Raw genomic sequence first — 70,092 nt, 5'->3', positions numbered from 1 at the left:
AGGAATCTGTATCTATTGACACTCTGTATCAAAAACACTTCAACTCAGTGAGATAAGCTCTTTTTTACCATATGGCGATATCTTTCAAATTGTTGCTTGATTAAAGGGATGAGAGATATATTGTGCAGAATCATGTTCTTTTAAACATATTTCAGCACCAGTAACCTGCTTGAAGACTTTCATGACTTATTTACACTCTGTATCAAACGCGCTTCAACTCAGTGAGATAAGCACTTTTACATCATATGGCTATATCTTTTCAATATGTTGCTGGATTAAAGTGATTTTGACATCTATTGTGCTGAATGATGTCCTTTTCAACATATTTCATCACCTGTAACCTGCTAGAAAGGAATCTGTATTTATTTACACTCTGTATATAAAACGCTTCAACTCAATGAGATTAGCACTTTTTGACCATATGGTATATCTTTTGAAAATGTTGCAGGATCACAATGACTTTGACATATATTGTGCAGAATCATGTTCTTTCCAACATATTTCAGCACCGGTAAGCTGCTAGAAAGGAATATGTAGTTATTTACACTCTGCATCATAAACGCTTCAACTCAGTGAGATAAGACTTATTGACCATATGGCTATGTCTTATGAAAATGTTGGAGGATCACAATGACTTTGACATATATTGTGCAGAATCTGGTCCTTTTTAACATATTTCATTACCAGTAACCTGCTTCAAAGGAATCTGTAGTTATATTCACTCTGTATCAAAAATGCTTCAACTCAGTGAGATAAGCACTTTTTTACCATTTGGCTATATATTATGATCCTGGGGCTGGATAACAGTAATTTTGACATATATGGTGCAGGATCCTGTCCTATTCAACATATTTCAGCACTAGACACACACTTGAAAGGACTCATTAGTTATTTACATTTTAAACAAAAAAACGCTTCAACTTGTAGAGATAACCGCTTTTGTACCAAATAGCTATATCTTTTGAACTTGTGGGTGGATTAAAGCGATTTTAAAATATTTTGTACAAAATCATGTCCTTTTCAACATATTTCAGCACCAGAGACCAGCTTGAAATCATGCATTAGTTATTTACACTTTAAATGCAGCCACAGGGCGGCACTGGCCTTTCTCTCCAAGCCTGCCTCCCTGTGCCGGTCTCAAGCCCGGATAAATGCAGAGGGTTGCGTCACGAAGGGCATCCGGCGTAAAATTTTTGCCAAAACCAAACATGCGAGTCAACCATAACTATACCATACCGGATTGGTCGCGGACCGGGTTAACAACGACCGCCATTGGTACTGATGACCTACAGGGTACTAATGGAAATTGGGCTACTGTGGGTCGAAGATCAAGAACAAGAGGAGTGCGTGTTAGGAAACAGAGAGAGAGGAGGAAAGGAAAGAGTCTTTGAATATTGGGACTATGTCAGGAAAAGGTAGAGAGTTGGTCGACATGAGAGAGAAGGAAGGTGGATATACTGTGTGTCCAGGAGACCAAGTGGAAAGGTGGTAAGGCTAGAAGCTGAGGAGCAGGCTTTAAGTTGTACTATCATGGTACTGACAAGAAGAGAAATGGAGTAGGAGTTATCTTGAAGGAGGAGTTTGTTAGGAACATCCTAGAGGTGAAAAGAATGTCAGATAGACTTATGAGTTTGAAATTGGAAATTGAAAGTGTGATGCTCAATGTTGTTAGTGGCTATGCCCCGCAGGTGGGATGTGAATCTGAAGAGAAGGAGAAGTTCTGGAATGAGTTGGATGAAGTGATGCAGAATATTCCCAGAAATGAGAGTGGTAATTGGTGCAGACTTCAATGGACATGTTGGTGAAGGCAATAGAGGGGATGAAGAAGTGATGGGCAGATTTGGTATCAGGATATGAATGCAGAGGGACAGATGGTGGTAGATTTTGCAAAAAAGATGGAAATGGCTGTAGTGAACACCTTTTTCCAGAAAAAACAGGAACATAGGGTAACTTGTAAGAGGGGAGGTAGGAGCAGGCAGGTATACTACATCTTGTATAGACGAGGTAACCTGAAAGAGATCAGTGACTGCAAAGTAGTTGTAGGTGAGAGTGTAGCCAGACAGCATAGGATGGTGATTTGTAGGATGACTCTGGTGACAAGGAAGATGAAGAGGACAAAGGCAGAGCACAGGACGCAGTGGTGGAAGCTGAAAAAGGAGGAGTGCTGCATGGTTTTCAGGGAGGAGTTGAGAAAGGGTGTGGGTGGTCAGGGTGAGCTTCCAGATGATTGGACAACTACAGCTAGTGTTATCAGGGAGACAGGTAGGCTCCTTACTATCCAACCGACATGCTCGGTTGGATAGTAAGGAGGGTGAGAATGATCTATACAGGTTGCAAAACAGAGAGATAAAGATGGAAAGGATGTACAACAGGTCCGAGTGATTAAGAACAGAGGGAGAAATGTATTGACTGATGCTAGAAGAGTGATGGGAAGATGGAAAGAGTACTTTGAAGAGCTGATGAATGTGGAAAATGAAAGAGAGGCAAGGGTAGAAGAGGGGACTATTGTAGACCACGAAGTAGCACAAATTAGTAAAATTGAAGTGAGGAAGGCAGTGTAGAGGCTGAAGAGTGGAAAAGCAGTTGGTCCTAATGATATACCTCTGGAGGTGTGCAATTTGTACCATAAATGCTTCAATGCACATTTCAATTTCAGACAAAAGCTTGAAAGAAACACTTCAACTCGGTGCTATAAGCACTTTTTGACCACATAGCTATATCTTTTGAACCTGTGGCTTAATTTGAGCGATCTTGACATATATTTTGCAAAATCATTTCCTATACAACATTTTTCAAAACCAGACACCTGCTTGAAAGAATTTATTAGTTTTTTCCACTTTGTAACAAAAACGCTTCAACTCGGTGAGATGAGGACTTTTTGACCTAATGGCTATATCTTTGAACCTGTGGCTGGATTTGAGTGATTTTGTAAGGTATTGTGCACAATCATGTCCTATTCAACATATTTCAGCACCAGTAACCTGCTTGAAAGAATTCATTACTTATTTACACTCTGTACCAAAAACACTTCAACTAGGTGAGATAAGTACTTTTTGACGTCATGGCTATGTCGTTTAACCAGCGTTTGGATAAAATTGATTTTGACATATATTGTGCAGAGTCATGGCCTATTCAACATATTTCAGTACCAGACACCTGCTTGATATAAATCATTAGATATTCACACTTTGAACCAAAAGCACTTCAACTGGGTGAGATAAGCACTTTTTGACCACATAGCTATATCTTATGAACCTGTGGCTGGATTTGAGCAATTTTCAAATATTTTGTGCACAATCTTGTCCTATTCAACATATTTCAGCACCAGACACCAGTTTGGAAGAAATCATTAGTCATTTACACTCTATACCAAAACCCTTCAACTAGGTGAGAAAAGCACTTTTTGAACACATGGCTATAACTTTTGATCCTGTTGCTGGATTTGAGCGATTTTGACACATATTCATCCAGTAACCTGCTGGAAAGAAATCATTAGTCATTTACACCTTGTTAGTAAACGCTTCAACTTGGTGAGATAAACACTTTTTGACCACATGGCAATATCTTTTGAATATGTGGCTGCATTTGTGCGAATTTGATATATATTGAACAGAATCATGTCCTCTGAAATATGTTTCATCACCAGACACCAGCTTGATGGAATTCATTAGTTATCTACACTTTGTACCAAAAACGCTTCAACTCAGTGAGATAAGCACTTTTTGACCACATGGCAACATTTTTTAACCTTTGGCGTGATTTGAGCAATTTTGACGTACATTGTGCAGAATCATTTGCTATTCAACAAATATCAGCACCAGTAACCTGCTTGAAAGAATTCATTCCTTATTTACAATTTGTACCAAAAAGGCTTCAACTCGGTGAGATAAACACTTTTTGACCACATGGCTATATCTTTTGAACCTGTGCCTGAAATACAGTGATTTTGACACATATTGTGCACAATAATGTCCTTTTCAACATATTTCAGCACCAGAGACCAGCTTGAAAGAATTCATTAGTTTGTTCCACTTTGTAACAAAAACACTTCAACTCGGTGAGATAAGCATTTTTTTGACCACATGGCCATATCTTTTGAACCTGTGGCTGGATTACAGTGATTTTGACATGTATTGTGCAAAATCAAGACCCATTAAACATATTTCAGCACCAGTAACCTGCTTGAAAGAATTCATTAGTCATTTACACCTTGTACAGTAAACGCTTCAACTTGGTGTGATAAACACTTTTTGACCACATGGCTATATCTTTTGAACCAGTGTTTGGATAAAAATGATTCTGACATATATTGTGTCTTATTCAACATATTTCAGCACCAGGCACCAGCTTGATGGAAATTATTAGTTTTTTCAACTTTTTAAAAAAATGCTTCAACTTGATGCAATAAGCACTTTTTGACCACATGGCTATATCTTTTGAACCTGTTGCTGGATTTGAGTGATTTTGACATTTATTGTGCTGAATCAAGTCCTATTAAACATATATCAGCTCCAGTAGCCTGCTTTAAAGAATTCATTAGTCTACCCACCTGAATCAGGTTGCCATCAGAGGTACAGAAGTGGACATTGTGGACACCTACAAATACCTGGGTGTCCACTTGGACAATAAACCGGATTGGACCTTGAACACCAATGCCATCTTCAAGGAATACCTTCCTGGAATACAGTGATTTTGAAATATTGTGCACGATGATGTCCTATTCAACACATTTCAAAACCAGTAACCTGCATGAAATAATTCATTACTTATTTTCACTCTGTACCAAAAATGCTTCAACTTGATGAGATAAGCCCTTTTTGACCACATGGCTATATCTTTTGAACTTTTGGCTGGTGTTGAGCGATTTTGACATGTATTGTGCACAATCATGCCCCATTCCACATATTTCAGTTTCAGACACAAGCTTGAAAGAATTCACAAGTTATTTACAATTTGTACCATAAATGCTTGAAATTGGGGAGATAAGCACTTTTTGACAACATGGCAATTTCTTTTAAACCTGCGGCTTGACTTTGAGTGATTTTGACATATATTATGCAGAATCATGTCCTATTCAACAAAGTTCAGTATAGACACAAGCTTGAAAGAATTCATAAGTAATTTAAAATTTGGATCATAATTCCTTCAACTCCGGAGAAAAGCACTTTTTGACCACATGGCTATATCATTTAAACCTGTGGCTGGATTTGAATGCTTTTAACATATATTGTGGACAATCATGTCCTTTTCATTACAATTTCAGCAACAGAATGAAGCTTGAAAGAATTCATAAGTGATTTACAATTTGTACCATAAATGCTTCAACTCAGGGAGAAAAGCTGTTTTTGACCACATCTCTATATCTTTTACACATGCAGCTGGATTTAAGTGATTTTAACATATGTTGTGCAGAATCATGTCCTATTCAACATACTTCAGTACCAAACACAAGCGTGAAAGAATTCATAAGGTTCTTACAATTTGTAACAGAAGTGCTTCAATTCTGTGAGACAAGCACTTTTTTACAACGTGGCTATATCTTTATAACCTGCAGCTGGATTTGAGTGATTTTTGACATATATTGTGAGGAATCATGTCCTATTCAACATATTTCAGCAACTGAACCAAGCTTGAAAGAATTCGTAGGTTATTTACAATTTGTATCATAAATGTGTCAACACGGGGAGATAAGCACTTTTTAACAACAGGGCTATATCTTTAAAACTTCGGCTGAATTTGAGTTATTTATACATATATTGTGAAGAATAATGTCCCTTTCATCATATTTAAATCAGACACAAGATTGAAAGAATTCATAAGTTAGCATAGATGCTTGAATTCGGGTATATAAGTACTTTTTGACCCCATGGCTATATCCTTTAAACCTGCGGCTGGATTTAAGTGATTTTGACATACATTGTGAGGAATTATGTTCTATTCAACATTTTTCAGCAACTGGACCAAGTTTGAAAGAATCCCTAAGTTACTAATACTTTGCACCATAAATGCTTCAATTAAGTGAGATAAGAACTTTTTGCTTACATGGCTATATCTTGATAACCTGCAGCTTGATTTGAGTGATTTTGACATATATTGTGCAGAATCATGTCCCATTCAACAAATTTCAGCATTAGACACAATCTTGAAAGAATTCATAAGTAATTTAAAATTTGGATCATAATTCCTTCAACTCCGGAAGAAAAGCACTTTTTGACCACATGGCTATATTTTTTTTACCTGTGGCTGGATTTGAATGATTTTGACATATATTGAAACTTTTTGACCTCATGGCTATATCTTTTGAACCTCTGGCTGGATTACAGTGATTTTGACTACTTCAGCACCAGACACCAGCTTGATAGAATTCATTAGTTACTCTCACTTTGTGCCAAATTGCTTCACCTAGGTGAGATAAGCACTTTTTGACCAAATGGCTATATCTTTTGAAGCTGTGGCTGGATTTGAATGATTTTGATATGAATACTGTAAAATCGTCTCCTTTATAACATATTTCAGCACCAGACAGGAGCTTGAACGAATTCATTAGTTTTTTACACTTTGTACCAAAAAGTTTTTCAACTCGATGAGATAAGCACTTTTTGACCATAAGGCTATATCTTTTGAACCTGTGTATGGATTATAGTGATTTCAAAGTATATATTGTGCAGAATCGTCTCCTATAAAACTTATTAAAGCACCAGACACCAGCTTGAACGAATGTATTAGTTTTTTCCACTTTGTACCAAAAACGATTCAACTCGGTGAGATAAACACGTTTAGACCACATGGCTATATGTTTTGAACCTGTGGCTGGATTACAGTGATTTTGACATATACGGTGCAGAATCATCTCTTTCACAACATATGTCAGCACCAGACTAAAGCTGTAAAGATTTCATTAGTTTTTTCCACTTTGTACCAAAAATGCTTCAACTAGGTGAGATAAGCACTTTTTGACCAAATGGCTATATCTTTTGAAGCTGTGGCTGGATTTGAATGATTTTGATATAAATTCTGTAAAATCATCTCCTATACAACTTATTTAGGCACCAGACACCAGCTTGAACGAATTCAATAGTTTTTTCAACTTTTTACCAAAAACGCCTTAACTAGGTGAGATAAGCCCTTTTTGACCACATGGCTGTATCTTTTGAAACTATAGCTGGATTTGAGCGATGTTTACATATATTGTGTAGCATCATCTCCTATACAACATATTTCAGCACCAGACACAAGCTTGAACAAATTCATTAGGTTTTTTTTTCCACTTTATACCAAAAAAGCTTCAACTCTGGGAGATAAGCACTTTCTTAACCAAATGGCTATATCTTTTGAAGGTGTGTCTGGGTTTGAATGATTTTGATATAATTTGTGTTAAATCATCTCCTATACAACTTATTTCAGCACCAAACACCAGCTTGAACAAATTCATTAGTGTTTTCCACTTTATACCAAAAACGCCTTAACTTGGTGACACAAGCACTTTTTGACCACTTGGCTATCTATTGAATCTATTGAACCAGAGGTTGGATAAAAATGATTCTGACATATATTGTGCAGAATCGTGTCCTTTTCAACATATTTCAGCACCAAACACAAGCTTGATGGACTTTATTAGTTATTTTCACTTTGTATCAAAAACGCTTCAACTCGGTGAGATAAGCACTTTTTGACCACATGGCTTTATCTTTTGAATATGTGGCTGGATTTGAGTGATTTTGACATATATTGTGCACAATCATGTGAGATAAGAACCTTTCCACCAGATGGCTATATCTTTTGAAACTATTGCTGGATTTGAGGGATTTTGACGTATATGTAATGCAGCCCCAGGGAGGCACTGTTACGTGTCTCTCCAAGCCTGCCTTGGGGGGGCACGGAGCAGTGTCTCCCTGAGCCTGTCCCAAGCCCAGATAAATGCAGAGGGTTGCGTCAGGACGGGCATGTGGCGTAAAACTTTTGCAAAAACCAAACATGCAAGTCAACCAAAACTATATCATACCGGATCGGTCGCAGACTGGGTTAACAACAAATGGAGTAGGAGTTCTCTTGAAGGAGGAGTTTGTTAGGAACGTCTTAGAGGTGAAAAGAATGTTGGATAGACTTATGAGTCTGAAATTGGAAATTGAAAGTGTGATGCTCAATGTTGTTAGTGGCTATGCCCCGCAGGTGGGATGTGAATCAGAAGAGAAGGAGAAGTTCTAGAATGAGTTGGATGAAGTGATGATAATCCCAGAAATGAGAGAGTGGTCATTGGTGCAGACTTCAATGGACATGTTGGTGAAGGCAATAGAGGGGATGAAGAAGTGATGGGCAGATTTGGTATCCAGGATAAGAATGCAGAGGGACAGATGGTGGTAGATTTTGCAAAAAGGATGGAAATGGTTGCAGTGAACACCTTTTTCCAGAAAAAAAAAACAAACATAGGGTAACTTATAAGAGCGGAGGTAGGAGCACGCAGGTAGACTACATCTTGTATAGATGAGGCAACCTGAAAGAGATCAGTGACTGCAAAGTAGTTGTAGGTGAGAGTGTAGCTAGACAGCATAGGATGGTGGTTTGTAGGATGACTCTGGTGACAAGGAAGATGAAGAGGACAAAGGCAGAGCAGAGGACAAAGTGGTGGAAGCTGAAAAGGGAGGAGTGTTGTATGGTTTTCAGGGAGGAGTTGAGAAAGGGTCTGGGTGCAAAGAAGAAGTGGGACACTGAGAGGACTGAAGAGAACAGACAGGAGTTCAGGGAGATGCGGCGAAAGGTACATGGCTATCTTCTTGAAACTCCTTTGAGGTGTACTCACCACCATTGTCTGTTCTCAGCCTCAAGATGCTTAGTCCACACTCGTTTGTGAATGTCTTCTCAAATTCCTTGAATTTGCACAGCACTTCATTCTTCTGTTCCATGAAGTATAGTAAGTAAGTGTGTTGATTTCTTCATTCCCCCTCTCGGCCTCTTCAAAGGATGCCACCCCAAATCATAACAATCATCGCATTTTAAGCTGTGCATTTCTGGTACATAAAAATCACTTTAGGATCACCCCCTCTTGTTGTGGTTCATTGTATATGTAAGTGCGACCCTCCCTTTGGACTAACATACATTGTCCCCTTGAATCACTTTATCGTTGTCGATTAAGCTGCTGGTATCTACTCCAGATGTCCCTCATCTTTTTATTGAGCATGCGCAGGCCATCCAAAGCCACCGACAATTTCCCACCTGTGGCCGTGTTGTTTGGAATGAATGTACAGCATTGGTCACCAAATATACCGCATACTCCTGCCTTTTCTGCTAATAACATGTCTAACGCGATACAATTCTGAAAAGCCATTAGGGATGTGGCCTTGAGTTGCTCATGTATGGCCGCAAATACAGCCTCGGTATAGTTGCTCAATTTCTGTATGTTGTAATGTATATCATTAATACGATCTATGTTTTTTTTCGGGGTTAACCAAAGGAATATGGATTCGAAGCCTTCTGCCACTTGATCGACTAATTTGTATTGATCTGGGACTCCTCTCGGGACACCTATGGAGTCAATGTAAGTCAGATCTGGAGCCGACAACCAAGGTTCAGGGTTGGCATCTCTCTTTTCCCAATGCCAGTTTTAAGGTATTATGCTCTGATATGCAGCTATCAATTGCGAGGAGGAAATTTGCCGGACAGAAACAGGTAAAATGAGTGATATCAGAGCGCATATTCACAATGTATCTTAAAGGATCCTGTTGTATATTTTATCGTCACCACACCACCACCACACATCTGCTCTACTTACAAGAGTGAATCGAGATGGAACGATATAGATCACCTTCCACTACTTCGGTGGTACTGATTCTCGCTGTTCCTGTAAACTTAACACAGGAGAAATTATTCGCAGCCACATTTTTGTCAAATATCGGGTTTACTGTAACGGTTGGGATTACCTACCAGATGAGGATCAGCATATTGTTTGCATGGTTTACGAATAATTCTGGTCGCGCCCATAACAGCCAGCAGACAGTTCGCCGTTATGGAGGCCGGCACAATTTTAAGCAAGGGTCTCAGGCCCATACACACTACACAATCTTGTTCAGTTCTGTTTGCGGCTTGTTCCGCCATTAAAAACCAATTATTGTTAAAAGCGGATACTCCTGTTACTGCCTTGAACCACTGATCCACCTGGTCTTGTGGTGTGATTACAAAAGCCCCTGTCTGCCTAGTCCTCTCCGGGACTTCCGGTCTGGTCATATTTGGTCGGTGACAGATCAAGACTTTATATCTAGGGTCCTTGGCCCATGCATATGCGCTGAGGTAGAATGTAGTGCAGTCTGCCTGATCTGTTTTATAAGTTACCAATAGACCCCCTTTTGTTTGGGTCAAAGCAAAGCTTTTTCGAATTTTTGCCACGAGGCCTGTCAACCAACTACACCAGTCATAGCCTCCAGTTTCTCCCACCAAGACCTGCCAATATTCACCTATAGTCGCATACCAAGCATATCCGGTCCCATAGCTACTTCCCGACTTATAACCTTTGGTGGCAAGCGCCGAGTAAGGTATGACTGCCGAGTTGTTCTGACTCCCCACAGGGATACAGAAAACTACTCCTGTGCCTGAGTTGGCTCTTTCTTGTCCACAGGTGCCAGTTTTCATACTCCTCCTCGCCCTGACAAGATTTGCGGTTGTTGTCTGTAATGAGTCACCAGATTTTTTATAACACAGTCCGACGTTTCCATGGCACACGGGTAGGCCTCTGGCCACCCGTGAATGAGTCAACAATTACTAACAGGAAACGCTTCCCTTGCACAATAATAATCATGTCAGTGTAGTCCATGGAGATGTTTGTGCCCGGCCAAACTCCCATAGATGCATGGCCAGGGCAAGGTTTCAGTGTCGGATGGACATTGAAATACTGACAGGTTGTACAATTGTGACAATGTTCCTACACCATGTCCTTCAAATTTGGGTGCCACCACATGTGGAGGCGAGAAAGCATGGCTTCTGGTCCGAAGTGGGATAGCAAGTGGGCCTCAGTTAGCGCAGCTTTAGACAGGGGGCCCATTGGTAGTACAGGTGCCCCTCCTAGTCCACGCCAAAGTTTGTACGCTGCTCGTCTAGCTTTGTGAGCTATCCACTGTGATTTCTCCTGGGGGGATGCCCGAGTTTGGTGATCCTGGAGGGTTTCCCCCGAGATGGCGGGGGGTAGAGTGTCCTTAGGGGTAGAAACTACCATTTGCAAATCCGGCGTATATCCTGCGGCCTGTTTAGCGTGGTGGTCTGCCGCATCATTCCCTCGTGCATCGACAGAGTCAAGCTTGGAATGCCCGGCTGTTTTAACAATGGCCAAAGAGGCAGAGAGCAGGATGCTTTTGGCTAGACGTTCAATCAATTCTTTATACGAAATGGGGGTCCCTTTTGCTGTGACAAAACCCTTTCTCTGCCACTGGACAAGGTCCAATACAGCCGCATGGACGGCGTAGGCTGAATCAGAGTAGATGGTCACTGCTGTTCCAGCAAAGGCTTCTAAGGCCAAATAGATGGCCAACACCTTTGCCGCTTGTGCAGAAGGTTTGTCCACCAGAAGCTGTGAGTGAATAAGAGTAAAGTGGGAAGTGGTGTGTGGAGTGTACTCATCCTCTGCCGCTGCTGCCTTCAGAGAGCCATCGCGAGCCCTGAAGCAACATCCATCCGTGAAGACCACATGTCCGTGGTCCAATGGGGTGGAGGTAAGATCCGGTCAGGCTTGTTCTTCACTTCAACCTGATTATTGGCATTCGTGAGGGTGTCCTTCCGCTGCCCAATTGTCCGCCATATTGATTCCCTCATGGTGGTATACTATGTGTGGAGCTGTAAGAGTCTTCAGGAGACTATTTTGTTGCAGGGAGGTCATTGTAAATGTGGATGAACAGACATAAGCCGTAACTGAGTGGTCTGTCAAGACATGCAATGGGTGACCCATGACTAGATGGGCGGTTTTGTTGATCACGGCAGCCAAGCCAGCCACAAAGTGAGTACAGTTGGGCTGCCTCAGTTCCATGGTGTCTAGTGCTACACTTACGTAAGCCAAGATATGGCGAGTACCTCGTTCCTTCTGGAAGAGTATGCCATTCACCGCTTGGGGAGACAGCGAGACATCCAAGTGGAAATCAAAAGCATAGTCGGGCGATGCCAAGGCTGCTGTTGAAGCCAATGCTTGTACCAGTGAGAAGAAAGAAGTGGACGTCTCGTCATCCCATTCTAGTGGAGCAGTCAAGTTCTTCATGCCTGCTTTGCGGACCATAGCCCGCAATGGAGAGGTTTTGTCAACATAACATGGGATGTAGGATCGGCTATATCCACACAATCCCAGAAAGGCCAACATGTCCCTTACCACCACAGGTTTAGGGTGTTGCAGTATCGCTATTCGATAGGCAGGAGACATTTCTGATCCCATGGGAGAGAACACCCTCCCTAGAAAGGTGACTACTCTCCGGCAACACTGTAGCTTTTCCAGGATACCTTGTACCCGCACTCCCGCAACCTCAGCAGCAGCCGCAAAGCTGCCTGCAGGCAGGCTTAGGGGGTTGAGGCTACTATAAGCAGATCATCCACATATTGCACTAAAATGCAATCTGGGGGTAGAGAGAGTGATTCCAATTGTTTTCTAAGTACGGTATTAAAAATACCTGGGCTGCATTTGTGTCCTTGGGGCATGCGGGTATATTGCAACCTACACCCCTTGTACGTGAATGCGAGGTATTTACGGTATTCTGAAGACAGTGGTATGCAGAAGAAGGCATTGGCCAAATCCACTACTGAATACCATTGTAGATGTGGGCCCAAAGAGGCCAGACAGCGATGGGGATCCGGAACCGGTACAAAAGGAGTGGTGGTAACGTCATTAATAGCTCTTAGATCATGTGCCATCCTATAGTCTGTCAAATTTGCCTTCAAGACTGGCCTCAGTGGGGTGCTCCAGTCAGAAGTGGACGGTTTGCCCCCAATTAAGATGACCCCAATTTCTTCAAAGAAGTGGCAACTGTAATGGCAAGAGAAGCCAGAGGTACTATAATTTTAGGAGGAGATTTTAATTGTGTTTTAAATGTAAAATTGGATAAAACTCCTTCTGATTATGGGCCCATTAGCAGGAAATCCAGGGCAGCAAAACATATGTTGGAAGAATTAGGACTTGTGGATGTTTGGAGGGCTAAGAACCCAACCACGAGAGATTTCACCTTTCTGTCCATGGTACATGGGTCATATTCAAGAATTGATTTGATTTGCATCTCAAAACAAAGCTTATATAAAGTCAGAGAATGTGTTATTGAACCTTGTACCCTATCTGATCATGGTCCTGTATATATGAAATTAAATTTAGGCTTTGGTTGGCACTTCAAATACTGGAGACTAAATATTTCATTGTTGACAGATTCAAGTATAAAGGAAAACATAAAAAAAACAATTGATGAATACTTCAAAATTAATGATAATGGATCAGTATCCCCCTCAACTCTTTGGGAGGGGGCAAAGGCAGTGCTGAGAGGGAAATGTATTGAAATTGCGGTTAGATTAAACAGACAGAGAATGGAAAAGGAAAAACAGCTGGAAAGTGACATAAAAAGACTAGTACATGAACACAAAATGACAAGGGACAAAAATGTCTTTAAACAAATACAAGAAAGTAAAACCTCCTTGGATGAACTTCTCACACAAAAAACAGAGGGAGCACTTCGATACACAAGCCAAAGGTACTATGAAAAGGGAAATCGGGCAAGCCGGCTACTTGCCTTTCAACTGAGGAAACAACAACCAAGCCGTATTGTCCCTAAGATAAAACACCCCTCCTCTCTGACCGAGGTCTCCCACCCAGAGGAGATAGCTGAGGCATTCCAAACTTACTATAAAAATCTTTACGATACATCAGGAGAAACACAAGACAAAAGGAAAACCCATTCCTTCTGCAACTTTTCTTTTGCCCTTCGTCACCCCTTCCTTTCTACCGACGACAATATCTGTTCTTCCATTGCCCCATACATCTCTCCTAATGTTAAACCAACACAGCCACCGTCTTCCTAACACTCCCTTCCAGGTGACCCTCCATCAGTGGTTGATATATGATATCACAAAAATATATATGTATATATTTTATTACTTACTTATTTATCTATTCCTTCTATTTTATTTACTTTTTTCCACATTTGCTAATAATTAAATCCTTTCGGGACTCCAACCCGTTTATTTATGGGCCTAAAACCCAATTCCGTGACTCTTTTATTGTTTATTTTATTTCAAAAATGTGTTTGTTGTTAGGGTTTTTTTTCCCATTTATTTATTTCCGTTTTAGGGGAAATTCTATCTCCCCTAGAACTACAGAAACCTCCCAATGTGGTGCTGTATACAACACCAGCGTCAATCTACTCCGTGTGAAATTTGAATTAAGAGGAAGAGGTGTATGGTGTAAAAGAGGTGTACAATCCCAGTATTGTATCAGGAGCACGTATTGACCCGGTCAGGGAATAGTACAATTCTGTATCTCAATTTGATATATCCAATTTGGAGAAATTCGGTTCCAAATAAACAACAGGTTTTCTCCTTACCTTTCAGTCATGCAGCTGCAGACACAGAAGGGCACAATTCTCCTCTCGTGCAGGTCCCAATTCCTCCAATGCCTCCTGGCTTTCTTTGTCTTTCTCCCGGTTGTTGTCCTCGTCCCGTCTACGCCCCTCAAGCCCCACGTTGGGCGCCAAAACTGAAGTCGTGGGAATCTGGCTGGAGTAAGACGATTCACACCCAGCAAAAAGCACCCTTCTTTCCGTGCCCGGGTGTTACATACAGTTGTTACATGAATATTCATAAGAGGCGGAATAGGGTCTTCCAGGTGTGCAGTTATTTTCCACCCGTATGTCTTTCCCCTTTGCCCCAGTTCCTTCTCCATCCTTCTCCACTATCTCTGGGTCCGCACATCCCGTCCGTCTCACACTGATGTCTGAAAAGAGAAGAAAACAACCTGGTCTCCCCAACAGCTGTGACCTGACAGAAGGAGGCCTTTTCACCTACAACTGCAAGCTGTTAGTGCCATACTACGTCTGGCTCGGTCTCTGTTCGGGCACCAACCTCTCACGTTGTTTGTCCGGGCTGCCGTTTGATTGGATTATAAGTTGAACAAAGCAAATGTAATGTGTACCTCATAAGCAAAGCAAAGATGTTGACTTCTTCACGAGCAAAGCAAATGTAGTGTCTACTTCATGAGCAAAAGCAAGTGTATGATGTCTACTTCATGAGCAAAAGCAAGTGTATAATGTCTACTTCATGAGCAAAAGCAAGTGTGTTGATTTCTTCACTTTTTGGCCAGTTTGCCCTCCACACATCCTTCACAAAAGGGAATCTCTTTGTCTGCAGAGAAGTCCACTCCGTTTACCAGACCTTTTTGCTCCTTCAGCTTGGTAGTGTGACCGAGGCACTGGTGCCACAAGCTAGATGCTACTGATGCACTGTGAGGGACAGATTCATTTCCTCTCACATCAAGCTGATGTAAGCCATTAGCTCTTTGTATTCCCATTCCTTTAAGAGTTCCATCTTTTCCACAAATGTAGCAGCGAGAGCTCTTTAACTGAACTGTATTTCCCTTTATGATGGCAGCTCCCACTGATATTAAATTCCCAGAAAGTTTTGGAACATACAGCACATCACACATTGTGACATTTTTTACATTACTTGACTTAAGGTCATTGTCATTTTGACATTTCCAATTCCTAGGGCATCAACCACCCTGGAGTCACCGAGTTTCACTGACTGTTCTTTTGAGAACTGCTAGTATTCCTGAAGAATTCCTTGATCATATGTCATGTGCATTGATGCTCCAGGACACTTATTTTTTGCCGCCAGGATGTAGAGCTTTTTGTCCACCATTTTGTCCACCATTGCGATGCTTGCACCAGCCAGAAGGGCGCTCCCACACCCCCTTGCAGCAGTATCAGATGGGCAACTCCATGGAACGTGTAGCTGTCGACATCCTGGGTCCCTTTGCGGTTACAGAACAAGGGAACCGCTACATCCTGGTTGCCATGGACTATTTCAATGAATGGCCAGAAAGTTGCAGTTCCTGACCAGAGCACCATCACCACAGCAGACCGTTTGATGAACAAAATGTCGTGCCACTTTGGGTTGCGGGAGGAGCTGCATAGCGAACATGGGCAGAACTTTGAGGCTCAGTTGTTCAGCAAGGTCTGCTGGCACCTAGGGATCATAAAAATCCAGACAACACCACTACACCCTCAAGATGACAGGTTGGTCAAGCGGTTTAATTGAACCTTGGCTACCCAACTGCTGATTTTGACCAGTCAGCAGCAGCGAGATTGGGATCTGCACTTACCACTGGTGCTGTGGGCTTATCAGTAAGCAGTCCTGGAGTCCACTAAGTGCACCCCTGTAGCGCTTATGTTTGGGAGGAACACATACTTGTGGACTTGTCCTTTGAGCCTCCGCCTGAACCTGAAGTGGAGGGCAAACCTGGCTTGGATTACCTGTACCATCTCTGATAGCTTGCCTGGTTTATTGTGCACCCCCTTGAGTTATCTCACAGAGGCGGGGTCCAAACTGAAATGGGCCTATGACATCCACTGTTGTGGAGAGGATTTTGCTCACAGGGCCCAGGTGTGGGTCTGCAGCCCGATGAGGAAAAAGGGTTTCTCCCCCAAACTGATGAGCCGGTGGGTTGGGCCTTGTACTGTGTTAGAAAACAGATGTTGTGGAAAGGGTGAGACTAATGTAAAGGAGCTGTGTGATAGTCTTGCATAGAAACAGACTTGCCCCGTACCAACGTCTACTCCAACCAGAGGGCAAGATTGATTACTGGCCACCAAAGACCAGCCCCCTTTCCGAACCTACTCAGGAGGGACCCAGTTGACCTTGCCAATGCCTTAGGACCCCAACCCGCTTTAAGGACTTTGTAATGAATGCTAAGGTTGCTGAGGACAGCTAACCTGCTTGGTTGGGGCTATGTAGCATGGGGTGGGGACTGAATCAGGGATCAGCTCTAAGGTCTGGGATGTGGTGCAAAACAAAATCAGTGCCATTTGTCTATTAGACTGTGGAAAGATGTGGGGGGTTTGGTTTTGGGTGAAAGAGACTAAGGAGAAGCTTCTTCCCCCTGTGGTGCTGTGGCCTGTTTGTTCAACTGTTGTTGAGCAAGACACAACCCCAAACTGCTCGCTGTTCACTAGTTTCCTCTGTCCTTTAAAAGTGACCTCTGAATTCATCTGTTCGTGAAACCATAAGTCAGAGAAAACAGACAAGTACAGAAACACTTTATTACCAGAAGTTGTAGCATTGAGTTACACGCATCCCAACACAGAAGCCGACAGACACCAGGTTTAGTACAATATGATCATGTACAAAAAGTTCCATTCACATTCTGTAAACCCACAGAGGAGGCAGATAATTGTTATTGGCCCTCCAGGCAGCTGAATGCTCCTTAGCATGGGAGGGAGCCATTCAATCTCAATATTGAGACATCAAATGTAGCAGATGAGCAGAGTTCATTTTGTTTTGTTACAATAGTATTTCACCACATCCTGCAATGGGACAATGAAATGAACACAGGAGAACAATTGAAACATCACTTTACCACAAATAAATGCAACACTGGGTGAATCATACAAGACAAAATGAAGATACATTATTGACCCACAGTTTCTCACCACACAACACAAGTACAGTTTCATTGACATTAGGGGTAAAGCCTTTACTTCCTGAATCAGGGTCAGTAATGGGCTAAAGGGATGCATTCAGAAACATACTGTCTCTCACAGGAACCAGTCATTAAAAAAATACCAGGTAATAGCAACTCTGTCTTTCAAGTGCAAAAGTCAGTACTTTACAAATTGTATACCCACAACCCTAAAAACCAATACCTCTTAGTAATCTGTCACAAACTGGATTTTTTTTTATGCCAAATCAACAGATATTCAGGAAATACGCTAATATTGCTTCTTCATTATGAAAAAAACATTGTGCAATTGTAAACAAACAACTGATTGGTAAACTGACTGGGAGTTTTGGGTTCCTTAGGGGAGTTGGACCAAACTCAAAATGAGTTTCTATTGCTAGAAAGAGAACATTTCATTTAAAAACCGTAGAAACACTGTTAATAGTCTTACCTTGTTCGCTGTGGCAATCGGCAGCCTTTTCTCTAAAAAAATGGGTACGTTTAGCACAAACACACATACACGCACACAACCATGCTCATACTTAACATCTATCCTCTCACAAATCAAGGAAAGGGAAGGATTGGTGTATGGAAAAGCCATGCAAAGGCAACAACTGCCAATTAAAATATTTCCCAAATATTTTTCCATATTTTTTTGTGATGAGTTATAAGTGCACCCATTTAGACATCAGGCTCCTGGGGGAGTGGAGTTTGGCCACAACACAGCCCCGGTGCATAGTTGCAATTCAGTGAAGCTGAAAAGCTGGCACCCCGGACACCCTGCCATCAGGCCTAAAAGGCGTCTGCTGAGGGGAAAGATGCAGAATGTGCTTGCAGATATCCAGGCATCTGAATGCAATAGGGCATCGGGCTGGTTTACAGCACAGGGTAAATTGAAAAAAAAAAAAAAAAACACCAAAAAGGAGTGATGTGGAAATCTCAGGAGAGTCTGGTCCATTGTAGTCTTGGTTTGCATGGCTTGGTGTTCCAGATCGCAGGATCAGATGCGTGGATTTATGGATTTGGGAGTCACAAGTTTTCAGAGGTCAGAGCCCAGGTGCACACTGACGCTGGGAGAACGTTGAGTGTGGTTTGGCCCAGGAAGCAAATGCCCAGTTCCTTCCTCCTGTAGACTGCATGAACAGCAGCCAGCTTCAGAGGTGATGTTGTTACTTGAGGGAGGGGCATTGCTGCTTGCCACCTGCTCAAAGGACCGGGAAAAGACAGCACTGGCAGTGCGTGTCAGGCTGGTCAGAGCTCCTGCTTTGGGCACCGACTGGCTAGACGTGAGCGTCAGTCTCTTGACAGACAACTCAGCACTTTCGCTGGTGGCCCGACCCATCGTCACAAGGCTCACCTCCTTGTCTTTGTCCTTGCCTGTGCGCCCGCTTATGCGACATTTCTTTATGGCCTTAGCCCCAAGGTTTAACGTGGTTATGCTGTTGCTGATTGTGATAGTTGGTGGAGTCATGTCAGGTCCCACCCCTCTGGGCCAAACCCCTTCGTCCACTTCTGAAATATCCATTAGCTCATCCGGGGAACCCAGATCCACGGCGTCTGAGACACAAACACAGAGAACTTCTCAAACACAGGATGAAGAAAAAGGACCATGCAGGAAGAAAACCAGCTTGCTTAATGTATTGTCTGATATATGTAATTTGGTTATTTTATCAACACACTCCAGATAGTTGAAAAAAATTGTAAATTTAAAATTAGTTACTTCAAAAGAAGTGTTACAAGGCTTAACAGGTCTGCAGGAGAGAGAAGCTCTCTCCTGAAGGCAAGATAACATCAAGTGAATTATTGGCAGGACTGCATGTCTATGCCAGAGGTGGGAGAAAACAGTTTATGTGCACAAGCCTTGGAGAGACGATAAGGGCGGATAGAAGAAAGATGAGAAAATGCACAATTATGTGCATCCTAAATGCGAAAGTTGCTCCTCAACAACTCACAGGGCTGTGCATCTGCAGCAGTGTGAGTGTCCTACATCTCTATACAAACACACCTGTGATCTGGAGCCACCATTCTAACAGAACACTCAGAGAGAAGGCAGACAGACAGATAGGCAGGTCCTGTGAACATCTGACGGTCAGACGGAATGTGCTCCACACTGTTTAGTCAGAAAAATTTTGGAATTCAATACTTTGGAACTGCCTATGGGTCTTTGGCTTCTGGCTAATCATCAGAGATCTGTCTACAAGCGCAACTCAGAAAGGATATGTCAAGACAAATTGCGTTCTCAGAGGCCTACAGATCCCTCAGATGGACACCTACCAGTTTGAACCATGAGACTTAAGGCTGTGAGCAGGATAACCTGGCTTTGAGATCAAAAGTTGTCTTGCCTGTGATCCAAACAACTTTCATTTCTCAAAAAGGGAGCCAGACTTATCATTTCCACTTTTTGTGAAATCTCAATTCCTTGCAATTTTAGGACATTAATGTCGTGCTGCCGTGAGAGGCCACTGTTTCTATAATCCAAATCAGCAGGCAGGAATAATTACAGTTTGTTTGTGACAGTCTCACCAAATAGCTAAATTGATATCAAGGATCTTGACCAGGTTTGAGGAAGCGTGAGCCAAAAAGGAGAGAGTCAATGATTGGATAAGGGTGAACAGACAGACAACGCGTGGTTAGTTGGTAAGAGGAGGACTGAGCCCGGTGTAAAAGGTAAAAGGGGATGAAGAGTCATCATGCAGCTTCTCAGACCGCAGCCCCACACAGTTACCTAGGATACCCCAAGAGTGGGGTGGGGGGAGGGAAAGGCAGCACCTTAGTGCTGGCTTCTCCCTATGGAGGCTGACCCAGACCCCTCATTGTCCACCAGTCGCCTCAGAGACTTCTGCCTCCTGACCTCGTGACCTCGCGTGCCAGAGTCATGACCTCGAGGGTCCAGGCTGACCTCCAAGGTGGCTCCCAAAGTTTCACCATCAGAATGAGCGCGGCCATCAAGGCGTGGCCGCATGGAGTCTCCGTTGGGCATTCGCTCGCCGCTCACACCTGTCACACTGATATCTGGGATGGCCGCGCCCCCCAGTGCAGCCTCACTGTCTACACTCACCTCCTGGGACTCTGGGGGGGCATTGGGGAGTGGGACAATATATACACACACACACACACACACACACACACACACACACACACACACACACACACACACACACACACACACACACACACACACACACACACACACACACACACACACACACACACACAAGGCAGACATCATGCACACATATGTGGAAAAACACAAGGACGGCCATGTGCATAGACACACATGACCACAATAACAAGACACAGAGGTAATTAATGTGATGGCAGAAAAATAAAGACATAAATCAAGTGATCAGAACACAACACATGGATTCAATAAATGCTGTATTGAGATCAATATTGTGGCCTGCACTAAAATGCAGTGCTCTTCAAAGACTATCACATCATTTGTCTCATATGCACACAGCGACAGCTTTAAAAAGGAGAAGTTCTGATATGAGGTGGATCCGTGGAATGAAAGATGTGTGAGGCTTGAGAGAAAAACAAGTTCATTAAGACCTAAGGGCCTTCAAAGGGCTCTTCACAAGGGGGCACTGTACTCTACTCATAATGGAGATAGCCTACTTGCAGCCTACAGATTGTTGTCAGACTAGACTGTCTGACAGTTATTTGTGCAGTTCTAACAAATGAAACATTTTCAAAAATATATATTTCATGAAACGTATACGTTTCGCATGAAAACGTTTTGTCTCTGATGTGATTCTATTTATTCATTTCAGAATATTTTCCAACAACTGAATCCACTGTGACCATGCTGACAAATCAAGACCGAGGACACCGTCTAACATAAGTGGGTGGGATGGACTCGCAGCCTGAGGGGACTCCATGAGCTTAGAAGCCAATGAGTCAACAACACTTCTTCACATGATGAAAAAGTGACAGAGAGAATGAATGAATGAAGGATGTAGGATGCAAACCTTCATCCTGTCTTTGTGAAACACATGAGGGGCCATTCCTGTTTTAAAGAGTTCCGCTAAAAACGTGACACCTCTCTATCTCAGCCGGTTTGATTCCTGCATCTCACCATGTCTCTTCCAGCGGTGCCCTCTAATGGAGAGGGAGGTGACAGCATTTCGGGATATCCTGGAGGAGGTGGGTGTGATCTCCACCTGGATGCTCCGAGCCCCCTCCTTGGAGTTGCTCTTCAGAGCTGCACCATGCAGGGATGATTTGATGGCATTACCCACCTGACAGATGGTAAAAGTACACATTTACTACCAACTTTACTCTTCTCTTTCCCCAGTCTTCTTAATCATAATAATACATGTAATGTTAATGCATTAATGTATCCGTGTTTGGCCCTCTGCTTTTGATACCAACACTTAATTAACCATTTCCTCCTTTGCATATGAAATTATGATGAAACCTTGTCCATTGTATGATGGTTCTATATTCCCCACATCCTAACCAATAACCCTTCAGCTTCTTAAATCACATCTGATCTTCCAAAGCAGGCACAATACACACACACACACACACACACACACACACACACACACACACACACACACACACACACACACACACACACACACACACACACACACACACACACACACACACACACACACACACACACACACACACACACACACACACACACACACACACACACACACAGACATATATGTAAATATACGTATACACATGCATATATATGTGTGTTTGTGTGTGTGTGTGTGTATATATACACACATAAACGTGTGCTGCAAATATATATGCACGTGTGCTGCAAATAAATCTTAATGTAATATTCCCTCGGGATAACTTGTAGCCATTATGTAGTTGTCATATGTAAAGTAGAAAATATTCACCCTAATCACAGCACAACACGCCTTCTGTATGGCTTCCTGCAATACACTGGTCTCATGAGGTATACGTCACTATGTTAAGCTAAACTAGAAGCCACCTGGTACATTCCATCTTCATGAGTAAACAGCAGAGAGGAGAAAAAACAAGACACAAGAGAAGGTGTGAGTTCGAAGACCTTTTGTACAAAGCTTCTTGTAAGAAGAAAAAAAGGCATTTAAAAATCTATATTTCCCTCATGAATGTAAAACAAAATGGTAAAGTGGTTCGATTGTTGAGCAGAAATACACCTTAACTTGTGTAGTAATAACTGTAGAGTAGGCTTAGGCTCAATCCTCCACTCCCCCAAGGATTACTGTTCGACAGCAGAATGGAAAGCATGTAAATAATCTAGTGGGATTACCCTTTGCTTGCAGTGGCACAAACAGATCAACACAATGCAGCATAGTGTGCTGTGTATGAATCAAAACCAAAGGCTAGCATGTGCGTCAGAGTCACATGCCCGCACACACACACACACACACACACACACACACACACACACACACACACACACACACACACACACACACACACACACACACACACACACACACACACACACACACACACACACACACACACACACACACACACACACACACACACACACACACACACACACACACACACACACACACGGCAGAAGGCCATGCCAGTTTAGCACCTACCAACAGAGCTTCAGGGAACAAATCCAGCTGAGCACGATACAGAACGTCATCCAATGCTTTTGATCCCAGTTCCACTTCTCCATTACACCTGAACAAAGACATGAACAAATAACGTACAACAAATCAAAATCAAGATTTGCATTAGCTATACACTCATTCATGAAACACAATTATTGACTATTCTAAAAACATTGTCTCTACTGATATTGGCACAAGTTACTCATTCTGGATGCCACTTTTTTAACAGATGTAGAAAATCACCTATGGCAAAAGAAAATTCAAATCAAATGCTGTCTGATTTTAATGAAAAAATTAATATGTTGTGGAAAATGTGTAATAAAGGCCAGACCAAATAATGTCTTCTTCTTTCAGCTTTTCAAGGGGTCGCCACAGCAAATCATCCGTCTCCAGCTGACACTATTCTCTGGATCCTCCTCTCTCACACCAACTGCCTTCATATCCTCTCTCACTACATCCATAAATCTTCTCTTTGGTCTTCCTCCAGAACTCTTGCCTGGCAGCTCCAATTTCAGCATCCGTCTGCCAATATATTCACTATCCCAATATATTCACTATCCCTCCTCTGTACACGACCAAACCATCTCAGTCTGGCTTCTCTGACCTTCTCTCCAAAACATCTAACATGTGCTGTTCCTCTGACAGACTCATTCCTGATCCTATCCATCCTAGTCACTCCCAAAGAGAACCTTTCGTCATTGTAACTGTTTCTAGGCCGTACTGTATCGCTAGTCTCACCACTGTCTTGTACACCTTTCCTTTAATTCTTGCTGATAGTCTTCTATCACATAGTACCCCTGACACTTTTCTCCACCCATTCCAACCTGCTTGAACCCAACTCTTCACTTCTTTTCCACACTCTCCGTTGCTCTGGACTGTGACCCCAAGTACCTGAAATCCTCCAACTTCTCAATCTCCACTCCCTGGAGCCTCACCGTTCCACCGGAGTTCCTCTTATTCACACGCACATACTCTGTCTTGCTACAACTAACTTTCATTCCTCTCCTTTCCAGCGCATACCTCCACCTCTCCAGATTTTCCTCAACCTGTTCTCTGCTCTCACAACAGATCACAATGTCATCAGCAAACCTCATGGTCCAGGGAGATTCCTGTCTAACCTTATCTGTCAGCCTGTCAATCACCATTGCAAACAAGAAGGGGCTCAGAGCTGATCCCTGATAGAGTACCACCTCCACCTTGAACTTCTCTGTTACCCCTACAGCACACTGCACCACTGTCTTGCAGCAAGCATACATGTCCTACACCCGTCTAACATACTTCTCTGCCACTCCAGATTTCCACATATAATATCAGAGTTCCTCTCTTGGCACACTGTCATATGTATTTTTCAAGGTCTACTAAAACACAATTCAGCTCCCTCTAGCCTTCTCTGTACTTCTCTATTAGCATTATCAAAGCAAATACTGCATCTGTAGTACTCTTTCTAGGCGTGAAGCCATACTACTGTTCGCAAATGCTGACTTCTGCACTCAGTCTAGTTTTCACTACTCTTTCCCATAACTTCATTGTATGGCTCATCAACTTTATCCCTCTATGGTTGCTGCAATTCTGCACTTATTCTTAAAAATGGGCACCATCACCCTTTATCTCCATTCTTCAGACATCATCTCACTTTTTAAGATTCTGTTGAATAATCTAGTCAGAAACTCTACCGCTGCCTCTCCCAGACACTTCCACACCTCCACAGGTATATCATCTGGACCATATGCCTTTCTACTCTTCATCCTCTTCAATGCCTCCCTCACTTCACTTTTACTAATCTCTGCTACTTTGTGGTCTACAATAAACACCTCTTCTACCCTTGCCTCGCTTCCATTTTCCACATTCATCAGCTCTTCAAAGTACTCTTTACATCATCCCATCACTCCTCTAGCATCTGTCAATACATTTACCTCTCTATCCTTTATCACCCGGACCTGTTGTACTTCCTTTCCATCTTTATCTCTGTTTCGCCAACCTGTATAGCTCATTCTCTCCCTCCTTACTGTCCAACCAAGCATACAGGCCACCGTACGCCCTTTGTTTTGCCTTTGCCAGACCAAAATAATGGATTACTTGCAAATGTTAATGTGAGAGTGTGCCGAGTGTGTCTAGACTCACACAGCATAGTGTATTCCCGTGATGAGCTGAACCAGGAACTCTGATGTGACTGTGAGCCGAGTGTTAATTCCTTTATAGCGTCGCATCTGTTGTCGTGGGTAACCACATATACAGACCCTCGAGTATATTCAGTAGCAGCACAGTAGAGGGACAGCATGTCAGAGGGACATGGAAGCATCAAAAAGGAAACACAAAACAGCTCAATTAGTGAATTACTTCCTTTCAGTAGCTGGACATGCAGGCTTGAATAATGTCAGCCCCTGGACACAAATTACCAGCTATATAATGCACAACATGTTTATTTATTAATATAAATTGCCTATCATTTTTCAAATAGACACCATTCTAATGGTATAGCATGTAAATCTGCTCCTTTTTAGCACTGTTGGTCAAAGAAATGCTCTACTTCAGCTGGAAGTGTATCAAAGTGTTCTGAGCCCAGATGTTGGCACATTGCATCTACATTATTTGCAGATTGCTGGTATCTAGTGCATACTCGTCATCTCTAGGCACCTGCTTATCTAACCAAAGTAGCCCTTACAAAACACCAATAAGAGAGGCTATTAACAGTGGTATGTTATTGTGTGTGTGTTAGTTAAGTCCTTTGGGATTCAAGACAAAGCCTCCCTTGTAATTTCGCTGGTCCACAAGAGCGTGCTTTACCTGGAGCTGAACTGGCAGAGAGACTGGAGGGAGATGGAGGTCATGTAGCTGAGAGCAGCATTGTAGCACAGCAACAGGAAGGTCAGCACGTCAAACCTCAACAACACAAACACCCCACAGCTTTATTATGTTACAACTGAAATACTGAATTTATCTGAAGCAGGAACATGCAATGTTTTATTCAAACTGCTCAACGCTCATGAATGAAGAGATACTAATTGATAGTACTTGAGTCTGGCATGGCTTTTACAAAAAAATTTTAACATCAGTACTGCAAATACTTTTCATTTCATAAGTTTTACTCCAGAACACAAAATGTCTTCTACTTAACATAAAAGATCTAGACTCAGTGTTTGTGAACAAGATTGTTGATTTAAAGATTTCTGACCAGGGCTGGCTTCAAAAATATTTTCAATATCAGAAATTCTGTTTCTTAGAATTAAGTTTTTGGTGAAAATTTACACTGGAGTCAGCCTCTGAGGGCCAAACATTATTCTAAACAGAGATGCCGAAATCTTTGTAGGGGAAAAGTCACAGCTGGGAGCGGTAATTTAAAATGACAGTTATCTCTTTCCACCACAGGCTTCAGTAGAGCAGCCGATCTGAAGCTCAGGCCAGTCAGTAAAGTTTGCTTACCACAGGGCTTCTGCATGATAAATTACATTACTGTGAGGCCAATAAGACAATACCTTCAGGGACTCAAATCCAGACAGTTTCCACTTGCCCTCAACAAGTTTGGAAAAGTTGACTGCAGCTGCTACTAAACTCACCATCTGCATACTGCGCAATCAACTTGTACACGCTGCCTGAGGGGCGGAAACACAGCCACTGGATGCATTTGACATTTTATTTGTTTATTTGGCAAGGGTCGCAGACTGTCTGTTTTGCATCAGGTATTGCAGAAGTTAAGCAGAAGTCCAGATGTTCAAACCACTGTGACCACAATCTGGTGCATAAACTTGAGAATATGAACGTTGTATGGCTCATTTCAACAAACTAATTTTTAACCTCACTCTGACAGCCCCTCAGATGTCCTTCACCTGTCCCTGTTAGTGGTCGACTGAGTGTTTGCATCGATACCTGTTCTGTGCAGTGAAGGTTTCTCTCTGGAGGTGTGGCCCACTGTACACTACCCTGCTCAAGCCATGGTTGGCTAGGGCCCCCTCCGTTAGGGCCATGGAGCCAATGGCTGAGGGCTGGAGGAGGAAAATTAAAGATGCTTTCATAACATTTCTGCAGAGGCTAATGAAAATCTTGGATGCACTTATTACCTCATGATACACTGAAGGTTTGGAGAGCGAAGGGACGGTAAATGATAATATTTTACTTTGTCCATCTTTATCCACAATTTCCTGTGAAAGAAGTCATGGAGACAAAGAGAGGGTGTATCTGCGTTTAAGGAAAGCAACTCGAACATGTGGTAAAGCTTGTGTGGGTTATGGGTTATGTGAAGGATGTGGTTGGTTGTGTGAATGCTCATATCCTGTCCCCTGGGGGCCTGTTAATGTCAAATAAACTACAGGGAGCCCACCTGTGGGCTGAGTGAAAGCTGACCTATTCTTATATTCAGACAGGAAGCTACAGTCAACTGGTGAGCTTACCAACGGCATAGTGTGAAGTAAAGAAGATTGATGAGACTAAACAAACCTGTGGTCTGTCATATAGTTAAAACTTTTGCAAGCAACAAACCACGCACAATTTAACTGGAGCTAGTTGGTTACTGAAACTCATTCAACAGGAATGAATGGGATTCGAAGGAATGTCACTTTGGTACCATTACAGCATGACTACTTCAAGAGAAACTGTGGAAGAGCGAATTCAAACCCTAATTAGTGTCTGCCGAAATTAACAGAAACATGGCATTATTTTCGTTCATGACAGACAATCAAAAGAGATTAAAAACATGAAATGGTTTGATGAACTATTCACTGAAGTAATTGTGCCTAAGCCACTGTAGGTGCGTAGAATTATAAGCTCAATGTTTCCGAGATGGCTAGGAGAATAAGGTGGCAGAAAAAAGGTAAAAAGAATGGAGGATAATTATGGGCGTCAAATTAATACATCCTGGGTTGCCATCTTTCTCAAACTACTATTGTATTTGTGAGGTACCCTATTAAATGGACTCAATGTAAAGATCATTGCAACAGACATTCATTAACATTCAATAACCTCACTTCCTGTCACTCCTCATCCACAACCCCCTCACAACCAGTTGATTTAAACAGCACGATAGTACGTATAAAGGAGGTTAACAAATAATGGAATCATACAAACATACATTAGAACTTCACATTTTTTGTGACAAAACTGAAATTATGTTGATGGGTGTTGTCTTCATAAAGATATCACGCCCTCCCGCATACACACCATGTTTTTGGACCTACCAGGTTGTAAATGCCAAGCAGCAGGGCCTCAATGCAACTTGAGGTGTGCGGATCTCTGGCTGCACTGACAGACAGGAGACTCCACAGAAGCTCTGGCAGGAACTGGAGTGTGAATCTCTGCAGCTGCGGCTCACCACTCCGGTAAAATTCAAACAACTGGTGACACACCGGCTCCAGTAGCTGGGAGCCACAGAAAACCAGCAAAATAGAAATGCACATTGTTTGTGCAAGTCAGTTCAAAAACAAAGGGGGGGAAAAATAAAATTAAAAAAAAAATATCAGACTATGTCTTCATTAGAGGTTTTTCGTAAGAGATGCTGAACAGAGTTTAGAAGTATTAAGAGACGTTAAGTGTTCATACATCGCTGTAGTTCTCTCTGATGACCTTATAGAGAGCAGGAACCAGGGCACCTTTGTCTTTTAGTGAGGCAGCATAGCTGGACACGGCACTGTCTGGAAGGGCCTGAAAAACACCAGGCAAAGTCCAGCTCACCACATTCTTTGATGGGTTACTTTGCATTGCGTAAAGTTACCATGTGGTAATCAGAGGGTTGCTGGTGCAATCCCCCTCCTCTCCACAGACAACATTTACAAATGCCCATGAGAAAGATTCCGAATCCCAGAAATGCCCATGATAGGCTGGTGGGTTCAAAGGTCAAGCAGTTGAGAGAAAACACTAGGAAAATGAAATCCATTTACTTTCAGAACATCACATCAGGTCGTAACCATCTCAACACAGTGGTTTGAAATTGAAAAGCAAAGCAGTGCCTTCTCCTTTGATAGAGACTTTAACTTGCCATAAAGTAAATAGAACTCTAAATAGAACATGCGCACACACACAACACACACACAAACACACACACACACACACACACACACACACACACACACACACACACACACACACACACACACACACACACACACACACACACACACACACACACACACACACACACACACACACACACACACACACACACACTACCTTAAATTCCAACAGCCATTCCTCCACCACTCCTTGGTCCATAGCCAACATGTTCCCTCATCTGAAGTGACGTTACCTCTACCTAGACACAAGAAAACAGAGCACAGATATATCAGTTATCACAATTACGGAGTCATAATACAAATATGAAGTGCATTTGAACACAGGCAGCCCTGTTTCCATTTATGCAGATGACTCCACACTATGCAGTTACTGTGTTCTAATTCCTGTGTTGTCATTCCACACAAATGAAACAGAACTTGTAAGCTAGAAGGTGCATAAAACAGAATTCTTTGAAATAAACCTCAGGTGTCCTCCAAGTGAAAATTCATATAGGTATCGTATATATCATATATCAATTGTATGTCCACCTTCAAGTATGTCTTTAGATTGGGACCCCAGAGCAATCCAATATTTTATTTTTTGTTTTGATGGTAATTGTAATTGAAATACCCTCACGAGGAGGAGAAACACAAATGCATATATCAATCCACTCTTTGAAAAACAGTATGTGAATGTCTGCCTCCCTCACATCTTTTCTCCTTTATTTCCTTCCAGACACATACCTCTGAACAAGTACCTAACCTGTTCTCAACACAGCTTTGCATGTAGAGAAACTGCCCACGCAGGGAAGGCAGGCAAACCTGGTTGCAAGGGAGAAGAAAACAGTACTGCAGAATTGAGGCACTTAACGAACAGGCTGTACAATACAAAAATATTCAGAGATGGACAAACATTGTCTGACCTGATGAGATGAAGCAAGTCAGACAAAGGTCTAACCTGCTTCAGCTCATCCTTGGTCCCTTGGGCAGTAAAGCCCTCTATTCTTTGACTCACTCTATTGTGGTTTCCACCTGACCCTTCCTCCTCACTCAAACTCCTCTACTATTTCAATCTGTAAACTTTTACATGGTAAAACTCCTTTTTAATTGAAAAATTTAGATTCTTATTTCTCAGCATGTCTATAGACACTGTTGTTGATTTCTGTCACACACAAAACTTCATCACATCTTTTTGGAGGTTCCAGCATAGGGTGTCCCCAACATAACCGTCTGATAGCCATTGCTAAGAAAATGTTACTTGGTTGGTTTTTGAGAAACCAATTTAAACCAGACACCTCAATAACCATAAAAGAAAATGCACACAGTGCTGCTATTCCCTTTACTGAGACCAAATTTAAAAATAATATGGACTACAATTTCGCCATTTTTGTTCAAGCCATTCAAATTCTATATCCCAACACGGGACATCTCCGGTCACAGCAGAGCTGTAAAAAGCAGACTCCAGTCTGATTTGATGGACACCTGTGCCTCAAACAGCCTTGGTCAGTACTGAGACAGGTAGTACAACAAATTAAAAGAGCCAAAAACTGAGGCTTTTCTTGAAGGAAACAGACTTTTTGCTCTGTTACCCTTGACAGATGCTATAGAATGAATCATTATTATTCGTCTTTAAGCCATCAGTAAAGTAGCTACATACCTGGCAGGTGATTAATAGTCCAAATCCAATCTGGTCTGGTCTCATCACAGAGATCAACTCTGCAATGTGATGTACACCAACAGAACTACTGTCTTAGCAAGACGGGTACACAATCCCAACGCATTCAATGACTAATCTGTTGTCAGTATGCATTCTGTGGTTTCATCGGGCGCTGCAAACTCAAGGCTAGACGGACTGTTGAAGGCAGACGAAAAGTCCATGTTTGGTGTGTTGGATGAAAACAGAAAGGGGGAAAAAACCTAGGAATTCATTTTTCATGCACAAGCATATTCATATTTGGTTGAAAGGAGGGAGAAATTCACCATTACCCCCTTGGGTCCTTAGGGCTAAATCCAAAAAAAACATGTCAGCAATGCACTTGTATTATTTTATTTCAATGATATGAAATAACAGCGGGTACACAAGCACCCCCTTCTCTTACTTCACTGTGTGTCTTTGACACACCTGAATGGTATTTAGTGTTATTTGGGGCCTTGGTTCCTCCATGCTCACCAGGTGTCTATTTCTCAATTTTAACAATGACATGCCTGACAAGGGGGGAAGGGGGCTTGGTGACTCACCTAGGTAGCTTGGCCACCTACCGATGCCATATAGTGACACCACCAAGCATTGAAGAATCAAGCAGCAGCAGCCACATCAGTGAAGAGCATGCAAGGACTATGTTTTGACACATAGTTGAGCATTACAGTCTTCTATAAAAAAGAATGGGGCTCAAATTAAAAAAATAAATTAAAAGAAAAAACAATTAAGTTGAAATTTTCACGCCGTTGTCCAATCAACAGAAGCATCTTACCTTGTTTTTATGGAGAGTAACTAACAAACCAAAAAAGCTTTTAATAGCTGTTAAAGAAGGCAGCCACAAAAATTTGCATTGCCCCCAATCACAAAAGCGATGGCATGTACTGCAGTCAACTAGTCTGTTCGCTGCACCCAATTGTCTGGACAAGAACAAATTGGAACAATCAGCACTGAGGAGAGTCAGGGGTGCCAAAGTGCCCCCTATTCAGGACCAATACTCTTCCAGAGTCAGCAACTGGGCAGCAATCATCACCCAGGACACAGCCTGTTCTCTTTCTCCCCTCTCTTAACAGGTCATTGTACGCATACACTAACAGACACAAAAAAACCTTTTTCCCCCACAAGCCAACACTCTGCTTAACCCCCACAGCACCTCACACACTATGTCATAGGACCAAAACCACCTGTGACGGATCATCATTTTAATACAGATCATATCTTAAGCAACATGCAGCGGAGTCACGATCTGCTGCTCCCTGTACATCCTTTGATACACATCCATGCTGTGTATAACATACGCAGAATTGCCCATTAAAGCTGAGTCTGATTAACAAATGTTGTTCTGTATTATCTGTGCTTTCAAAGCTATTTCTGATCTGAGGGTATGGATCACCTTAAATGTTGCAGCAAAGATTCTAATGGGGCTGATATTAAAGGCTAACAATGGCATAGTTTTTCTTTGTATGAACTACAGCTAATATTGCACTGCTTGCTCTTTTGTGTCACCCACTTTTTTGATTTTTTTTTTTTATTCTAGTGTTTTTTCAACTTGATCTTTTTTTTTACTACTGTTCTATATTTGCAACACCAAAGCAAATTCCTTGCATGTGAAAAATATTTCGCAAATAAAGAGTTTCTGATTCTAAATACTACACATCAAGATAGTTCAGCTAAAAACCAAAATGTTATTTAGAAATTGCAGAGAATGAATTTCCCACAGGGATTAATAAGGATAAATTATTACTATTAATTATTATTCTCTGAGAACCAAGATAAAGTCCAAGGCTGGATGATTTGCATGTCCATTTTTAAAGAGGCTACTTAAATGCGACATTTTTTGAACTTTGGGTTAGCACGTCAGTGGTTGATATGTCTGCCTTATAGCAAGGTGTTTCTTGGCTCAATTCCATGTAAAATATGTGTTGGGATGGGGCTTTGGATATTATCCCAGTGTGATTACCTCCAGGTTCTGCAGTTTCATCCAACGTCCCAAAGTCATGCAGTAGCGCAACTAGTGATCCTAAACTCCCCAAACATGTGAATGAGAGGGTGAATGGTTGTATGTCTCTAATATTTGGCCGTGTACGTGACCGGCAATCAGTCCAGTGTGAACCCCGCCTCTTGCCCGGGGACAGCTTGTATAGGCTCCAGCATCCCTCGTGAACCTGAGTGCAGGATAAGCAGCAGACGATGGATGGATTTGGAAAACCTTCCACAACCTGTGTAAATGTAACAAACAGCAGCATCCAAACCCATCATGGACATTTAACTGGTCCACCCAATTTATTACTGCTATTGAAGAAACCCCAAAATAATTCTGACATACTGCATCCACAAGTCAATGCTGCACTGAATTCTTGTTGGAATCTTCTTGTCATGGCAACTGGACTTGAATACGTTTCACAGATCAGAGAAGTTAATCGTTTTCACAAAATAAAGCTGAAAACGGGGAGGGGGGGGCACAGTGCGTCACTTTTTAAAGCAGCCTCTGAAAGTAGGTGCAAACAAAAGTGTAGCTCTTAATTCGGAAAGCAATGTAAGATGGTGAGAACACTTCACCTACCACATGAGCAATCATGAGCTTCAAGTGTGTGGCTCCTGCAGGACAATTACAGACACAAACAAAGGCTTAAAGCCTATAAGAAACATCACAAGTAAGTAGCAGAACTGGATGGGTGGTGCAAGAACACTCAATTGGAGCTAAGAGGCAGGATAACAGGGTTTATAAAGCTGTAGGGAGTAAAAGGAATGTATGTCAGCCCAAAGGATGGTTCACTTGGAGGGGAAAAAGTAGGATCAATGAAAGAATACATTAAGAGTCCTTATCTGATGCCCCTAACAACCTCCCTGACACACACGCACGCACACGCATGCACACGCACGCACACGTTTACAGTCTTACAGTGGTATGAAATAGCAGAGCTGTGGTCTTATTCCTAAGCTACTGTGAAATTTTGATTGAAGCAACAATCTGGCAATAAGTGAAAAGAATGTGTGACACATTCCACAAGTCCTTTTCTGTGCATGTGTGAGTTTATTCAGTGTTTGGCAAAACCTGTTCCTGTTAGCTAACAACGGTTGACAGCTCTTTCCCTGTGAAGTTCCAACCACCGCTTGACCAACATTCTGAGTTACATGCCCATTCAGGGCTCGTAGGAACAAAGGGGGCTCATTAACTTTTTTTTAACCCAAATCAAAGACCTCAAAGTCTCTTCAAGCTTGTTTTCTGACTATGCTTGTTCAGACAATACCAACAATAAACCTGAGCAGACGAACTGAAAGTTCTTGAATTCCCAAGCACCTCCTTACCTGTTAAAGTGTTGTTGAGCAAGACACCTGAACCTCTGGAGATGCTCCACATGTGTAGGATGAGAAATAGATAATGAAATAAGATTTCCGCAAGGGGTTAATACAGTATTCAAAATGCCATAAAAATGTCACCACAATTCTTAAATACACAAATAAATGCATACAAATACGTTAGGAGCCATTCCCACTGTACACTGAAGTTCAACCTCTCATCAGAAAAAGCTTGCAGCACAAAGAAGAAGACTGAACAGGGGAAGACCTCGCCACTCGTGCAAAACCCTACCAGTTAATTACTCAATTTCCTGTTACACATATACTGTGGAAATCTCCTTTTTCAGGAAAAGAGTGGGGCAATAACAATGAAAGCTTCAAAAGGAGCAAAGAAGGATAATTGAGGAAAAAATGAAGTGGGTGGCTTTTAGTGCAGCAAAGCAGGCCAAGCTGCTTTTTCCTGCGGTGCAAGATACAAACTAAAACAGATACCAGTTAATGATAATCCAGACACCAGTATAGCTTAGCTCTATACAAAACCAAAGAACTATGAGGGCTGTGAATTGCATATACAACAGGAAAATGAGAAGCTACTAAATTGTTCGTGCTAGCTACTTCTTCTAAACCATAATGACCATGGAGTCAGACTGACCAGTGTCACAAAAGTAAAGCGGTAAATGTCAGAAATCAATTTCTCTGAGAACTATCTTAAGTAAGAACAAGGAATATTAAAAAGGGTTATGCATTACTGCATAACTGTGGTCACGAAAGACAGGGATTCCACAATGCCCAAGGCTAATAACCTGACCAAGGAGTTGGGATAAAAGCAGGTCACAATTCCATTTGTATGCTCAAGAATTTTTATCAGTCCTTCCTATTTCCAATGTCTCAGACTGAGAGTAAACCCTGTCATATTACTTTCCCTCTCACAGTCTTGGTCAATAGCAGATTACTTGTAGCTTGGATGATGAAGGGGCTCTGAGGAGTACAGGAGCGTGGTGGACAGGTTTGTGAAGTGGTGTGGACTGAACCACCTGCAGCTCAATGTGTCTAAGACAAAGGAGCTAGTGGTGGATTTCAGGAAACAAAGGACCCACCTGAATCCGGTCACCATCAGGGGTACAGAAGTGGACATTGTGGACACCTACAAATACCTGGGTGTCCACTTGGACAATAAACTGGACTGGACCTTGAACACCAATGCCATCATCAAGAAGGGTCAGAGCCACCTGTTCTTCCTCAGGAGGCTCAGATCTTTCAACGTCTGCGGGACCATGCTGCAGATGTTTTACCACTCGGTGGTGTCCAGCGTCATCTTCTATCCTGTTGTGTGGTGGGGCAGCAGGATCAACACAGCTGACACCAACAGACTCAACAAGCTCATCAGGAGAGCTGGATCTGTCCTGGGAGTGGAGCTGCAGTCTGTTGTGCAGGTGTCAGAGAGGAGGATGCTGAGGAAGCTCCTCAGCATCATGGACAACGTCCATCACCCCCTGCATGCCACATTGACGTCCTGTCAGAGCTCTTTCAGTCGTAGACTGATACCACCAAGGAGCTCCACTGAACGCCACAGGAGGTCTTTCCTACCTGAGGCTATCAGACTTTTTAATTCCTCTTCCCTCAGGCGCAGGGAATCTTCAAATCTTTGTAGTTAACAGTTAAGACAATTTATATTTCATTGTATTTCTTATTCTTCCGCCTTCCTACTATTATCTATTACTGTTATGTTTTTGCTTGAAACTCTGGCACAACAATTTCCTCCGGGATGAATAAAGTTGTTCTCATTCTCATTCTGATTTTCTGTAGGTATAGGAGGTCTACTTGTAGCTGTGCAGCTTCCAAAATAAGAGTCTGTTGTCTGTATGAATGGTTCCTGGTGCTGAGGGGGATGGATAGACATCTGACAGGGAGGAAGCCTCTTATAGCAGCCTATACTTCTCAATCGCCGCTATGGTGGATGTGAATCTTGTAAACTGCAACAAGCATCCTCAAAGAAAACAAGAATTTCCCAGCGCGGGATCATTTAAGACTCCCCTTTTTCATCAAGTCCAATTTCCCTTCTTTCAACAGCAAGTGGGTCAGAAAAGACTAATGATTAACAAGACTAGTTTAACAATTCCAGTGCTTGGTTTTACATTCCCTTAACCATTCTGTATATCTCACTGCAAGGATAGTTTCCTGATGCATTTTCTTAAAGTTACATTGACGTAGATGATGACCACTTTCAAGAACCTTTATGTAGTTAGAAGAACCATAAAACCAGTAGCACGTGCGTGTTAATGTGCTTTGAGTATGGTCAACAGGCCCTGCTGTCAAAAACCATTGGGAGGCCTGTAACACCAGGAGTCATAAATGGAAAACATTAGCAGGCCTGTGAGCGTGTGTGTGTTACAGACTAATATCTCAATGACTGACAAAGGACTTTGTTGGCAATGAGCCATGAATACCTCAGATGAAGAGCGTTAGATCGAATAGACTTTGCTAAATAAATATGACAGAGTTCCTGGGTGTTTTTTATCTCTGTTTCCTGCTGCTGGCTTGTCCTGTGCGTCCACACATGTACTGACAGTAGAACTGGTCTCCTTAAGTTCCTCTCAAATATGAAACCCTGAAGACAGTCCGTGGTGTGCAGGAAACCTCCAGCACATGACAGTGACTAGGAACGTGAATGATTACTTTTGTCACGGTTTATTCCGAGTTGCAGTGCTGTTACGCGTACACACGCACTCGCGCGGTGAGCTTTGACATACAGTGTGTCAGTCAGCTGCCCCCCATCTTTGGACCTTGACTTGGGGCATCTCAGATGACATGAAGCTTCCTGAACTTGGTCACCAGCTGCTTCATCATACTGCGACCCCGCTTGACGGTCGGGCGGCTTCCACTCGGGCGAAATGGAACTCCAGCAGTTCCGCCGTGTGCAGGGTAATCCGGCGGGGTTTGCTAGCGACGCGACCTGAAAGCCCGCCGCCGGGAAAGCAGTCGCCGTGCCCCCGGACTTCGAGCTGTCATTACTGTTACTTAAAGATAGGCTAGTTAGCTAATTCTGCTAAATCGCGGACAGTCGGTAAACTATTCGAGTTGCGGTTTACTCACTGTCATGCTATCTGTCGGTATCCCGCGTTCACTGTCCAACGTCGTCCCATCGAGCTGGATCACAGTTATCACTTTTCTACTTTAGGAATATTCTCAATAATTCAATATCAGCCGCTTCCATCTTCATTAGACTTTCTCCACTCAAACTACCTTTAAGTGAGAGGGTTCGGCACTCGGGTGACAGACACAGCCCTGAGCCAATCAGAGAAGCGTTCGATGAAACTGTCTCCTACCTTAAACCCACTTATCCAATCACAGTTGAGATAAGGCCGCCGCTTCATAATTTCCGTGATCATGGTAGGTTGTGAGCGTCACGCAGCGCTGTTTGACAGCAGTGATCTGTCAATCACTCTGAATCGATCACGAACGTCACTGATGGGTCTATGTCAATGGGAAACCCGTTTGAAGAAGAACACTTGAGTTAACTTGCATTCGATGAGTTTTTCTAAAGAGAATCGAATCATGAACGCCGACTGTTGTGTTTGAAATTTATGCAAGCACGACTTGGATGATATAAACAAATCCACAAAGACTATGTCCGAAATATAGTTTGTCGATGCGTTTCATTTCGATTAGTTATTGATTGGGATTGCTGTTAAAGACAAATTACTTCCTGGTGCCACGTTAGCCATGACATCTTGAACAACCATCCCAAATGAACTTGTAAATTTTAAAGCCTGAAGCATCGGTGCAATAACACTCGAAGTCCTGGAAATTTCCGCTTCTCCTGCAGACCCCCCTCCCCTTCCAAGAAGTGATAATGTTATCACCTGGTCGTTGCCGTTGCAAATTCGATCAGTACCTGCCCCCCCTCTCTGGTCGAAAGAGAAAAAAGGGTAAAAGTAATCAGAGAGCAAACAAAGGACTTGAATGAATAAGAAAATCATTTATTTCGTAATGAAAACTATTCCAAATAAATTGCCCTGAAAACAAATTGTGAGCTTATTCCACAACTTTTTTTTTTTTTTGCATTTTTTACACACAAATGGAGATCCTTTTCTACATTTCCTACAGGTGCACTTGTTGCAAATGGCACATTTCTCTGTACTACGATTTCTGTTGCAACTCCGACACACTTGGCATGTTGTCGTTTTTCCTTCAGAAGCCCTTTTCATTTCACGTAGCGACTTGAGGACGTGTGTGTTTTTTAAAATGGGGACTGCATGCAGCATCAACATATGTTTGGGAGGTGACTGAGTGGAATGCATGCAGCATTAACATATGTTTTGGAGGTGTAAGTTAGTGGCTCATTAACACTCGCAGTCCTGCGACTGCGCTTTTTTGCGCAGGCAGGTTTGGAGTTAGAGGGGATCCTTAATGAGCCACTACCTTACACTTTCCAAACATATGTTAATGCTGCATGTATTTCACTCACTCATCTCCCAAACATATGTTAATGATGCATACAGAAACTGCGGGCTTACACAGTGCGCACCAGAACACGGAGATGGCCCATTGCAGTATTCTACAATATTCTGGACTTCTGGACATGGCTGCTGTAAATGCACATGCACTGTGTAAGAAATGTACAGGGTCGAACAAGTCAACTGAGAAATAGACACATACAGGTTATTGAACAGGAAAAACAGAGAAAGTAGGCACAATGTGAAATGAAAAGGGTTTCTGAAGGTAAAACGACAACATGCCGAGTGCATCGGAGTTGCGACAGAAATCAAAAAACCACAAAAATGTGGCATTTGCCACAAGTGCACCGGTAGGAAATGTAGCAAAGGATCTCCATTTGTGTGTAAAAAATTGCTAAAAACGAAAGAAGTGTGGAATATGCTCACAATTTGTTTTCAATGCAATTTATTTGGAAAAGTTTTCATTACAATGTAAATGTGTTTCTTATTCACTCACGTCCTTTGTTTGCTTTCTCATTACTTTTACCCGTTTTTCTCTTTCAACCGGGGAGGGGTTGAAAGGTCCTGATCGAATTTGCGATCCCAATGACCAGGTGACAACATGAACACTTCTTGGAAGGGGAGGGTGTCTGCAGGAGAAGCAGAAATTTCCGGGACAGCTAGTGTTAAGGATCCCCCTCCAACTCCAAACCTGCCTAAGCAAAGAAGCGCAGTCGCAGTACTTTGAGTTAATAATGCAAGGCCACCTGATCTTTGCGACAATGTTTTTTTCTGAAATTAATCATCTGTACAGGACACGACTTTGTGATTGTGATTGATTGCTTACACATAAATCGCAGCTCATTTACTCATTACTCATTTAATAAATACCATTGACCTCCTTGGAAAATGAGTTGACTTCTTACTGATGACATGCATATTCACAGCCAGTGTTCTCATATATAATTGTAATCTGTGTGCCTAAGAATGGGAAGATATTTTAAGGCAATCTCACACCGGAGAGAAATAATTATATGGAAAAGCATTTATATCGAGACATCATGTCTTCCTTTAGTAAGAATCTGTTGGTCAGAGTATAGGTGAGGATGTGGTGCCTCCTAGCGTTAGCCACTCAAATCACATGCATCCATCAAGATGAAAGTCTGCGCAAACACAAATAATTCATCGACTCACTCTGTCAGGGTTCACAGCTGATCCCCATTGTAATCTGCGCCAGCTGCAGCAGATGCCGCTAATCAAGATCCCTATAAAGGGCAGCGGCGCTCTCTGCCTGGCGCCGGGGGATTGTGGTCCTCACGGACTACTGTGGGGCCCTGCCACGACCCGGACCTCATCCCTGCTAGCACCGGACCCCAGGTGTGACCTCTGTTCCCTTCCCGAGTCACGGCCGGGCCCAGTCGGCCGGCGTGACCTCTGTTCCCTTCCCGAGTCACAGCCGGGCCCAGTCGGCCGGCGTTACCTCTGTTCCCTTCCCAAGTCACGGCCGGGCCCAGTCGGCCGGCGTGACCTCTGTTCCCTCCCGCAACCCGTACTGTTGAGGCCCAGCCTCTGCCGTTCTGTCTGCATCTCGTCCAGTCTGCACCTCGTACTGTCCAGTCTGCAACTCGTCCCGTCTGTAACCCGTACCGGTGAGGCCCAGCCTCTGCAGTTCTGTCTGCAACCCGTTCTGTCTGCATCTCGTCCAGTCTGCACCTCGTACTGTCCAGTCTGCAACCCGTCCCGTCTGTAACCCGTACTGGTGAGGCCCAGCCTCTGCAGTCCAGTCTGCAACCTGTCCAGTCTGCAACTTCAACCAAATAAAAGCGCTTTCCACCCATCTCTGCCCTGAAGTGTGGTTCCCTGCTCGAGTCCGCCCCAGCACTTCGTGACACACTCAATCATTGATTTATTCGTTACCTATAATGCCTGTCCTACATGCAGGGTCACATGGGAGGGGGTTCTAGAGTTTATCCCAGATGTAATTGGGCTAGCGGTGGGGTTGACCCTGGACCAGTCAAGGCCACAGAGATATACAAGCATTCACCCTCTCATTCACATGTCTGGACAATGTGGGGTCTCCTGCATGTTTTTGGACTATGGGAGGAACCCTGAGGAACCCCATGCAGACATGGAGTTGAAATGAAAACTCACACATAAAGGCCCCCTGTGGGAGTCCAACCAGGGACCTTCTTGCTGTGAGACAGAAGTACTGACCACTGCACCACCATGCCGCCTCAATATAGAGCAGATTTAGTTTCTGGTACTTATACCTTTACATTTAGGGTAGATTAAATACTTGTGTGGTATGTCCTGATCTTCCCTTAGCAATACCCTTAGTAATTCTTGTGTTTGAGAGAGTCGAGTGTTCAGTGCAAATCCTACACATGGGCAATCATTACATATACAATATTCATTTGCATGCCGTCATAGTTTATCAAAGATTGTTTAGGTATTTTTGAGAGCTGCAGTCTAATTATCTCATTTAAACTGTGTGATGTGACCTACAGACGCACGCCTGCCATTCCTGCAGCCTCTGTGAGGACAAGTTCAGCTGACTGTCTATATCCCAGTGACAACTCCTTCGCCTTCCTCACATTCCTCATGTTCTCCTCTAGGTTCTCATTGAGTCGTCCTTGCTCCTGGTAAGTCGCTGCAGCCGCCTTCACTTGCTCAGCCATTTTGTCCTTGCTTCGGAGCAGCCAGTTAATCAGCTCTCGTAGTACAGTGCCTTTCGATATTATGACTTTGGAGCTCTCAAATATGCACCTCAGTTCATCCTGAGCTAATCGCAGACTTGGAGACAAGGGTCCCTCATTTTTACTGTCTGAGACCACAGGAAGTATAGAGACGCTGAAATCATAGCCCTTCATCTTAAGTGAGATCTTGTACTTGTCCTCTGAAGAAGAGAAAGAAGGAGATTGAAAGAGAAATACAACAATGAAATGAGAAATGGATGTCTCTGAAATGCATGTCCATGAGTTGCATTTCTACATCTGCATGAGTCACTTACGGCACTCCTCTCTGATCTTCAACAAACATTCAGATATTATTAACTGATTGTGATGATGACAGCCGCAACTCTGTTCCAGGTTACTGATGTGATGGGCAAACAACTCATAGTGCTCCTGCTGCATATTGAAGGTCTCCGCCAGGTCAGAAAACTTCTGATCCAGCTCAGGCACACATACCCGCCTCATCTCCAGCCTGCCTGCAAACACACAGGATTGCACAGTGAATTTAGCAGAATGCAAATCACATGCACTTTTGACAGTTAAAAGTACAAAAGTACAAGCTACGATTTGAGTCAGCTGATAATTGCAACAACGATGTAGAGGTTTGGACACCGCTCCAGATATGAGTGGCTCCAAAAGATATGTGCCAATCTATAATCCATAATCTATAGAGGACTGCTAGAAAGATGAAGGAACCACAGCAGAAGTATCTGTCCTTACCACACGGTATTTTACTTTTATTTCTTTTGTTCTTAACAACACATTAAATCTTAACTTCAGAGCTTCTTCATCGGTAAGGTCCCCAAAAAACATACTGTTTGTCCCACTTTTGATTTTCTGGGAACTGGTTAGCCTGGCTGGCCGGGTCAGTCTGGCTGATTGGGTCTCATTCAGTCTACAGGGTCTGGACAGCAGGAGAGACTGCCTCTAAAAGACAGACAAAGTCAAAGTGGGCAGGCTGGGTTATAACAGCATATATTTTAAGTATATACATTACATTTAGTGCTATAAGTTATGATAAAGAAAAAGAGTGAGGCGGAAATGCCGACCACTGTGCCGTACCACTGACCCGATAAGTGTAGCCAAAGGAACAGGATCACTTGGAACTCTAATACTTATCAAACAGGCAGAAACTAATCGGATATCATTAAACTATCAGAGGCAGCACCTTCAGGATCAGGACATTCTAATGAATGCTACAACTCTTTTAAGTACATGGCAAGATTGTTGACATACAACTAACTATTTGAGATCCAATGAGTGTTGTTGCAGTGATGCTATGCCGCTGCTTCTCCTTTCTCTGCTTCCACTGTAACTCCCTTCAGGAGTCACCACAGCCAATCACCTGCATCAATCCCTCTCCTCTGCATCACTCTCCTCTCGTACCCACTAACTTCCTGTCCTCTTTCCCTCCATCCATAAACCTCCTCTTGTCTTCCTCTTGATCTCCAACCTTAGTATCCTTCTAAGAATAAGAATAAGAATAAGAATAAGAACAACTTTATTAATCCCGAAGGAAATTGCTGTGCCAGAGTTACAGAAAATATAACAGTAATAAATAATAAAAGAAAAGGCAGAATTAGAAATAAAAATAAACTATAAACTATAAAGTGTCTCAGTGAAACTATAAAGTGTCTTAGTAAACAGTGATAAAACTATAAGTGTCTTAGTAACAAGTGAGGTAAGGAGTGCACAATAGTATGATCTACCCAGATCTTCACCATCCCTTCTCTGTCCATGACAAAACCATCTCAGTCCGACTTTATCACCAGAACATCTGCTGTCCCTCTGATGGACTCCTTCGTAATCCCCTTCATCTTCAACTCCACTGCCTCCAGTCTTCTCAGTGTCTTCAAACCAGACAAAATGGCTGCTCTCACCACCATCTCCCCCATCTTTCCTTTCCTACTGGCTCTCCTCCTTCACTCTGAATACTATTTCAAGGATCTTCTCAGGTCTGCTCATGCAATCCGCCCTCTGATTGCAGTGATGTTTAACTGCCTAGTTAAACTCACCTGCTTTCAGTTGTGAGGATTCGACAGGAAGTGAAAAGTTGGAAAACTTGAAATGCACAATCTTTTACCTCGTTGCTGGAGCCTTCACTGGAGAAGCAGCAGCAGCAAACCAAATGGAGCATGTTCAGCAGCTCTGCTTCGTTCGTTCCCTCAACTGTTTTCAGGTCACTTGTTCCCCTCAATGGAACCCTCGTTCCACATGACGTCAGCGTCACGCGACCCGTGGAACCCTTTCCCCAGGGCGTGCCTGATGACGCCATTGGGATGGGCGTGGCGGACAGGTGAGACTGGGCTGCAGAGAATTTCAACAAATCTCAATGTGACTGGTTGTCAGCTGGTGAGGACGATTTGGTGGTGGTGGCGATGGTGTGCTTGTGTGTGGTGTGTGTGTGTGTGGGGGGGGGGGGTCAACGGCGTTACCACGCACGCCTGCGTGATTTATGGAGAAAATGCAGAAACGCGAACCTGCAGGACGTGCAGTGCGTCCGGTCTGTCAATAGGGGCGGCACCGAGCGCATTGTTCAAAGTATGTACCAAAGAAGAAACGGTGAATACCTGTCATGTTGACTAATTCAAGCCCCATCTTTTCTGGTTGTGATAGCAGATACGACTGAACACAGAATATGAATTTATTCATACAAGGAAAAGAATATCACAACGCATGCAAAATAATAAATCCGTTTTTTTCGTTTGGTGTTTTGAAGCAGCACCCTGCTTGTGACTTTTAAGTCTTTATTTCTTACCCTATCTATATTATTTGTTGCAGGATGCATGTAGTTTTTGCAGTTTCCTGGATGCAGCCATGAGCTCATATGTTCTATTTTTTAAACTTAGAAATAAAGGTAATACTGCGCGCAGAGGCCGTGGAAATTGGTGAAAACAACATGAAATGATGCTCAAAGTGATTTCCCTGAATCGAATCCGAAGCATTTTCAGCCTAGGTCATGGAGAGGACGTGTGTCCTCCACACCGTTAGATGGTAGCAATGATCCACTCAGCCGTGTGGATCCCAGCGTGAGAGAGCAGATCCCAGCGCATCATCCGCCACGGGGTCCGAGTTCATCACCTGCCCGGAGGTTCCATCCTGCCAGCAGAACCTCTCCCATCTCCCCCGCCGCCTGGTGTCCAACCAGCGGCTTTCCTCACGCCGCTGCGACCGTCCCGGTGTGGTCCCGGGAGCGTTCATCGGGTCGGCATGACGGGACTAGCGTCTCCGGAGAAGCCGTCCGGCTCCAAGAAGAAGAGCGAGAGAAAGTGCGCCTCCAAGGACGAGTACCGGCAGCTGTCTGGCATCATGGCGGGGATGAACAACCTGAGGAAGCAGGTGAGGCCAGGCACCTTTGTTCTGTGTTCACCTGTTTTCCGCAGGGCACCCTGTGGTCAAAGGGAAACACATACCGAGCCAAAAAGTGGCCCTGTGTGTGTGTGTGTGTGTGTGTGTGTGTTGTTAACGTGCATTTTCTGCAGGGTACCCTGTGTGACGTGATCCTGGTGGTCCAGGGCAAGCACTTCCCAGCCCACAGAGTGGTCCTGGCGGCCGCCAGCCACTTCTTCAGCCTCATGTTCACCAGTAAGTGCTGGAGGACCAGTACTGACTCTTACCAGGCTTCTGTTTAAAATCCAGAGTTTAATGCCTGGTGAAGCTTTGGAGAAACCAGACACTAGTAAGAGTGACTCCAGCTGTTCTGGAAGATCTGGAATCTAATGTTTGTAGAAGTAATTGACAAACATATTTCTAATTCTTTTTGAATTACGGGTAGTGCTGAACCCCCGGACAATGGGATGTTCTCTAAACAGACTTGAGACAGCCCCAAAGGCCATCTTCTGCCTGTGGCTCTGACAGAAACAAACCCTGACCTGTTAGATGACCCACCAACATTGAGATGTTTCCCTTCCAGCCAGCATGATGGAGTCCATGTCCCATGAGGTGGAGCTCCGGAGCGCCGAGCCAGAGATCGTTGAGCTGCTGATTGAATTTATCTACACAGCCCGGTGAGGAGGACTACACCTCTGTCTGCCCTCCAAGAACCAGGGCGGGCTCTGACGGTCCAGGTTGTTAACACATACAAGGAGTTTGCTCTTGCGACACAAAGGACATTAGACACTCCTGTGTTGTATATGACATCCAGGACCTTTTTTCCACTCTGGTTTTACTGCACTAGTGCAACGTCAGAATTAACATTAAAATTGTGTGTGTGTGTGTGTGTGTCAGGATTTCAGTGAACAACAGTAATGTTCAGTCACTGCTTCCATGTCTTGTGTGACATGCAGGACCTTTTTTCCCTTTCTGGTGTTACTGCACTTGAACAATATCAGAATTAACATTAAAAGTAAACATGTGTGTGTGTGGGTGTTTCAGAATTTCAGTGAACAGCAGTAATGTCCAGTCGCTGCTGGATGCAGCCAACCAGTACCAGATCGAGCCAGTGAAGAAAATGTGTGTGGAGTTCCTCAAAGGACAGATCGATGCCACAAACTGCCTGGGTGAGACACAAACACAGCCTCTCTGAACCTCTGCTAGAGCCGTCAGCAGCGGTAGAGGTCAACCAGACAATGGCCTGCTGCCTCCCCTGATGTTCCACCTGCAGATGTAGGATCACACATTCTTAAGCAGACGCTCTGCCCTCCTGCAGGCATCTCATCCCTGGCGGAGTGCATGGACTGCCCTGAGCTGAAGGCTGCCGCTGAAGACTTTTTTCAGCTCCACTTCACCGAGGTCTACAAGCTGGACGAGTTCCTTCAGCTGGACGTCTCTCAGCTCACACGTCTCCTACACCAGGACAAACTGACAGTCCGAGCAGAGGCCCAGGTATGCGCCTGTGAAGTAATCTCTTTATTGAGCAGCTGTATGGCTATGGAGCCTCGGGTAGAACTCTTTACCACCGAGTGGTGCAGAAGCCTCATGTCGTACTTTTTGATGTATCCTAGCTGATTTCCTGAAATCAAATCAGGGAAGGTCTTGCCAGTTTGCCCGTAGTTCAGCCCCTCTTCTATGTCCACTCGAACTGTGATTGTTTATTGCATCTCCTGGTGATTTGGGGGAAGAAATCACAGTGCTTCCAGGCAGAGGTCTGCCTTGGTAGTCCTGACCTCCTGCTTAGGAGGTCCTGCTGTCAGTGAACTCAAAGGAGAGCACTTAGTCTTTGCAAACAATTAAAAACATTTGGACCAAAGAAACATTGCACTAATTTCCCCCTGATGATGATGAAACAAAGCAGCATTGGTCATGGTGAGCCTGCTCGGACAGATAAAACTGATTGGTCAACCAGTCAGACATGTTGCTGATTTCACAGGAAATTAGACGAGCAGGATTTGCTGCTGAAATCCAATGCTGTACGAAGACTGATTTTGTACTGGGCGTCTGGTCATAGCTGAATCAGTTTTATCTGCCACAAGGAAATACAAGGAGCCAGCTGATCAGTTGAACTGAAAAGTTCACGGTCACTGTTTGGCCCTACTTTTTAGTAGCATTCTCCTGACAGCTGCAAGTTTAGTCGGTCAGGAGCATCACTAAAGTGGAAATTGTCAGATTCATGAATTGTCTTTGTTGGATCTCCATGCAGATCTATGACGCAGCAATGTGCTGGCTAAAGTATGACGTATGCAACAGACAGCAGCACATGGTGGAAGTGCTGGGGTGTGTTCGCTTCCCCCTCGTCTCCAAAACCTTCCTGTCCAAGACGGTGCAGGCCGAGCCCCTCATCCAGGACAACCCACAGTGCCTCAAGATGGTCATTGGTATGTTCTGTAAATACACTATGTTAAGACACACAGATCTCAAGACCCGACTGTGTGAGAATAACAGGTGACGTGTGTTTCTTAAATATTTCCATGTGATGTGCATGGTGAAGATGCTTATTCTTCACCTCAAACAGTGGATTAATGGCTGTCAGTTAGCAAGAAATGAGCTGGGACTCTATCAAATAAGTAGAGATGGGAAGCTGTGAAAGAATGAAAGATTTTTGCTCGAGAAATAGGAACAGCGAAACATCTGACATGTCTCCAACATCTAGACTGTTGGCAAATGTTGGCAATGTGTAGATTGTGTAAAATGTCCTTGGAAATTAGTTCAAAGGCACACAGACCTTCTGGGTGTTTACAAGTAAGGTCTGTCTGTCCCAGGTGGGATGCGCTATCACCTGCTGTCCCTGGAGGACCGGGAGGACCTCGGGGAGAGCAGCCGACCCCGACGCAAGAAGCATGATTATAGGATTGCTTTGTTCGGAGGCTCCCAGCCACACTCCTGTCGGTACTTCAACCCAAAGGTAGCAGCTCTGCTGACGTGTGTCTTGTCCAAGTGTGTCTTGGACTTGGTTTGGTTCTGCTAACTTTTGTAGAAACTGATGTAGAGCATGAGAGCATCTAGCTGTTTCTGTGCAGGACTCCAGCTGGACAGATATTCGCTGCCCCTTTGAGAAGCGTCGGGACGCCACAGCTGTCTTCTGGGACAATGTAGTCTACATCCTGGGCGGCTCCCAGCTCTTCCCAATCAAGCGGATGGATTGTTACAATGTCCTGAAGGACAGCTGGTACTCCAAGCTGGGTCCGCCAACGCCCCGGGACAGCCTGGCTGCCTGCGGCGCCCAAGGCAAGATCTACACATCGGGAGGGTCGGAAGTGGGTGAGGACAAGCAGTCCTGTCTCCAAAGGACTTGATGTTGTCAGAATGGCATTTTCAGGAGGGAAAAGGAGTGGAAACCTGACTGTATGATCGTCTGCAGGGAGCTCAGCTCTCGACCTGTTTGAGTGCTATGACACCAGGACTGAGTCCTGGCAGGTGAAGACCAGCATGCTGTTGGCGCGTTGCAGCCACGGCTCGGTGGAGGCCAACGGGCTCATCTATGTGTGTGGAGGAACCGTCGGTAACAACGTCTCTGGCCGTGTCCTCAACAATTGTGAGGTGTACGACCCCAACACCCAGCAGTGAGTCACAGGCTGGGCACTGACACTGACATGAATATCTCCATCACCATGGGTCTGACTGAGAGAAAGGCTTCAACATAGACAGGGACCTTTGAGCCGTAATCACCTCAGATGTATAAAGGGTTACTGACTACTGTTCTTCAGTCAATGCTTATCTATAAGCTGCTGAGTTTTACACCCAGGTTTTTGAGCTCATACAACCCAGGCCAACAGTTTGATCTGAGGGAAAGCTAAACTTGAACTTTTTTTTCTCCTCTCATACCCCACATTTGCTTTCTTTTGAACCAAATTAACAGATATGGCCAGCTGACGAAGTTATTGGTTGATAACGTACAACGCATTCATTATTAGCACAACATTGCATCAGACATTTCAAATTCCAGCAGATCGGCTACCCAGTGTCTCTGCCTTTGTGTCCTCAGATGGAGGGAGCTTTGTGGGATGAGAGAGGCCAGGAAGAACCACGGCCTGGTGGTGGTCAACAACAGGATCTATGCTGTCGGGGGGCAGGGGGCATTGGGTAATTGTAGAGTCGCATGTCAGTGTAAAAGCAACTGATATGAAGAGTCCAGGAGAAACAAAAAGTTGTCCCTTGTGTTTTCACAGGTGGGCTGGACTCAGTGGAGTACTATGACATAGCCAACAACGAGTGGCGCACAGCCTCACCGATGCCATGGCGGGGTGTGACAGTGAAATGCGCGGCCGTCGCTGACATCATCTATGTGCTGGCAGGATTCCAAGGGGTGGGACGACTGGGACACGTCCTGGAGTACCACACGGACTCAGACAGGTTTGCACGGCTGCTGAATCACTCAGACCACCTGAGCGTTTCTCACCCACCTCTAGCTTCTGGCATCTTAATCCTTTTTCTTCTGGAACCCCACTGGAGGCTGAAAGGCTTTGCTACCCTTTGTGCGTGCACTCCAGCTGGTGGATCACCATGCTGGATTGTTAATTCGGTCAAGGGTGATTTCCGTTTTCCAACCAGTCATAGCGCAGGATACCCAGAACATTCGGAAGCAAATGTTGATGCAACATGATAAGAATAATAAGAAGAATAAGAACAACTTTATTTATGCCGAAGGAAATTCTTGTGCCAGAGTTTCAAGTAAAACATAATAATAAATAATAGTAGGAAGGAGTGAGAAAAAGAAATACAAATAAAACTATAAAGTGTCAAAGTCAAGGCTATAAAGTGTTTTAAGGTCTTAAAAAGTACAAAGATTGGTAAGATATTCCCTTCGGCTGAACGAAGAGGAATTAAAAAGTGATAGCCTCAGGTAGGAAAGACCTCCTGTGGCGTTCAGTGGGGCTCCTTTGATAGAGCCCTCATTAGAAATTGTTGTATGTAATGCATAAGTTGGGTTGGCCGAAACCCAGGCTCAATTGTTTACGGCTTTGGCTCTGTGTGCTCAGGTGGGTGAGCAGCAAGGTGCGAGCATTTCCTGTCATCAGCTGTCTAATCTGCGTGGTGGACACCTGTGGAGTCAATGAAGACGAGGACATGGATCTCATAGACTCTCAGACGCACACTGTGCCTGTTTCCTCCTCCTGTGCCTCCACACCATCGTCCTCATAGGATACCGTGAAGACAAAAGAGAAGGAACACGGAAAAGGTTCCCCCCCCCCCCCCCCCCCCCCCGTCTGGCCAGCATCACTGGCCAAACTGAATTGCTTTTATTGTGTTATTTTAAGAAGAATTTACTGCTTTGTACGAGTTGTTTAGTCTGTGGCAGTTATATATTTTAACACCAACACGTTAATTTCATGCGGATGCAGCAGGAAGGATGTTCACCACTGTCTCGTACAGCGGTTAAATCCTCACTAGTGATCACTGAAAAAGGATGGCCTGACTTTAATGGATAATTTTTTTCTAAAAGCTGAGTCTATAACTGACAGCATCAAAGTATCTGAGATGAAATATGAGTGATATGAAGATGACAATAGCTGCCATTTCTCTGTTAATTGTTAAAATGTGGCAAAGCCGTGCAAGAGTCATTGGGACTGGTGGATCTGTTGAGCAGCGAGACAGAGAAAACAGCGAGGAGGCTGCAGGATCTGACTGACAACAGCAACGTCAACACAATAAGCAGTTTGTACGTTGATAGTGCAATATGGTCATTAAGGCAAAAGTAGAGACAGTCTTCACCAAGCATCCCTTAAATGGCAATTTTACTCAAGTTAATTTGCCTCACCCTCACTCATAAGAAGAGCAAATTTGTTATTTACCTCCTCTGTCCCTCTCTCCTCACCCCCTCTTGTTCTCCCTCTTCCCCTCCTCTGTCCTTTACCTCTCCTCTTCCCCTCTGCTGACGAAGGCCCCCAAGGTCTGGAGCTGCAGCTCTTCACAGTGTCCAGGAGGACACTGTAGAGATGTTTGGAGAAGGTGTCACCCCCAGACAGCATGGATTCTGCAGCTTGGCCTGCTTTCAGACATTTGAGGAGGCCATGGACCAAAGTTCCACTGAAGGTGCTGCAGGAACAAGGATGCACAAGAAGGAAACCCAAGGATTCATGCAGGGTTTTAACTGAAGTAGATCATACAAAACATGATAATGCTAAACCGCAACCTTTTAGCTTTCTTCAGCCACACAAACAAAAACTGTCAAGTTTATTCGTTTTAGTGTTTTATTCCATGAGACTGGTCAAAACAGGCGAAAAACAAGGCCACGCTTACAGTCGACTAGTCAATTATTACAGATCTTATTGAAAGATTTATTCATTTAGGTGTCAGAGTTTTGTTTAAGGTGCATGACGACACCTAAGAGATCTATCAAAAAGTTGTATTGATTGTGTTGATATAAATTGTGATCATTCCTGAGGGAGAGCATAGCCAAGTGTTTCTCTTTTTTTTTTTATATATATGTAAACAAATGACCTGTCTCTGTGTACAGTTAAGTTCTTCAAACAAATGAACTGATTTGAAGGTGCAGTCCTATCAGAGCATTGGAGGTCTTTTTTCAATTCCTTTAAAATTGCAGAAATAAGCAGCTGAAAATACTGGTTAGCTGCATTACTTACTAAGGCAGGTGGGGTTCAGGAGCTGGGCGTAGCAGCAACTGATTCAGACAGAGGCCGCTCCAGAAGCAGGCTTGCCACTGACTGAAGCTGTGAGCCGCCATCAAGTCCAGGCCTCTCCTCTCCCCAGCTCTCACTCGGAAACGATCCAGCCCCACTAACGTTTGCTGTTCTAGAGATCGAGTAAGCCTAGGGTTAGTGGTATACCAAGCTGGTGTTTAAGGATTGTTGCTACAAAGAACAGAACAGAATGAAAGATGCTAACCAAAATGCGAGTGGGGGGTCGCTCCATGCTGGTTGGTCCAGGAGAGCTCTCCATATACCATGCCTAGAACCAGGGCTTGGACCTGGTGCTCTGAGGGCTTGGGCCGGGCCTCCCGCAGCCAGAAGGTTGTCACCATGACAGCCAACCTCCAGTGGGGTGGAACAGTACTCACAGCAGACTCCTTCACCCCCAGGACCCCTGACAGGACACCAAGACGAACTGCCATGGGAGCCTAGGTAATATCAAGGTGCATGGTTGGAACAGAGTAACACGAAACATTATCTTTCAAAGGTTAAACCTTGAAAAACTGGTATGGTAGTGATGATGATGTGCACCTGCTCAAGAGTATCCAGACAAAGATGGGGGCAAGACAGATGGGGCTCCACTTGGTTTCTCATCAAGTTGAGATCACGACGATCCAACTCCTCCACACGTAGAGGGCAACTAGGGCCTGGCATCTGCACAGCTGCTGCTTGTTCACTGCCAAATCCTACATCTAAGTGTTGATGTGGGGATAAAATGCCTACACACCCCCTTTCTCCTCCACCTAGCCTTTTACTCTGCTGGACTGCATTCCGGCTCTTTCCACCCCCCACTTCAAACATGTTAGCACTGCCTTTCTGCAGCAGTAGCCCATAAATAACCTGGCGAATAGCTTTCGCGCTACAGTGGCTGCTGGGTAGCCTGCTGTTCTCTACCTGTGGGATGAGCGAAACCCTACGCATTACCAAAACATCCAGTACCAAGGGAGCTACAAGGCCTTGCGCCGCAGCCAGCGACAAATACTTTGGGAGATGTTGGAGCAGAAAGGTGTCTCTTGGAATGTCCTTACCTCCAGAGAACCATAAGGCCAGGGAGCTCTGGGGGCTGATATGATACTCCTGCATACTTGCCCACAGCTGCGAACTGAGCTGTCCTTTCTTGCTTCTACTGCCTTCCCCCATTAGTCTGCTCACTTCTGCGAGGGCCTCCGCTGAACTAGAAAAAGTGGACAGCCAATGAAGCAGGCCCTCAATGCGGAAAGCAGGCGCTCTGCTTTTAGCCCGGCCACCACCTCTCCCTAACCGTCTCATATCTAACAGGGAAAGAAGGGTTTCGGTATCTCTTGGGGTGCCGTAATCATTACCGAGCAGAACAGCACCAAGAGGAAGTAAGTCGCAGTTCAAACCCCCGAAATAGCGGCACAAAGATGTTGTGGTATAACAGCGAGCGGAGATGTACTGCTGAGAGGCTCCGCCATTCAGATTGGTCCAGCTGAAAAAATTCAGGGGCAGATAACCACCTAGGATAAATACATTAAAAAGAAAAAAAATTATCTTCAAAATCACTTGAGATGGTATCACTGACTGAGAAGATTCTCTGGTTAGCGCCCACACCTGGTAGGTCAAAGATATAAAAGTCGCTGTCGTTGGTCAGGACAGGGCAGTTCCACTGGTGGGCCAAACATGCGATCTCCCAGTCTGCCTCAGCTGGACACTGCACCAGAGGAACGCCCTTCTGGAGGAGGACCTGGATGAAGACATCTCTTGCAAGGATCGGGAGAACAGAGCCATTTTTGCCCCGAGAGATTTTGTCCGCTTCTATTATCGCCGACTGCAGACGCTGCCGCAAAGTGGTAAACTTCTTGTCACTGGGGTCCACCCCTTAATTAAAGACAAAACAAAGGAGATCATCCATGGGATTTCTTTTTCCCTATCTATCATCTGATAGAAGGTATCTACCAAACTGAAGGGCACTCGAGATTGATACAGTAAAGCTAATGGCGTCTTGATAAACGCTGAAGTGAGGCAGACGATGTCAGACAAAGGTCAGAGTGGACTTGAACTCTGAGATGTCCTCACCTCCATCTAAAACCACATAAGGCTGAATGTTGCAAGCTGCAAGGGCAGACAAGAATGTGGTGAGAAGGGACGCAAACCCCTCATACTCCCCACCACGTTGCTGGTCCAAGCCTTGGGTGAAGTACAGACAGAAGAAAAGGCTGCTGCCGTCAATCACCAGTCGGCTGTCTCTGAACTTCACATCCCGAAAGAAGTGTCTGTGTCCCTGCACATACGTGGTCAGACCCCGGACACCCATGAGATCTCAGGGCCCTGCAGCATAGGAGCAACATTTAGGGAAAGGGACTGTGCTTGCAGTGGTTTCTGTGAAATAAGCTCTCGTCAGCTGATTTCGCTTCCCAGTACAGAATGTTACGGAAGTCAAAGGGACACCGGAAGTCGGGTGGTGGCCCTTTGGACGTCCGTCTCACGCTTTCTGGGAATCTGCACCCACAGTGGCACAACAAAACCAACTTACTGGTTACTTGACCGTGTTAGTTAAACCCATTTAACTGAATGGTGAGCAGGTACTTACAATTATTCATTACAAGCCAGGGCCACCGTTCCTCAGTTGGTGTCTAGTGCGGCCATTTTCTCATACTTCTAATTAAAGTCCCCACATTTTATTCGATTGTAAAGTTGTCTTTTGAGATGTAATCGATATTAACATAATTGCATAAAATAAAGGAAAACACGACACTGAAAAGCTCTGGGTAAAAAGCGCATGGCACTTACACTGTAAACATGTCAAGCCTCCCGTCTTGGACTGCGGTAATCGCGTTGTATCTCGCGAGAGATTCTGAGAACTCAAAGCTAGCTGGCGCGCTAGCCAGTTTTGTTGTCCGGCTTGGGGGATTGTTTCGGCTTATTATGGCCGCGATGCCCGGGGGAACCAACCTTGATCTTCCCGAGACCAGCCTGACCAGTCCGGGGACTGCCGCGCACCGGAGAAAGGACAGTGGTCCATCAGCCCGGTTCTGGGAGAGTCCCGATACTTTAGCACAGCTGGAGGCGGTGCGCCAGTGGATCGGGAAGCACCACAAAAAGGTAGCTAGTTGTAGCTAGCCGACCAGCTAGCCTCCCCCTTCCTGCAGTTGTGGAGACTCGGAGAGTACATAAACATCTCCCCGCGACCGTAGCTCGCATCACACCGACGGTATTTATGCACTGCGGGGAAAGCGAAGGGGGCAAGGGCCACTTGGAGCGACTGTCAGGAAGTGCTGTCGGTACTGTCGGTGCAGGTGGCCCTCCTGTCAATCGCACCGGAGAGAAGTGTTGAAATGACTGTCTTAACAGTAGTGACCGGGCGGGTAACTCTCTGTGTGTGTGTGTGTGTGTGTGTGTGTGTGTGTGTGTGTGTGTGTCTGTGTGTGTCTGTGTGTGTCTGTGTGTGTCTGTGTGTGTGTGTGTGTGTGTGTGTGTTGCTCATGCTGCTCTCATGTGCAGCATGTGCTGGTGGACGCCCCATCATGCCAGGTCCTGGCTGCAGTCACCCTGCAGCTCCTCCAGTTTCAGGAAGACGCCTTTGGCAGACAAGCCACCAGTCCGGCCCGAACCAAACTGCCAGTGAGTCGCTTTGTCTTTTTTCCATGGAAGATTCTATTCTTCTGTGTTACATTGAAAGTTTTTGGCAAGCAATTCCGAATTTGTACGGTGTGTAACTTTTCTGGAATTAGGATAAATTACGAAGAAATCGTGCCTTATAAGATAGGTAACATCACAGTTTCATACATTGCATGGATAAAAAGATTTCAAGTATTGACTTAAGATGTCTAAATTATAAAATATCAATTGAGGTTTACTGCTGGTCAGGTTCAGGAGTATCTGTATTCTAAATAAAAATGCACTAGTGATACAATGAGGAAAAACAGAGAACTGCTGAAACACTAGATAGAGATAAGTTATCCTTTGGGGATTAAATTAGTACCTGAAAAGAGTAACAAATGTCAATATACTCAGTAATATTGTCATACCACACATCCTTGGACATTGTTAAAGAATAAAATGATGCGTGTTAAACCACCCAAACATGCTAACCACTCACTTCCATGACTTTCCTGCAGATTCAGTGTTTTCTGGACCTGCAGCCTGGAGGTGGACTCTGTCACATCCTTGGAAGTGCTTACAAGTTCAAAGCTGAGCAGGGCTGGTGAGCAGCAGACCATCTGTCTTGGCTCTGCCTATGTTCAAGTCCTCTTTCATGTCTTTAAAAGAGGGTGTTTTCATTCCTGCGCTCACAGGCGGAGGTTTGACTTGCAGAATCCATCCAGATCTGAAAGGAATCTTGAGATGTTTGGAACAATTGAAAGAGCTCTGATTCAGGTGATATCAACAGTAGCCCCAGAGAAGCAGTTGTGCCGCTGAAAAGCAGCCCTGCAATCGACAAGTGCATGACTTGTGTTTGTCAACAGCACAACTGTATGTCACTGCCCGTGGTGTACCTGGACCCAACACTGGACCAGGAGCTGGCCAACAGAATTACTGGGATCATCACCAAGCACCAGGTGAAGTCCTTGAAGAGGGATCAATAAGTAGACAGGATTCAGTGAGACAACAATGAAAGCCTGCTGTCAGTCTAGCTAATTATTAGATAGCTTTAATTTAAAAGATGACCTGACTCTAAATATGAATCGAACTGTCATCCATTTTGTCCATCCTGCAGGGGACTATCACTGAGGACCACGCCACCGCCACTCACCATGTGTATTGTCCTCTTTCTCCTCCAGAAGAAGGTCAGTCGGGCTGCCTGTAAAATGAGAGGAACATAAATGGACAGGTTTTTTATTCACCTCTTTTTTTTCAGAGGAATGGATGCGTCCTGTCATGCGAAAACAGAACGTTGTCCTGGTCCACTGGGGTATGAATCCCGACAGGTACACCGGCACAGGCATGTGGATAGACAGTCACCCTCTTGCTCTCAAAATGAATACCTGACCTGTCTTTCTACTTCAAATAGTTATGACAGCTGGTTGCCATCAAGCGAAATAGGAGGAGAGGTTGAGGATGCACCATGTCCAGAGAAACCTTGGAGGGTGAGCTGATATCTCCAGTCGCCGATGGGTTGCTGATTGGTGTGTTTTCCACCACATCTCCAGTGGTCTCCAAAAACTTCACTGTCATGTGGTGGATGTGCATTCCAGGTCCACGCTGGCTGGATCCTGGACACGGACATTTTCAACGAATGGATGAATGAGGAGGATTACTGTGTGGACGAGAGGAATGTACCAGTCCTCCTCCGTCAGCGCATCCACTTACAAGATGAAAAGGTCTGTTGGAAGCTGGGGGATTTGTAAGGGAGCATTGTTGATAACAATGAATTCACCTTTACTCTACCCTCCACTTTCACAAGGCTCTGTGGACAAGCTCCAGAGTCCCCCGGTTGTGCTTCCTCATTGGAAGGCGTTTCAACAGGGTTGAGTAGCTCTCGGAAGTATCCCTGCCACTGATCTATAATGTCTCCAGTTGAGCTCAGCTGAGCCCCACTCCCATTGCACACAGTGTTGACAGAGCACTGCTTCCCTCTCTTGAGCCACCAGATAGTGGACCATCATCTCCTCAACACCCACTGGAAGTCGTTCTCCATGGTCTCCCTGAACTCCTTCCCGCCTTGGCAACCACCGAAGCTGCATGCTGCTTGGCTTGCTGGTACTTGTCAGCTGCCTCCGGAGCCCCACAGGCCAGAAAGGCCCAATAGGACCCTGCAGTTTGACGGCATCCCTCACCACTGGGGTTCACCAGCAGATTCAAGGGTTGCCGCCACGACAGGCGTCAACCACCTTCATTCTCCATTCTCCAACACATTCATTCTCCTTCGGGACGTTGTTGTAGTTCTGCCAGAGTTGAAGCTCCTTCTGCCAGACGTTCCCAGCAGACCCCCACATTATGTTTGGGTCTGCCAGGTCTGACTGGCATCCCCTCCCACCATAAGAGCCAGCTCACCACCAGGTGGTGATCAGTTGACAGCTCCACTCCTCTCTTCACCCGAGTGTCCAGGACATGCAGCCACAAGTCCGACAACAGGACCACACGATCAATCAAAGAACTGTGGCCTAAGGTGTGTTCGTGTCAAGTGCACAAATGGACACCTTTATGCCTGAACATGGTGGGTTTTTGTTTTTATGGACAATCCGGGACAAGTCCAATAACACAACACCATTTGGGTTCAGATCAGGGGTTCAGCCCACACCTGCCCAGCACCTCCCACTGGGGGCAACTCCAGAGTAAAAAAAGAGTCCAGCCCCTCTCAAGCGGCCTGGTTCCAGACCCATCAAGGTGAGTCTGACTATATCTAGTAGGAATCACCAGCTCGGGCTCCTTCCTGCCAGAGAGGTGACATTCCATGTCCGAAGCGCCAACTTCTGCAGCTGAGGATTGGACTGCCAAGGTCCCCTGCTCTGGCCACCGTCCGGCCCACATTGCACCCGACCCCCTTGGCCCTTCTGTGTATCGTGACCCCAGGGGAAGAGTGACCCATGTTGATCCTTCGGCTGTCCCTGGCTGAGCCCCATGTGTGAAGGCCCAGCCACAAGGTGCTCACCATCAAGCCCCAACCCTGGGCCTGACTCCAGGGGGAGCCCCAGTGAACCACGTCTGGGCAAGGGAAAAATAGGTCTCATTTGTCTTCTTTATGAGGGTCTTCTGAGCCACGCTTTGCCTGGTCCCACAACTGGGACCTGTTTGCCTTGGGTAAGATGTACTTCTTTTTATTTCATCTACTCCTATCCTGTGCTGCAGGACTCAAAGAACACCCCTTTCAAAAAGAGGAAACGCTCCCCATCTCCTCTGGCCTCTGATGGCAGGAAGAAGGGAAAAAAAGGGTACGTTTTGTTCAGTCACGCTATGTGTGTGTGTGTGTGTGTGGGGGGGGGGGTTCTCTTCACTGTGTGATGGCCTGTGTGTGCTAGGAGACGAAGGGGACAGCAAGAGGAGGAGCCAGAAGAGGACCTGACCAAAGACATGGAGGACCCGACTCCTGTCCCCAACATGGAGGAGGTCATTTTACCCAAGAATGGTAAAGAATGACAAAAATATTTGTTCAACAAAGTTTTGACCCTTTCCAGCGTTGGAAGCAATAACAATGTCTCTCATTCCAGTCAACCTGAAGAAGGACAGTGAGAACACCCCTGTCAAAGGCGGGACCATGGCTGACCTTGGTAACACACTTTTGTGGGGGGGATGATAGATGTTTTTTTTTTCCAAATTTGATGTCATTTTCATCTGATCTCAGTGCACCAGAATTCAGAGCTCGCAGTTTTTTGCTTTAGAATTATCCTTGCTGAGTTCTACACTGAGCGGTGAGGGTCTCTCTCTGCTGCTTTAGGGTCCTGAAGATGAAAAAAACAACACATTTAGGCATTCTGTGTTAGATGAATGGTTTAAGCAGCTGACGAGTGAAAAAGACTTTCAGAAAGGGAGATGTACCATTTTGATTCTTGATGTTCATAATCTTCTTCCACCAGTGTCATTGAGGCCATCGCAAACCAGCTGTTTTACTCTTTCCCTTGTTTTATTAATATCTGAAAACAGTTGAATCCACTGGGATCTAGGGGCGAAGATGGATGTTTGTTCCCCTTTAATGTTTGTTTGGGTTTTGTGTGTGTGTTCTGTCACTCCTGAGTTTTCATCCTTGTTGTGTCTCTTCCAGACGAGCAGGAGGAGGATTTCCCCGGAAGGGTATACATACATTTCCTTTTATAAAACAATTTTCTTATGGAAAGGTGAAGAAATGGTAACTTGGTCCTCTAAAACAGGAAGATGAGGACGGACGGGGGGATGTCCCCCGGCTGCTGGAGGGAGACGACAACATCACAGAACAAACGCATCACATCATTATACCAAGCTACACATCTTGGTTCAGCAACAACGGGTGAGAATCATTGCGGTGAAGGTTCTTTGCTAATATGCAATTTTTTCTTTCTTCAAACATGTGATTCTTCTGAAGTTTGCAGGATAAATACCAAGAATAAACTGGTAATCAGTCTTTGACAAATCAACGGGAAAATGCTCCAAATGTAGCAAATAAAATTATCTAACATTAGCTAAAATTAACAATTACCATTAAAAAAATTAACTAAAAAAAATAGCTAAAAGTAGCTAACAAAAGGGCAGCAGAAAGCTAGAAGTGTGTCTGAAGGCCAAGTCAGATGCCGAACTGTGCACGAAAGTCTTCCTTAAGCATCTCTCTTACGTGGAAGAAGATACGCGTCCTTTTTATTCAACTTCTGTCTTTCTGAAAACTCTGATTTTTATTTTATCCATATCCATTTGATAACAACAAACGTGATTGATTTTGTTTTGTGTGTTTCTGTCAGCATCCACTCAATAGAAAAGCGTGCTCTCCCTGAATTCTTCAATGGAAAGAACAAGTCGAAGTCTCCAGAGATGTAAGGTTCACTAACATCTAGACTTTCAGCCAGCTGGAACCTGCCTAACAGTGAACTCTGTCCTTAACTTAACAGCTACCTGGCCTACCGAAATTTCATGATTGACACATACAGGCTCAACCCTCAAGAGTACCTCAGCTCAACATCCTGCAGACGAAACCTGACAGGAGACGTCTGTGCAGTCATGAGGTAGGACCTCCCGCTGGGGTTGGGGGGGTCAGCAATTTCTAGCTGACACGCCCATTTATTTTGTGCTCAGGGTTCATGCATTTCTGGAGCAGTGGGGTTTGATTAACTACCAGGTGGATGCAGAGAGCAGGCCTCTCCCCATGGGACCCCCACCCACCCCTCACTTCAATGTTCTGGCTGACACAGCCATGGGGCTGGCCCCCTTACAACACAAGCCCCTGCAGGTATCTCACACTCACACACACAGCAGACCACAACAGTTTGATGAAGGTTTTTCTTTCATACTTCGCTATCCTGACTGTCCCTTGCAGGTGTCTGCGTCACAGCACATGTTGTATTTCCCAGATAAGGGCAGAGAGAAGCCCTCTGACTGCCAGAATTTTGGGTTACGCACAGACATCTACGCCAAAAAACACCCAAAGGTGCCAGCAATCATGCAGATATGACACTATACTTGTATGTGAGTTTGGAAAAAGTAGTCATTGTTTTCTAATGCCGTTGGTCTTAGACTAAAGGAGCGAGTGCTGGAAGGGAATGGACTGAGCAGGAGACACTCCTATTGTTGGAGGTAACACAAGTATTGGCTCGACCGCTCAACTTCACAAGAAGCCATGGTATGAGCGATGCGATATGTAACAAATCCTCACCTGACATCCATCAGGCCTTAGCGGTTTACAGAGATGACTGGAACAAGGTCTCAGAGCATGTGGGCTCCAGGACGCAAGATGAATGTATACTTCACTTCCTCCGTCTGCCGATCGAAGACCCCTACTTGGAAGATTCTTCGGCTTCCCTCGGCCCGCTGGCATACCAGCCTGTGCCTTTCAGCCAATCGGAGAACCCCGTGATGAGCACCGTGGCCTTCTTGGCATCAGTGGTGGATCCTCGGGTGGCGTCGGCTGCAGCAAAGGCTGCACTGGGTGAGGGGGAGTTGTGTACATTTGATATGGACAAAAAGCAGAATTAATTAGACTGTCAACATATGAACCAAAGGTGCAAATAAGGAAATGTGTGTGTCGTGACTGTATTGCCTCCAGAGGAGTTTTCTCGAGTACAAGAGGAGTCAGTAGATAAGATTTTTGAACCCTCCACCCTGCTTGAAAAGACAGGTGAGATCTAAATAAATACACATCTTCCAGATTACTGTGGTCTCCTTCAGATTCTCCTCCTCTCACATTTTTTTCTGCCTTGAAGACTCAGTGGATGCTGCAAAAACAGAAACAAATCCCAGCTCCCATCAGGTGATTCGCCTACAGAACTGTTCTACAGGTTCATTCTACCTGCCCAACATCCTGCTTACCCTGAGTGTGTCTGGGCATGTTTTAGGTGTCTGTTCGGGTTCAACCCAGCGGGACAAATGACAAGGGAGAACGAGTCAAAAGAGAGAATTCAGAGAACCTCCTTGCAGCAGTCAGAGATGGTGAGTGTCCATGGGAGGTAGCATCTTTGACCTCGGTCTGTTTGAAGTACTGTTTGAAGTACTTTGTTCTGTCCAGTAAGGGGCAATGAGGACGACTGTTTGCACCAAGTGGCAGAAAGCGAAGAAGGGAGGGGCACATTGGAGCAGGACCTGGTGGAGGGTAGCGTTGCCACGGCAGCAGCGGCTGCGCTTGCCTCAGCCGCCACAAAGGCCAAGGTAAATCCCGCCCTCAGACTTCAAAACAGACCAATCACAGACTCAAGTATTCATTGTGATAAGAGGCCCTTAAAGTGGTCAGACATCTCCTAGCAACCAAGATGGGTGCCATTTTGTGGGCTTTACAATTGCAAATGTTTGGAGAACATTGCATCCAAAGAATAAATGAGTGAGCGTAAGGAGCTGGGGGGCTTTTCCAGAACGATAGGCCTGCCTTGCTGCCAGGTCAGCTGTTATAGCCGTACTGGAGTTACCCCCTGTTCTGCTTGTTTCTTGTTTGTTATCTTTGACATTTTTCATTCCCTCTTACAGTTCCTGCTTGTTAACAGTGCCCCCACTCTCTCACTTTTTGCATCCATTCCCAGCACTTGGCAGCTGTGGAGGAGAGAAAGATCAAGTCCCTGGTGGCCTTGCTGGTGGAGACCCAGATGAAGAAACTAGAGATCAAGCTGAGGCACTTTGAAGAGCTGGAGACCATTATGGACCGTGAGAAAGAGGCTGTGAGTGGACTTGGACGGGCTCTGTTGTCTGCTTTAAGTCCATCTGTAGACACTAACTGATGAAGACCTGCCATTGAGGTTTTGTTCACTATAAACCGGTATCCAGAAGAAATGTTCTGTGTCCCACAGTTAGAGCAGCAGCGGCAGCAGCTTCTTTCCGAGAGACAGACCTTTCACACAGAGCAGCTGAAGCAGGCAGAGATGAAAGTTCGCCAGCAGAGGGAGCAGCAGGGTCAGCCTGGATACACAATTCAGAATTCAGGTCTGGACACAAACACATTCAGGGGACAGAACAGCAGCTCAGCCAGAGTCAAAACTCAATAGATGGGATTCACGCTGAAATGTTGAGGGTCCTTTCGACCAATTGAATTAGTTAGTGTCTCTACAGTCCATGATCAAACCATCAGAGGTTTTCTTCCGGCCCATCCTGTTCGATCTCCACAATGTGGAGTATTAAACTTTTTAACATTAGCTCTCTCCTGTTTTGGCATTTTATTAAATATTCTTTAAAGACATCTGGCTGTCAATCAGTGGAGAAGCTTAGTCTCATTAAATTCCACTGGATTTGGCTGAGCACTGTAAAGGGTGATTAATGTACTTTCTTGGACATTCACTCAGTCATCAGTTCAGTCTACTCTGTGATTCAGCCAGTCACATTTGTTCATTCCTAATGTCCCCTTGTTCAGGTCCATCCGTTACAAACCGGATGATTCCCGCTGGAGGAAACAGTCAAACGGCGACCCCTCGACAGCCTGGTGCTCCCAACGGGATGTGTGAGTATTTCCACCAGTTTGATCTCTGTTCATATCATCACAGTGGAAACAAACTTTCTCCTCTTCTGTCTCAGACCCGTCTTCACAGCCTGATGGTACTGCACCAGCTCAGCCCGGACCTCTTGCGTCAAGCCAAAGCTAAACAGATCATAGACAAGGACCTGTGAAGTGGCAATGTGTTTAATAAGAACAGCATAAACCTTCAGTTTCTGTGTACGGTAGTCTCATTTATAGACTGAATGCTGCACAGGAGCACAGCTGATGTGGGTGAGGCTTGACAGCTCAGTTCATCCCAAATCTGTCTAAATATTAATGTTCTGAGGTCAGAGTTGAGAAATCACTTGATTGAATTTGATCAATTAAAAAGGTTGGTTTTTGTTTTTTGTAATATGGAACCGGTTTTATTATTCATCTGTCTGCCTGTGATGTTCATGTCTGGTATTTTTTTGGCCCTGTCTTTCCACCAGCCCCAGCAGTCACACACATTCAAATATACATTTTCATTTTACCTGACATTCTTTCATACCTTCCAAATCAGTTACACATGATTTTGACTTAATTAATACTATATATATTTATAGAGCACTTTCCGCCGATGCCATAATGAGGGATGCAATGGAGTTAGTCTGCAATGAACCTCCAGCTAGTTCTTTGGCTGTGGGAGGAATCCACTGACACAGGGAGAACACCGAGATCCCACACAGGAAAGGCCCCCTGTGGGAATTCAACCAGGGACCTTCTAGCTGTGAGGAGTATGTATTTACAGCTTCATAACACAACAAAAACTCCACCACCAGTCAGAACTGATATGCAGTACCAAACAAGTGGGTCAAATGACACCTGATCAATGTGTTCTGAGGCCTGAACATTACTTATTTCTGTTCCAGTTAGTAAGAATACTTCAAATAACCTTACTGGCAGTTTTGTGAGTGGCAGCATGCCTCTACCCATATCTTTCTTCCCATTTCAAGAATCTTCTTTCGGCTTTTCCCGTCAGGGGTCGCCACAGCGAGTCAACTTTCTCCATCTAATCCTATTCTCTGTATCCTCCTCTCTCACACCAACTACCTTCATATCCTCTCACTACGTCCATAAATCTTCTCTTTGGTCTTCCTCGAGATCTCTTGCCTGGCAGCTCCAATTCCAGCATCCGTCTACCAATAGATTCTCTATCCCTCCTCTGTACATGACCGAACCATCTCAGTCTGGCTTCTCTGACCTTCTCTCCAAAACATCTAACATATGCTGTTCCTCTGATAAACTCATTCCTATCCTATTCCTATCCATCCTGGTCACTCCCAAAGAGAACCTCAACATCTTCATCTCTGCAACTTCTAGTTCTGCCTGGTGTCTTTTGGTCATTATAACAGTTTCTAGTCCATACATCATCGCTGGTCTCACCACTGTCTTGTACACCTTTCCTTTTATTCTGGCTGATAGTCTTCTATCACATAGTACCCCTGACACTTTTCTCCACCCATTCCAACCTGCTTGGACTCGTCTCTTCACCTCTTTTCCACACTCTCCGCTGCTTTGGACTGTTGACCCTAAGTACCTGAAATCCTCCAGCTTCTTGATCTCCACTCCCTGTAGCCTCACCGTTCCACCCAAGTTCCACTAATTCACACACATATACTCTGTCTTGCTGCGACTAACTTTCATTCCTCTCCTTTCCAGAGCATACCTCCACCTCTCTAGATTTTCCCCTACCTGTTGTCTGCTCTCGCTACAGATCACAATGTCTTCCGCAAACATCATGGGCAATGGGGATTCCTGTCTAACCTCATCTATCAGCCTATCCATCACCATTGCGAACAAGAAGGGGCTCAGAGCTGATCCCTGATGGAGTCCCACCTCCACCTTGAACTTCTCTGTTACCCCTACAGCACACCATTCTTTTCTCCATTCTTCAGGCATCTTCTCACTCTCTAAGATCCTGTTGAATAATCTAGTCAGAAAATCTACCGCTGCCTCTCCCAGACACTTCCACACCTCCACAGGTATATCATCAGAACCATATGCCTTTCCACTCTTCATCCTCTTTAATGCCTTCCTCACTTCACTTTTACTAATTTGTGCTACTTTGTGGTCTACAATAGTCACCTCTTCTACCCTTGCCTCTCCAAGACTTCTGGGATTATTACACTCTGTACAATTATTAGACATTTGTATTTTGACCATATAATTTTATCCATAATTTCTAACTCCAAGCTTTATAAACTTAAGTGCTTATTGAAATTAATGTATATCAGGTCATGTGTATTTGTGTAATGAGTGAGGGTGTGGCTTAAGGAGATCAACACCCTATATCAAGGTGTGTAAATTATTAGGCAGACTCTTCTCAGAAAAAATGGGCCAAAAAAGAGATTATAACTGACTCTGAAAAGTCAAGAATTGAATAAAGTCCCTCAGAGGGATGCAACATTCTTAAATTACATAAGATATTGGGGCTTCATCACAGAACCAACGAACATTTTGCTGCAAATAATCAACAGGGTTGCAAGAAACGTGGGGAGGAGAAAAGACGCAAATTAGATTTGTGAAGAATCAAACATGACGCTACCAGGAATCTGTTACTGTCCATTGCTGCCATATTCCACAACTACAACCTACCTGGAGTGTTAAGTACGAGGTATTCAGTTTTCAGAGACATGGCCAGGGTAAGAAAGGTTGAAATCTGACCTCTGGTCAAGACGCATAAGTTGAAATGTCAAGAATGGACCAAAAAATATGTGGAGACAGATTTTTCAAAGGTTTTGTGGACTGATGAGATGAGAGTGAATTTGACAGACCAGATGGATGGGCCTGTGGTTGGATGAGTGACGGATACAGAGGTCTACTTCAACTCAGTAAGGTGGAGGTGGGGTACTGGTATGGGCAGTATTATTAAAGATGAGCTAGTAGGACATTTTTTGGGTTGAAAATTGACTCAAAATCAACTCAGACCTGCCAATTTTTAGAAGACACTTTCTTCAAGCAGTGGTACAGGAAAAAAACTGCATCTTTCAAGAAGGTTTTTATGCAAGATAACACTATCACATGCATTAAAATACTCCACCATGTGGCTGGCCAGTAAAGGCCTTAAAGATGAAAAACTAATGATATGCCCCCCTTCTTCACCTGACGTAAACCCTATTGAGAGCTTTTGGGCCCTTCTTAAGCAGGAAATTTTCAGTGAAGGTAAATAGTACACCTCCCTGGACAGTGTCTGAGAGGCTGTGGTTGTGGCTCCACACAAAGTTGATCTGACCAGATCGAGAAAGAGACTTACTCCGTTAAAGCAAGGCTTGTGATTATCATCGAAAAGAAGGGTTAAGGGTTTTTTTTTCTTTGAAATTTCAGCAATGTTTATTTGTACATTTTGAGTTTGTTTATTATTCTCACTTTAACAGGAGAAAATAAACAAGTGAGATGGGAAAATCTGTTTTTCATTTAGTTGCATAATAATTCTGAAACTTCTTTTTCTTCTCTGTTCGGCTTTTCCCTTCAGAGGTTGCCACAGCAAATCAGCCTTCTCCGCCTATCCCTATTCTCTGTATCCTCCTGTCTCACACCAACTACCTTCATATCCTCTCTCACTACGTCCATAAATCTTCTCCTTGGTCTTCCTCGAGACCTCCTGCCTGGCAGCTCCAATTCCAGCATCCGTCTACCAATATATTCACTATCCCTCCTCTGTACATGACCGAGCCATCTCAGTCTGGCTTTTCTGACCTTCTCTCTAAAACATCTAACGTGTGCTGTTCCTCTGATAGACTCATTCCTGATCCTATCCATCCTGGTCACTCCCAAAGAGAACCTTAGCATCTTCATCTCTGCAACCTCTAGCTCTGACTCCTGTTTTTTCATCATTGTAACTGTTTGTAGGCCATACTGTATCGCTAGTCTCACCACTGTCTTGTACACTTTTCCTTTCATTCTGGCTGATAGTCTTCTATCGCATAGTACCTCTGACACCTTTCTCCATCCATTCCAGCCTGCTTGAACCCATCTCTCCACCTCTTTTCCACACTCTCCACCAACTACCCGAAATTCTCCTTCTTGATATCCGATCCCTGTAGCTTCACCGTTCCACCGTTCTTATTCACACACATATACTCTGTCTCACTGCGACTGACCTTCATTTCTCTCCTTTCCAGCATATACCTCCACCTTTCTAGATTTTCCTCAACCCGTTCTCTGCTCTTCTCTACTAGCATTATCAAAGCAAATACTGCATCTGTAGTACTCTTTCTAGACATGAAGCCATACTACTGTTCACAAATGCTGACTTCTGCACTCAGTCTAGTTTCCACTACTCTTCCACCCCCGAAGAGAACCTTTCGTCATTGTAACTGTTTCTAGGCCATACTGTATCGCTAGTCTCACCACTGTCTTGTACATCTTTCCTTTGATTCTGGCTGATAGTCTTCTATCGCATGGTACCCCTGACACTTTTCTCCACCCATTCCAACCTGCTTGAATCCATCTCTTCACCTCTTTTCCACACTCTCCGTTGCTCTGGACTGTGACCCCAAGTACCTGAAATCCTCCAACTTCTCAATCTCCACTCCCTGGAGCCTCACCGTTCCACAGGAGTTCCTCTTAATCACACGCACATACTCTGTCTTGCTGCAACTAACTTTCATTCCTCTCCTTTCCAGCGCATACCTCCACCTCTCTAGATTTTCCTCAACCTGTTCTCTGCTCTCACAACAGATCACAATGTCATCAGCAAACCTCATTGTCCATGGAGATTCCTCTCTAACCTTATCTGTCAGCCTGTCAATCACCATTGCAAACAAGAAGGGGCTCAGAGCTGATCCCTGATAGAGTACCACCTCCACCTTGAACTTCTCTGTTACCCCTACAGCACACTGCACCACTGTCTTGCAGCAAGCATACATGTCCTACACCCGTCTAACATACTTCTCTGCCACTCCAGATTTCCACATACAATATCAGAGTTCCTCTCTTGGCACTCTGTCATATGTATTTTTCAAGGTCTACTAAAACACAATTCAGCTCCCTCTAGCCTTCTCTGTACTTCTCTATTAGCATTATCAAAGCAAATACTGCATCTGTAGTACTCTTTCTAGGCATGAAGCCATACTACTGTTTGCAGATGCTGACTTCTGCACTCAGTCTAGTTTCCACTACTATTTCCCATAACTTGATTGTATGGCTCATCAACTTTATCTCTCTATGGTTGCTGCAATTCTGCACGTCCCCCTTATTCTTAAAAATGGGCACCATCACCCTTTATCTCCATTCTTCAGACATCTTCTCACTTTTTAAGATTCTGTTGAATAATCTAGTCAGAAACTCTACCGCTGCCTCTCCCAGACACTTCCACACCTCCACAGGTATATCATCTGGACCATATGCCTTTCCACTCTTCATCCTCTTCAATGCCTCCCTCACTTCACTTTTACTAATCTCTGCTACTTTGTGGTCTACAATAAACACCTCTTCTACCCTTGCCTCTCTTTCCTTTTCCTCATTCATCAGCTCCTCAAAAGACTCTTTCCATCTTCCCATCACTCCTCTAGCATCTGTCAATACATTTCCATCTATCCTTAATCACCTGGACCTGTTGTACATCCTTTCCATCTTTATCACTCTGTTTCGCCAACCTTTATAGATCATTCTCTCCCTCCTTACTGTCCAACCGAGCATACAAGTCATCCTACGCCCTTTGTTTTGCCGTTACTACCTCTATTTTTACCTTACACTGTATCTCCCTGTACTCCTGTCTGTTCTCTTCAGTCTTCACAGTATCCCACTTCCTTTGCTAACTGCTTTCTCTGTATATACTCCTGCACTTCCTCATTCCACCACCAAGTCTCCTTATCTACTTTCCTTTCAGATTATACACAAAGTTCTCTCCTGCCTATCTCCTGGTAACATTAGCTGTGGTTGTCCAATCATCTGGAAGCTCTCCCTGACCACCCAGAGCCTTCCTCAACTCCTCCCTGAAAACCATACAACACTCCTCCCTTTTCAGCTTCCATCACTTTGTTTTCTGCTCTGCATTTGTCCTCTTGATCTTCCTTGTCACCAGTCATCCTACAAACCACCATCCTATGCTGTCTGGCCACACTCTCACCTACAAATACTTTGCAGTCACTGATCTCTTTCAGGTTCCCTCGTCTGTACAAGATGCAGTCTACCTGCGTGCTCCTACCTCCACTTAACAGAAATAGATTAACCTATGTTCCTGTCTTTTCTGGAAAAAAGTGTTCGCTACAGCCATTTCCATCCTTTTTGCAAAGTCTACCACCATCTGTCCTGCTGCGTTCCAAACCTGTATACCAAATCTGCCTATCACTTCTTCATCCCCTCTGTTGCCTGCACCTATTCAGACCTCTCTCATCTCTGGGGATATTCTGCATCTCTAAAAAACTCTGCACACTAATAGTTGCTTCATAATGGTGTACATATTCTATTCTATTCATATTCTATTAAGAAAGCCAAAACTTCCCTTTTACTACTTCAATGTTCAGGTTTGAGGGTTTATGCTAACATTTTGGATTGACCAAGAGCACTGTAGTTGTACAATAACAAAACAAATCCTCAAAAATACAAGTTGCCTAATAATGGTGCACACAGTGTAGTCCAATCATCAGTGTCCAACTGAGGACAAAACTCCTCAATGTCACCGTTGCAGCTCCCTCCAACAAGAAGGTGCCATGACAAACATGTTCATAAAGAGAATATATTCTGAATCCTCAGTCATATTCTAGTGACAAACCGGTTACAATTCTGAAATTAGCATTTAGGATACTTGACATCACTGTTACACAACTATAATTTGGGATTTTCTGTGAGAAAGTTTGTAATGTAATAATTTTAAACATATATGAAACTTGTTCACATGTGTCATTCAGAGCCTTTTTACACCAAGGACTAGCGCCATTATATGACTACAGCAGAGTGACAATTCAACACAATCACTTCCTGCTGAAGTTGGGGTTAGCACTGAAGACGATGCAGCTGAATACAGACTCAAAGACTACAAGCACTCCATTTTGACTCGTATTTCATACATGAATCAACCAGACTATGCAGACTGCATATTTACTGACACAGCGTTTTACACTCATGTGGAGCAGTAAGAGGGAGATGCTTCCTAAAGCCTCTATATTGTCTACCAGGAGCAAAAAACTTGTTCCTGCCTCCAGGGCTCCAGAGTAAAATGATGG

At 44.3% G+C, this 70,092-nt stretch overlaps 5 protein-coding genes across 13 annotated transcripts; 2 read left to right on the top strand and 3 right to left on the bottom strand.

The window, feature by feature from the left end:
• Positions 1-17,241: 17,241 nt before the first annotated feature.
• hycc1 (hyccin PI4KA lipid kinase complex subunit 1) lies at positions 17,242-37,474 on the bottom strand. Of its 3 annotated transcripts, XM_086177806.1 has the most exons (13): positions 37,312-37,474; positions 29,401-29,482; positions 28,774-28,875; positions 28,413-28,592; positions 27,300-27,380; positions 27,109-27,224; positions 26,029-26,124; positions 25,366-25,482; positions 23,227-23,314; positions 21,732-21,894; positions 20,449-20,722; positions 20,379-20,413; positions 17,242-19,210 (listed from the first exon to the last, which is right to left on the bottom strand). In XM_086177806.1, exons 2-13 carry the CDS (start codon positions 29,449-29,451, stop codon positions 18,693-18,695), a joined length of 1,821 nt encoding a protein of 606 aa, XP_086033932.1. In that variant the 5' UTR covers positions 29,452-29,482; positions 37,312-37,474; the 3' UTR covers positions 17,242-18,692. The 3 variants fall into 3 exon arrangements, with proteins under 3 accessions (XP_086033932.1, XP_086033931.1, XP_086033930.1); XM_086177805.1 differs by lacking the exons at positions 20,379-20,413; positions 20,449-20,722 and adding an exon at positions 34,228-34,262; XM_086177804.1 differs by lacking the exons at positions 20,379-20,413; positions 20,449-20,722.
• A 1,635-nt stretch (positions 37,475-39,109) lies between these two features.
• LOC147216475 (uncharacterized) lies at positions 39,110-43,963 on the bottom strand. Its single transcript, XM_086177598.1, has 5 exons — positions 43,957-43,963; positions 43,470-43,693; positions 42,202-42,313; positions 41,665-41,862; positions 39,110-41,550 (listed from the first exon to the last, which is right to left on the bottom strand). The coding sequence occupies exons 1-5, from the start codon at positions 43,961-43,963 to the stop codon at positions 41,156-41,158; spliced, it is 936 nt and encodes a 311-aa protein (XP_086033724.1). The 3' UTR covers positions 39,110-41,155.
• Positions 43,964-44,114: 151 nt separating this feature from the next.
• klhl7 (kelch-like family member 7) lies at positions 44,115-51,156 on the top strand. Its single transcript, XM_086177643.1, has 13 exons — positions 44,115-44,725; positions 44,869-44,971; positions 45,300-45,393; positions 45,761-45,885; positions 46,035-46,210; positions 46,965-47,139; positions 47,524-47,666; positions 47,782-48,022; positions 48,123-48,324; positions 48,747-48,844; positions 48,931-49,114; positions 49,741-49,940; positions 50,643-51,156. The coding sequence occupies exons 1-12, from the start codon at positions 44,597-44,599 to the stop codon at positions 49,901-49,903; spliced, it is 1,833 nt and encodes a 610-aa protein (XP_086033769.1). The 5' UTR covers positions 44,115-44,596; the 3' UTR covers positions 49,904-49,940; positions 50,643-51,156.
• Positions 49,972-54,392, bottom strand: aste1b (asteroid structure-specific endonuclease 1b). 5 transcript variants are annotated; one of them, XM_086177640.1, is made up of 8 exons: positions 54,163-54,274; positions 53,606-53,700; positions 53,449-53,484; positions 52,984-53,250; positions 51,943-52,889; positions 51,608-51,839; positions 51,346-51,514; positions 49,972-50,797 (listed from the first exon to the last, which is right to left on the bottom strand). In XM_086177640.1, exons 1-8 carry the CDS (start codon positions 54,171-54,173, stop codon positions 50,506-50,508), a joined length of 2,049 nt encoding a protein of 682 aa, XP_086033766.1. In that variant the 5' UTR covers positions 54,174-54,274; the 3' UTR covers positions 49,972-50,505. The 5 variants fall into 5 exon arrangements, with proteins under 5 accessions (XP_086033766.1, XP_086033765.1, XP_086033763.1 ...); XM_086177639.1 differs by lacking the exon at positions 54,163-54,274 and adding an exon at positions 54,325-54,392 and having other exon boundaries at positions 53,449-53,700; XM_086177637.1 differs by having other exon boundaries at positions 53,449-53,700; positions 54,163-54,280.
• On the top strand, positions 54,267-63,296 carry smarcc1b (SWI/SNF related BAF chromatin remodeling complex subunit C1b). 3 transcript variants are annotated; one of them, XM_086177635.1, is made up of 28 exons: positions 54,267-54,474; positions 54,874-54,993; positions 55,491-55,576; positions 55,668-55,749; positions 55,839-55,931; positions 56,090-56,159; positions 56,231-56,300; positions 56,384-56,459; positions 56,568-56,693; positions 58,162-58,244; positions 58,332-58,438; positions 58,521-58,580; positions 59,072-59,100; positions 59,178-59,293; positions 59,739-59,810; positions 59,886-59,999; positions 60,070-60,223; positions 60,311-60,421; positions 60,508-60,567; positions 60,661-60,919; positions 61,037-61,108; positions 61,194-61,240; positions 61,326-61,419; positions 61,496-61,635; positions 62,001-62,135; positions 62,265-62,397; positions 62,822-62,908; positions 62,983-63,296. In XM_086177635.1, exons 1-28 carry the CDS (start codon positions 54,298-54,300, stop codon positions 63,048-63,050), a joined length of 2,841 nt encoding a protein of 946 aa, XP_086033761.1. In that variant the 5' UTR covers positions 54,267-54,297; the 3' UTR covers positions 63,051-63,296. The 3 variants fall into 3 exon arrangements, with proteins under 3 accessions (XP_086033761.1, XP_086033760.1, XP_086033762.1); XM_086177634.1 differs by having other exon boundaries at positions 54,298-54,474; positions 60,070-60,421; XM_086177636.1 differs by lacking the exon at positions 54,267-54,474 and adding an exon at positions 54,636-54,737 and having other exon boundaries at positions 60,070-60,421.
• Positions 63,297-70,092: the final 6,796 nt, after the last annotated feature.

This window comes from Fistularia commersonii, chromosome 30 (genome assembly GCF_037954325.1).
Source record: "Fistularia commersonii isolate RoL2024-O1a breed Wild chromosome 30, RoL_Fcom_v1.0, whole genome shotgun sequence".
Taxonomy (NCBI): domain Eukaryota; kingdom Metazoa; phylum Chordata; class Actinopteri; order Syngnathiformes; family Fistulariidae; genus Fistularia; species Fistularia commersonii.
Note: the sequence above shows the minus strand (reverse complement) of the source record. Positions and strands in the feature narration are given on the sequence as shown.

Coding starts and splice junctions, on each gene's coding strand:
- smarcc1b (XM_086177634.1), top strand. CDS start 54,298: ATGGCCGCGATGCCCGGGGGAACCAACCTTGATCTTCCCGAGACCAGC. Junction 61,109..61,193: donor CACCCTGCTTGAAAAGACAG/GTGAGATCTAAA, acceptor TCTGCCTTGAAG/ACTCAGTGGATGCTGCAAAA. Junction 62,136..62,264: donor TGGACCGTGAGAAAGAGGCT/GTGAGTGGACTT, acceptor TGTGTCCCACAG/TTAGAGCAGCAGCGGCAGCA.
- hycc1 (XM_086177806.1), bottom strand. CDS start 29,451: ATGTTGGCTATGGACCAAGGAGTGGTGGAGGAATGGCTGTTGGAATTT. Junction 28,876..29,400: donor AATGGCTGTTGGAATTTAAG/GTAGTGTGTGTG, acceptor GGTGTTTTTCAG/GCCCTTCCAGACAGTGCCGT. Junction 19,211..20,378: donor CCACTCTTGGGGTATCCTAG/GTAACTGTGTGG, acceptor TTTGTGTCTCAG/ACGCCGTGGATCTGGGTTCC.
- klhl7 (XM_086177643.1), top strand. CDS start 44,597: ATGACGGGACTAGCGTCTCCGGAGAAGCCGTCCGGCTCCAAGAAGAAG. Junction 45,886..46,034: donor CGATGCCACAAACTGCCTGG/GTGAGACACAAA, acceptor GCCCTCCTGCAG/GCATCTCATCCCTGGCGGAG. Junction 47,140..47,523: donor GTGCCTCAAGATGGTCATTG/GTATGTTCTGTA, acceptor TGTCTGTCCCAG/GTGGGATGCGCTATCACCTG.
- aste1b (XM_086177639.1), bottom strand. CDS start 53,686: ATGGGTGTCCGGGGTCTGACCACGTATGTGCAGGGACACAGACACTTC. Junction 52,890..52,983: donor TTATATCTTTGACCTACCAG/GTGTGGGCGCTA, acceptor TATTTATCCTAG/GTGGTTATCTGCCCCTGAAT. Junction 51,515..51,607: donor GACCCCCCACTCGCATTTTG/GTTAGCATCTTT, acceptor CTCGATCTCTAG/AACAGCAAACGTTAGTGGGG.
- LOC147216475 (XM_086177598.1), bottom strand. Junction 42,314..43,469: donor GTGAAGGCTCCAGCAACGAG/GTAAAAGATTGT, acceptor TCTGTCTTTTAG/AGGCAGTCTCTCCTGCTGTC. Junction 41,551..41,664: donor GAAGATCAGAGAGGAGTGCC/GTAAGTGACTCA, acceptor TCTCTTCTTCAG/AGGACAAGTACAAGATCTCA.